At 36.8% G+C, this 60,000-nt stretch overlaps 1 protein-coding gene across 1 annotated transcript; it reads right to left on the bottom strand.

Moving 5' to 3' along the window:
- Positions 1-21,262: 21,262 nt before the first annotated feature.
- LOC132045629 (uncharacterized) lies at positions 21,263-29,034 on the bottom strand. Its single transcript, XM_059436213.1, has 5 exons — positions 28,302-29,034; positions 28,077-28,197; positions 24,538-24,821; positions 23,024-23,251; positions 21,263-21,865 (listed from the first exon to the last, which is right to left on the bottom strand). Exons 1-5 carry the CDS (start codon positions 28,623-28,625, stop codon positions 21,350-21,352), a joined length of 1,473 nt encoding a protein of 490 aa, XP_059292196.1. The 5' UTR covers positions 28,626-29,034; the 3' UTR covers positions 21,263-21,349.
- Positions 29,035-60,000: the final 30,966 nt, after the last annotated feature.

The raw sequence follows: 60,000 nt of genomic DNA, 5'->3' as shown, positions 1-60,000 counted from the left end.
GTACGGTAGGGCCTTGTCCCGTCATTTCTACGGTTGTACTCCATAGAGGTCAGTAGGCAGGATATGTAATCGTGATGTTATGCAGCCTCGTCAGCATTTATTTTGTTGTACAGTATATATGTGTAGCAGCCAAATCGGCTTGCGTTGTTACTCTCAGTGTTTATGTTTACATGTATGCGTTGGCCGTGAGTTCCAGGTACGGTGTCTTTTATGTTGATTGTTTGGGAGACAGTTTAGCACGATTCTGATTGTATATAAGCCCGGGACGATCAGTGGAGAAGAAAGCAAGCATAGTAGTCCTTGGCCGGCAGTCGGTCGGGCACTTGTTGCGACCTATCGGCTCGGGGTCGTGACAAAAGTGGTATCGAGCAATTCGTCCTAGGGATTGTACGTAGACCGTGTCCAGTAGAGTCTGCTTATGGGTGTGAAGCGGCCACACTTATAAACGGGAGGCCGCGGGGCATTCCATGAATCATTGACCTTTCTTTCTATCTTGGATCGTGCGATAGAGCCGCAGTCTAGAGAGATCATTTTTATGACCCCTTTTCCGTGGGTAAGTGCCCAGAGCGACGAAAGATGAAGAAGAGATCGACCTCGGACGAGAGAGGTGCTAAGAAGGCTCCCCGAACAGATCCAGGACCGAGCAAGAGGAGCCTGGGCTATTCCACAGACCGATCCTGAGGACCCAACGACGATTTCTCCGGTAGTTTTGACTTCCGAGAGGAGGACACCGAAGAGCAGATTAGTGGCCTCCTCGCGGCTTTCTTGCCTTTCTCTCTGCGCCGTAGCTTTCTTGGGAGGCATTGCGAAATCATGACACCATCGAAAGCGAACGCCTAACACATGGCTCTATCGCACAATCTAGAGATAAAGAATGACATCATCCTAAATGTCATGTAGTCTCACTCGTTTATAAGTGTGGTGCATAACACGCCCATAAACAAGACTCTACTAGACACCTCCGTAGACAACCCTAGGACGGGAATCGTTCGATACCACTTACCTGCCACGACCCAACCCGACGAGCGTGACGGAGTCCGACCTCTAGCGACCAAACACTCCAAGGACTACCAAGATTCAGGTCACCCAGAGAAATGAAGAAGGTACAGCAAAATCTCCAAAAGGCACAAAGGAACCTAGTCCCTATGCGGCAGAATCGCCAGAAGGCACAGAGGAACCTTGTCCCTCCATTACCCCCTTCGAAGTTGAACAACTGATGTTGTATCAAGCATCCCTGAGGCTAGACAAAGAAGTGAAACACTTCTTTGCTGGAACAAATAAGTGGACATCGGGCTCGAAGATGTCAATGATGGGCCGAACATGAAGGAACTCGGTCCTCATCACTCTATTTGCCGAAACATTCTGAAGATGTAGGACTGGGTAGCGAATATCTTTACCAAGGCACTAAGCAGGGAGTGTTATGAAAGAAATCGCTTGGAGTTGGGTGTGTCAGCTAGTTGACCTTCCACAAGTTCCCTCAATGATTGGCTATGATTTCCTCTTTTCGATGATGCCAAAATGGGGAAGACAATAAAGGCGAAAAAGGGAAAAGAGTAGAGAATGTTCAAATAGCGTCTACAAGTTTGTCAAAATCAAAAAGGGGGAAAATGTTTGATATGTTTTGATGATTATCAAACTTTGAAGAACTAGAGAAAGAGACCCAATCTTCGATAATACCAAAAGAGGGAAGCATTCGTGGGGGATTGATAGTTGGTTGCTGCTACCAACATGCTATTATGGAACGAATCTTGAATAAGATTGACGGTTTAGTTCTTGCTACCAACATGTTGTTATGAGATAGACATGTATTCAGAGGGAGATTGATAGTTAGTTGCTGCTACCAACAAACGGGATCTGGCTCTCAGGGGAAACATCATCTATGAGTTTGTCATCATAAAAAAGGGGGAAAATGATTGTGACATACTCCATGTTTTGATGATTGTCAAACTGTGCAGAACCAGAGAGGGACTCGGTCTTTAATGTGTTCTCGCGGTACATCTCATAATCTCAAGGAACAAATTGATATATGTAGGAGAGACATGTAGAAAGGGGAGAGGTTTGTAAGCTAGGCAAGTGAAGGTCTGATCTGCAGGGGGAACAAGTGGAATCTGGTTCTCAGGGGGAATATCAAGTATATGTTTGTCATCATCAAAAAGGGGAAACTTGATGCGTTATGCTATATTATGTTTTGATGATTTGACAAACCTTCTTCAAGGAACCAGAAAACAACTATGCATCTTGCGTTCTGAGCTTCAAGGGGAACAAGTGAGAAGGCGGTCTAAGCTTCAGGGGGAACAAGTGAGAAATCTGGTCCTCAGGGGGAATACAAAGTATGTTTCTTTGTCATCATCAAAAAAGGGGAAATTGATGAATTATGATAACTTATGTTTTGATGATTTGACAAACCCTTGGAACCCTAAGGAACTAGATATCTCATGTGCTGCTATGTTGACATGCTCCTTGAAGAAACAGATGCAAACAGTCTCACTACACAAGCTGTAGGATATGTTAATACATGAAGGACCAGATAAGTTTTCAAAGGGACCAGATGAGATCAGGTTCCCAATCGGATATGTTCATATATGAAGGACTGTATATTCGTAGGGACCGTATGAGATCAGGTCCCCAGCTATTGCTTGGTCAACTGTACAACTATAAAGATACTGATATTGCAGCAATGTAGCAGAGTTGTTGCAGCCGGCTCAAGAACTGATGAGGGACCAGGTTCCTCCAGATAAGGGACCAGGTTCCTCCAGATGAGAGACCGGGTCCCTGGAGCATTGAAAAGTCAACTCTACAACTGTAAAGCTGCCGATACTATAGCAGTGCAGCAGTGTAGCAGCAACACGATAGCAGAGGACCAGTATGGGCTGTCACTTTCTTACCTTCTTCCCTCTACATATACACCACCATGCTCAAATGAAGAAGTATTCTTGCACAAATCAAATTGCTCCATCCTAAGTGCAAGTCTCCAGCATTTAAGGTGTTCCCTAAGAACAAAGCCTCAACAAACTGAAGGACCAGATCCAGAACTGAAGATGCTTTAGGTCCTTAGGTTGTTGAGTCTTTATTCTTTTGTGCTATATTATAAACCTACTTTTCTCTAAACGGAAGCTAGTTGTGGGTGTTCTAAATTCTCAAGGTCTCTTCCACAAGCTTTTGAGTGGTACACTAGGCTAGAATTTATCTAGGTGTATTAGTATATGGGTGGCTAGAGTTAGTCACGGTGTTGAATTCTCAAAGGGTGCCTTTGAGTGGTACACTAGGCTAGAGTTAGTCTAGGTGTATTAGTTTGCTTGGCTAGGGGTAGTCAAGTGTGAAGGTTACCATTGGGCTATTGTAAGGGTGAGGGGTTATGGGAGTTAATTCCTTGCTTACAATCAGTTGTAATCTGAAGTTGCTCGGTTAGTGGAGTTGAAATCCTACTAGGGTAGGTCCTGATTTTTAATCCCTTGAGCTAGGAGCTTTGCACATAAAAATCTTGTGTTGATTCTTGTACTGCACTGCATAAGGGAACTGATACACAACTAGGTCTCTCATATATTATTTTGTGGACGCACAACCTCTAACACTGGTACTCTACATTCATAAAAGAATGCAAAGAAGTGTAGGTCAGTACAAACAACAAGTACTGGTAGGTATCATAGGCCGACTAAGACTAGCTAACGTATATAAACACAATAAAACAAGATAAACACGTAAAACAACAAGGTACAAGTCAACACGAATCAATAACCATGGTACAAGTCATCGAATCAATAACCACTTCATAAGTAATCACCTATGTTACAAAGATCTAAACCCAATCGTGCAAGTCTCAAAGATAATCAATCAACCAAAGATATCACAATCATATCACAACACTATCACAGAAAATCAAGAGGTACAATCCAATGCAATAATGTATGAATGATGAATGCAATGCATATGCATCATACACATTACGCCGATGATGGAACGTCACATCTCGGCAAAGACAACTCATGGGGGACCCGCGAATTCCATGTACCAATCACACTGTACAGAGCCCAGAGATGACTCCATATCCAACTAATAGGCCTCATATTAGTCATTCTGCACACAGCCCAGAGATCACTCGATATACAATAAGTTTGAGAATAGTATTTCCACTCCGCACACAGCCTAGAGATGACTCGTATCAAATGTATCTCAATGCATCTGTATCTCCTTCTCACTTTCCATCCTCAGTACCATCACAAGGCAATATCAATCCATCATGGAAATGAGTATTAATACGATACAATTTAATATCAAATAACCAATTAATCTCAAATAGTACCACACATGGCACATAAGTAATATCAATAATAAGACTACACAATAAGCCACAATGGAATCATAATTCTCATCTCAATATCAAATCAAAGTAAGGTACCGCAATATCATAATCATGATATATCACTAATCACCCATATCCAATGTCTCAACGTGGTAACGAGCTAATAAGTAAGCAGAACAAGATAAGTCAGCAACGCAACGGGGTGGCTAACCCTAAATCATTCAACAAGGCCTAACCTAAGGCAATGTCCAATCCAACTTTATACCCGAAGGTTTATATTCATTCTCTGACAATATCATCTAAGCATATGCTTTGCTAATCGAAGTCTCACCATAAGGTAAACTGTAACCTACCTGGAAAACCGAACAGCAAATCTCTAACATTCAAACCTTAGTCTTTCCCTTCCTTTGTGCCTCGTGATAATGGAAATATAATCATATCCAAATTATGAAATTAGAATCAAGAAGAAACATCATTCATCCCTTACTTCTATTCAAGACCCAAATCTCAACCTATGGAATGGGATTTATGAACTAAAAAGATGAAATTAGAAATCTATAGAACTCAACATGAAATTAATGTTCTAGGTGATCAATTCCCATCAACTATAAGCTAGAAGAACTAACAAACCACTTAAATTCGAATTCTAGGCAAAACCCCCAAATTTGGGTGTCAACCCTAACTTCCAGTTTCATAAATTACACACTAATAATGAAGAAATCATGAAATAGTAGACTCAAATCATCAATCCCATGCTTAAAGGAGCTAACCCATCCATTAATTCGAGATTTAATAGCCTAGAATGAAGAACCCACAAAACCCTCTTTCAATCCACCATTTCTTAAGGAAACTAACATGTTTAATGGAGTCCTAAGGTGATTAATGTAACATGGAATGGAAAGGAAGATGAAAGAACTTACCACAATGATTTTCCCCTAAGAAATGCCTTGAAATACTCCCAATAGCTCTATTTTTGGAGCGGTATTGAATGAACGACTTAGGGCTTTTAATACACATTTAATGAATCTAACTGCCCGTCAGCGCTCCCGCTTCTGCGATCCTGCCCAAAATACACAAGGACGCTATAGTGGCAGGGCCACCGCTAAAGCGGTTCCGCTGCTGTGGTCCTGGTGTCGCTTAAGCGGTGCACCAGACACCAGAAAATTATACAAGTTTCACTAATTCAACCCAAAACCCCTACTATCACCTGAGATCATCTACTCACAAACCATATATGTAGACATACATAAAAACATGCTACGAACACACTCGTGGCCTTGGAATTCCCAACGGAGGTCTCGTTGATCGAGTCAACCCCCGATACCTCAAAACTAACTTCCCAACCCAAGTCCCAAAATGCACCCGAGTGCATTAGGAACCGAACCGAATATACACACAAGTTCTAAAAGACCATCCGGACCTCTCAAAATTGACGGGCGCGCGCGCGCGCGCGCGCGCGCGCGCGCGCGCGCGCGCGCGCGCGCGCGCGCGCGCGCGCGCGCGCGCGCGCGCGCGCGCGCGCGAAAAAGGTCGTGGGCTTACCCAAAAGTCAACTTTGAGTCATCCTCTTTTGCTTGAAGCCTAAATTTTCCACAAAATCACCCAAATCATATCTAAAGACTTCGGGAAGCATGTCAATGATCCCCCTCGGGTCAGATATAGGCTAAACAAGCTCGGAAAAGGGTCAAAAGCATCAAAAAAGCAATAACGATCAAACGGGTCATTACAGTTTGGAACATAAAAGGCCAAAAATTATAAAGAGCGGGACTAATTGCTTCACTTCTTAAAACATCCTTGAATGCAAAAAAGCTATCAAAATTAATGACTCTGAGCTTTGTATAATAAAATAGTTGAAAGGTTACATACACATATCAGATTTAATGTACATTAATTAATAATTTTTTAGAAGGGGCTTTTACTTTTATTTTTTATGAAGGATAAAATGGTAATTCAACATTTCATTTAAAATCTTCCCACTTTTATAATAATATTATAACACGAGTAGCTTGCAATTGAGGAAACAAACCTAATGAATCTAGAACTAGCAAAATTGACTTTGGATAAGGTTAATTTGAAAGAAAAATGCTTTATGATAGCCCAACACATGCACAAAGTCCTTTCCAAACAAGGGAGATCCCGAACATAGATACATGGTGGTTGATCACGTGTTTTTGAAAGCTTTCTTGTGTTATTGAAAGTGTTGTAAGATGTTTGAAAATAGCTGAGTTTGAATCGAGGCATATATGCCGGTATGAATCTGGCAATAGACTGTTGTATAATTCAGAATCACACTATGGTTATAGAGGTATTTGTTATTTCATCTGACTACATTCTGAAAGTACATTTATAACCCAATCCAAGTCATTTACACTGAGATAATGCATGTATGTAAGAACTGATCTTTTGAGGAAGTTCTGTGCATCAATTATTGATTTAGAAACTTATGGGCTAAGGTTGTCGAAAAATTCAGTTAAAGTGTTTTAGCAGGACAACCGGTGTGTAGAGGTTACATGAGGATACTAGCGAAAACGGGTATTACAAGTGTGTGTGATAAGTGGTGATTTTACCACTTATTCAAAGGTCAATTACTTAGACTTTTGTAGTTTTTTTAGTAAATATATATGCTCAATTGTATGGAATTTGTCACGTTTCAGGTTTTTGGATCAATCGACGAGATCGAGGCAAAAAATGATGAAAATGTATTGAAAACGAGATAAAATGGCGAAGTCGGGCTCAAGGAGGAAAAATGTGAATGACTCTTGGTTTTATACTGTTGACACCTAATTTTTGACCTCCCGTAATTTATTTTAAGTACTCGGAATCCTTGGACAATAAATAAGATAAGTTGTGCACCCTAAAGGGTCTAAATAATTTTTTTTATAAAATTATTCAAGACAATATTTCACCCCTTTAAATTGATGAAGAGATTTTCAGGATATTATAAATTATGTGAAAATTAATTGATGTTTTATGGCATTTATGGAGTATTTTATTGGAATTAACCAAAAGCAAAACAATTTTGAATTTTTGTTTACTTAATTATTGAATTAAGGAAAAGTCAGATTAATAATAATTTATTCTATTTACTGTCCAAGGTAATTTGAGTAATTAAATGAATTGACTATTTTACCGCTCAAAGCCTGATTCTGTGTGTTTGCATAGTTGTTTAATTAATAAATTGCCTTGGTAATTAATTTGATTAATTATTGGGGCCATATCTGCAAAATGGTTTTAATAGTCGTGTTTTAAATTAATTGAGTCCTAATTTGATCATGCTTAAAATAATTGGTTAATAATTGGAATTTTTTAGTTTGGGCCATTTATCTTCGACCCTCCATACATATATATACACTATGTATATGCAAATATACATTGTGTGTGTGTATATATATACATATGTCAAAGAGGCCCATCCGTTTTTTTTTTTTTAAAGGGGACCGAGCGCAGTCCATAATGGACTAGACCCGGTCCATGAAACATTTTAAATGGGGAATACGTATAGCCCCCTCCCTCATTTTAATCATAGACCCTAGGGGTCTCGTTTGCAAAGAAAAGAAAAAGGAGGCGGCTAGGGCAAAACCCTAGCGCCACCTCCACCACTGCCCCCCACCCCCTGCCTGTCCTCGTCGAGTCCCATCATATTTGAAGCGTATAACGTGGGGAAATCAGAGGAGAGGATGAAGCATTAATGGCTTCGTCCTTTTCTCCATGAAATCCGGCCAAACGACCCTTTAAGGTACAACTTTGCAATTTCTTTATATTTTTCATCGATTTACAATGGTATAGAATGAAAATGGACTGTTGATTTTTGTTTTCTTTCAATCTGGAACATGTATGTTTGATTTAAGTTAGGACATGTGGAAAACCCACAAGTCCCACATCGTTTAGAAAGATTTGAGGCAAGCTTTGGGGGTTCTATAAATAGAACCCCATCCTTCACTGAAAAAACAAGTTTGACACCCTTTAAGAAGCTTGAACTTTGAGTTTTGCTCAAGATTTAAGTTTCATCAGTGTTATTAGGCTTTAACTAAAAAAGTTCGAGTCTTACCTAGTTCTAAAAATTTTATTTCTTTTCTGTGCCTGGTATTTGGTGGCTGAGTCTGATTTTGGAAGCACAAGAAGGCATCTAAGTCCATTCTTCAAGTCCGGTTGCACTTAAAAAAGGTAATAATTTATTATTTTATCGCTTTATTTAAGTTCTTGTTTGTATTAATGGTAGTTTAGTATGATTAAGTGTTATATGTGTAGTTAAATGTAGTTTAGTACTAGTGATAATCTTATTTTGATGTCTAAGCAATGATTGTGGGCTTGAATTACGATTAAGGGTTTATTAAGCAATGTGTTTAGTTTGATTTTGTTTATTCTATTTGGTAATATGCTTGGTTTGAAGGTTGGTTTAAAGGTTTAAAGGTATTAAACAATGTGCTTGGTTTGATTCTGTTTATTCTATTTGGTAACATGCCTGGTTTAAAGGTTTAAAGATTGACATTTTATTGTATATGAATAATGTGCTTAATTTGATGTTTAAGCAATGGTTTGTGAGGCTTGAATTATGATTAAAGTGCTCATTAATCACACACTTGTTTGATTGCTCCTGATTGTGACAATTTGGTTTAGATAATGACTATTAAGACCTGTTCGAACTGATCTATGAGTGGTATTTGTTTGAATAAGAATGCACTTGGGTGGCTTGAAGGGTCTTTGACACTGTTAATAAAAATGGACTCAGGGCAGCCTTGACATGTTCTTTGTCTTGTAATGGTCAACCAACTAGTGAAATATGTTTGTTAAAATGGTGATAATGGTTATTCTTGCTTTAACTTAGTAATGAGATGCCAAATCCTGAAAAATGGCATTAGAAAGAACTTTAAGGATTGGCAGGTTAACATAAAACATGTATGTGTGTGAGTCTATCTTGTTTCACCATGTGGGGAAGTGTCTATATGTGTGCTATGTGTAGAAAAAATCACCTTTCCAAGACTGATCACCTAACATTTGATAATTAAGAAGCTAAAAGAAGAAAAGGGAGATAATGGGAAAACCTTGGTACAAGTCTGTCTAGGCCTCTTTGTGAAGTGGTTTAGTATTACTTTTGGATGTTGTGGATTGAATTTCTTTAAATGAACCAGTAATCAGGGCCAGGAAGAGGACTAAGGGTAATGTATAGGACTTTGTAAAGTTAAAGTGATTGGTATTTAAGTCTGTCTTGCTTCATCATGTGTAAGTTAGTCCTAAAGAAGGGCATATATGGTTTGAGATGCTGTGTTATATAAAAGAATAAAGTCATTTCATAATTAGACTTTGGGTTGAGATTGCCTTTGAATATTAGTCTGTGTCATTGCCATCTAAATACTTATGTTAGGTCTATTTTAGTGATCATGCTTGTAACTTGGCCACAAAATCTTTAAAGTTTGGATAGAGTTCAATGTGTCAACTGTGATAGTTTTGTGATAGTGTTAGGTTGTTCTAAACCTTCCCAGGGCCCTTAATGTTATCACTGGGGGTATGAGGATGAGATCATAGGATAGGGGGAAAGGTCTTAGGAGAGTAAAAGGTGAGCCTGGGCATGAACTGGAGGTAGTGACCAGTGGAACCCAGGATCCCTTTTTACTGAAAGGAGACTCAGGAAAAGGAGATAGGGAGGTGATGACCCCACCCTGTCCTGTTTCCCTTTCAGGACCCTCAGAATTTTTCTCATTCTTTTGACCTTTTCTCATTCTTTTGACCTTCTCCTCATGATCATGGGACACACAAGAATCTCAGGTGGATTAGAAAGACTTAACTATATCTGGGAGAAGGGGTACACCTAGAGTTAAATAATATTCTGTCAGTGCTTGTAAGGGCTAAGTCCTGTTTGTTTTCACTATGTCTCCTAAAAAGGTTTTTAAATCTGAGGAATTTGGTTGTCTATGTTTTGTTGTTTGAATTATGTGTTTGTAAGGAAGTAGGATTGGGAAGTGTATTGGTGGTGATCCAAGCCCATATCATAAGAGACTGAGTACCAGCCTTGTTGTTTGCCATTTGCTTCTACTTATGATCATGTGCCTTCTAATTTCCCTCAACTTGTGCACCTATGATTTTCACCTGGGAACTTGTTTCTTTGTAATGATGATTGAGTCCTTGATTGTTAAACCTGACCATGTTATAAACCTATCTCTCTTTCTTCTTGTTTCTTTGAAAGAATTTGCTTAGATTAAACAGTTGAAGAGCCATTACTAGGAACTAAAATTGTTCAAAAATTGTCTTGACTGATTGCTTATACAATATGCTCCTGAAATCCTCTTTTCCTTACTGAATGTCTTGAGTCTGCATCTATGTGTGAATTGACATTAGTCCTAATTAGCTAATATGTTTGTTGTATGTCTGGACTTGTATGAAGGGAGGTAAGTTAAAGCCACTAAGTCTAAATGTGTGCTCTAAGTCATAGGCTCTTCCAAAGCTTTTCTTTGTCTGAAATAAGTTGATATAATGTCCAAGGTGTTGTGTCCTCTCTGCGCCCTTGTGTACTTCTGATTTGGGATTCTGATGGTTTTCTTACATGGTTAGTGGCATTACTTGACTGTTTGGCATTAGGCCTCTATGGGAATGCTCAGTCTATATGTTGAACTACCATTTGCTTGTTATTTTGATTGTGCATGTCCTTGGGGTTGGTTTGAATGGGGCTTATGGAAGGGCCTGACCTATAGGGAGTCTAGACCCATCTGTGGTGAGACTGTGAAGCCAAGGAAACCTGAATAACTTGTAGTGGTAAACCTGATCTATGCTATGACTTGAATTAGTAGATGCCTTGAGGAGTTTGAGAAATGGTCATTACCTTAGTGTAAATGGATAGGTCTGCTTAGGTGAACATGTATCTTTGAAACCCTTTGGATTGAATTCTGGGTTGTAAATAACTTTAAGAAACCAGTCCCCATATGATCACATGGGGGGTTGAAAGTGAACTAAGGCCATATGGCCTAGGATGAGTCTTTTAAAGGTGCCTCGGAGAAAGGAGAGAGGGAAAACCAGGTCCATCCAAGTTTATAACACCCTCTCCTCAAATAAAGGGCCTCATGGCACTTCTATGGCCTGTGGGGGCTGCATGTTCATTACAAAGAACCTTGGGATTCTATGGATTCTGCTCCTAGACTAAATGAGGCCCCAGATTAGAGTTAAGTGTACTGGTAGGAGCAATTGATGACCTGACCAAATGAAGAATAAGTGTGCATATGTGTTTAAGTTAGACACAAAGAGAAAGGGATTAGTAGAAGTGTGAAGCTGTTGCCTTGACCATGTCTTGTTTACTTGTTCCTAGAGTGTACAAACTGCCTTTAAATGACACCAGGTTTTGTATATGAAAATTCAGATATAGAAGGGCCTTAGTCTTGCCTCTCTCCCTGCCATGTCCACATACCTTGATTTGCTCTATATGCTTTCTCATTGGCAAGATGTAAACTGCTTTGGTTCATTTCATGGTTGTGTGTTTTAGTACTGGCTTTCCTCCCTTGTGTGTTACAGTTTGTGTGTGTCTTACCATGGTTATGTGTTTTTATTTCCTCTCCTTGACCACCTTATATCTATATACTGTAGCCCATGTCGTTTCTCCATGATCATGTTGCTTTGTTCCTTGTTCCATTTATGTTACACTGGTAGGGCTGTAGTTGTGTTATCCCCCATGACTGTATATTTTGGCCTTTGCCTCTTTGTTTATTTCAGCTTGCCTTGGGTCCTTTTTATGAGTGTATGTTTGGTCCTACTTCTGCTACTTCAAGCCTATGTCCAGAAATTTTACTTGATTGTCTCTGTTCCATGATTTGAATTATGTTTATGAACATGGCCAGTTAGATTATGGTTTGGTCCTGGGATCTGCCTATGTTGTGGCTACATTGGGGTGGTATGAGGTAATTTGGGGTAGGGGCCTAGTCTTAGCCTTCCCCTGGTGTCCAGCCATACCTGGGTTCATGAAACCCCTTGGAACTTGTGCGGCATCGAGAATAAGGGGGCGATGACTCTCCCTTCCTCCTTGTTACCCAAATACCTGCCAGTGGGCCTTGTGGTATACATCTATATACACCTGCATAGTTTCCTTACTTCATTGGCTTATAAATTTGCTTGATACATATATACATATTTGATACATATGTTTTTTTTTTTTTTTTGTAAATATAATCGTGATGAGTTTAGAAAATTATAAACTAACCGGGGTCCTTTTTCCTTTTCCCCTTCACCACATGACCACTCGGGTCGGGGTCAGCCTGCCTATTGGGCCTCAGGCCTAATAAGAAAAATTCTTTCTCCGAAGATATCGATTCCGTGAAGATAAAATTAAATAGCTTGGCGCGCAGAAGGCCCAGCCATGGGTGAGAATGGCCAGCGAGGGGCTTGGTATGCCCCTAGTCTTTCCATTTCCTTTATTTGTTTCTTGTTTTTTCTTCATCTTGAGCTTTGTATGTATTTGTGCAAAACTTGTAAAAACTCATGTCATAGTGGAATCCTTATCGTATGAATTGGTAGGCTTAGGATAACAGTACTTATGCCGCTTAGATTGACTTTAAGTCCCCAAAATCATTTTCAAAAATTCGGATTTAGCGTAATGATTTTGACAAACTTAAATAGATAATTAGTTAAACTATTTTGACACGGTTTAATTTTAAACAAGAACAAAAAGGACATGTCAAAACCACAAGCATTGCAACATTGTTAAAGAAAAAACGGACTGAGTTTTAAAACCAAAGCATATATTCTTTAAAATTAAACCAAGCTTTGTTTTCAAAATAAGGCCAAGGATAAATATTTTGGATCAAATTAATGAATAAATCTGGCAAAGTATTGGGCCAAAAGCCCACTGATTTTAGAAAAAAATAAGGCCAGAACCGGCCAAGTTCAGCAAAAACAAAAGGGGAATTTTGGGCCAAAGCCCGCTCATGAATAAATGATTGATGACATCGGGTATTTAAAGGCTATATGCACAAATTTATTTGGGCCAAGCCCATAAGGAAAACGGACAGATCTTTTAAAGTAGAAAATTGTAAAATTTTGGCTATAAAGCCCAATCCGAGACCAACTTCATGACTTATAACAAAAGACGTATTTCCTAAAACAAGAAACATTCGTCGATACGGGTTCTTGGATAAAGCGTTCTAAATGTATTAAGCGGATTGATCCAAACAAAGTATGAGTTAAGCATAGACAAAATTATACACTCAAAACATAACAAGTTCATATTTTTAAATAAATGTGTAAAAGATGACAACATTTATACTCGCTTTACGAGCAAAATGCATCATCCTTATACACAAAGGGAGATTATTTTATCCGGACATCATTATCTAAATCTATGTACCCTATATATAAAGGGAATGTATTCAAAATTCTTTTTTCTCAAAATGATATGCAAATGACAAGATTTTTTGTGAGGATAAACACTAAATAGACAGTTCATGCAAATACTTATACATTGGAATTCGAAGGTCAACCGTATAGTACAGATCCTTAATACTGGGGTGCCTAACACCTTTCCCAGGGGATCATCAGAACCCTTACCTAGAACTCTAGATTACGAAGGATTTTTCACAGTATTTGAATAAACCCTTCACCCTCAGTTTTCCTAATTTTCTAAAAATTAGGTGGCGACTCTTTTAAAACAAAGTCCGAAAGAGCATCAATAGTAGCTTTTATGTGCCCGCGTAAAAGCGAACCGTTACATATACTATTCAAGCAAGTAAACTCTTTGAATTACGGTGGTTATAAACCATGAGTAGCCAATTGAAATTATAAACTCACGCGAAAACTGAGAGTTGAGTAACAATGATTAATTATCAAGAAGAGAAGTAACGGGTGCAAGAGAAGTAATCGGAATATTCCAACTGTTTTCGAGGTTCATATCTAAAGTTTTGTTGATTTCGACAAGTTCAACAATTGATTAGAGCATTCATGACATTCAGAATCTCCTTTCGAATGAACTTGATCTCTTCTAGAATAAACTAGTGCAAAGCGCGACGAACATATGCAAGATAAACGCTAATGGATTTGTTTCAAAGAAAATGTGTCACAAATTTTTCTATCTTAGTTTAAAGAACAAGTCAAAAAGCTCTTTCGATTACTTAAGAAAATGGTACTTCAAACCATAATATGATGTATAATTATTCACATTTTTTTTTCTCCTTCGGTTCAACTAAAATACTGAGTAACTTCGCAAATCGTTTCAAAAGTCCATTAATAAATTTGAGCTATCGAACAAAGCTGGATCCACAATTAAATCTCAAAACACCATGTTCGTCAAAACCCTAATAGAAAACTACTCCATAATCGAATACAAAGACATTGTTGAGAAGGAACGGAAACTAAAAAACATTACAACAAACTACCGATCCAAACTCACGTATTGGATCGATTCTTAATGATGGAAACTAATGAATCCGTGTGTATTCAGCCTTCAGTTGCTCTCTCAACCTTTCGTGTTTCAAAAGTCCCCTCTAAATCATGTTTTGATGTATATATTTACACTATGTACCTATCACCTCAGGCTAACATACCCCTACGAAGTGGAAAAATCAGGTCCAAAGATAAGCCTGGCGCGTCGTGCCCCATGTCACACGGCACGTCGCGCATGAGCAAAATTTCAGAGAGTTGGTTTCTGGTCAATTTCTTTCATCAGTAATGGCACGTCGCGGCCCGTGCGCCTGGCCAAAGTTTAGCACTTCTTCATTTTTCTTTATTTTTGAACATTTCTTAAACTTCTACTCAGACTCCGAAGTACCAAAGAATCTGTTTTAGCTTCAGAAGTGTTCCATAGCTCGGAATCAAGTCCAACATGTTGGTTTTTTAAAACACAATCCATCAAAAGAAGATTAAAAATGGTTGCAAATTGTCTCTCAATTTTTATTAAGCATAGAGGGCTTTAAATAGCTAACTTAACAACAGAAAATCTGCAGAATAATTTCTAAAGTTTCTCAACTAGACTAATCTAACCAATAAAAATTTAAAATTCAAAAGTAGATTCATCCTAAGCCTAACCAACTTATTATGCTAAAAATAAAATTACTACAGTAGCTCAAAGCAATTTTCAACACTCCTTTGCTTCAGTTACTGCAATTTTAAAAAGTTGCTCCTCCTTAGTTTCTGCTTCTGTTTTTTGTGCTTGAGAATTGTTTTTAAACTTGTACACTTTCGTAACATGGCCTGTTTTTTTTTTCCAATTTCCACATATTGCATTAGATTTCCGCTAACAAATTTTTTCCAAGTGTGTTTTCTTTTGCAATATTTGCAAAGAGGATAATTAACTTTTTCTTTTCTATTTTGTGTATAAAAAGCATCTTCAATAACATTGTCTTGTCTTGAGGCTCTACTTTGATCTTGTGCTTGAAGAACACTTATTAGTTCTTCAACAGAGATGGTAGATAGTTCTTTAGACTCTTCCATAGATGATTTTTAGACTCGAATCTCTCTGGAATTGTCATAAGAATTTTTTTCTACAATTCTGTCATCTTTGAAATCTTCGCCAAGCAACCTAATTTTATTAACAATTAAAGATATCTTTTCAGAATACTAAATAATAGTCTCATCCTCTAGCATCCTAAGAGATTCAAAATCTCTTTTCAAATTTAAAGTTTGCATTTGCCTGACTCGGTCACTTTCTTGGTACTCTTTTTTTAGTTTTTCCCAAGCTTCTTTTGTTGTCTCACAAGTAATGATTTTAGAAAAAATCAAATCTACAACTGAATTCTGAATTACAGTCTTGGCTTTGAATTTTTTGATTTTCTCTTCTGAATGAGATTTAATTTGGGGAAGGGTAGAATTTTCAGGGAGTGGTTGTAAGGGTCTATCTTTCATTACTACTTCCACAGATCATAGGCTTCAAGATATGATTTCATTTTCACTGACCAAATCTGATAGTTTTGCCAATGAAATTTTTTAGGGCATTCGAAGGGAGACTACTACTTGCCACGTTTGAAAATAGATTAAAAATTGGTATTGGTTAAAAAAAGTTTTTTCTTTAGATGAACTCACAACGCGTAAGATCAAGGAGGCTCTTGATACCACTGTTGGTTTTAAAAAAGATGGTGCAGCAAAAAGAAGATAAAAAATGGTTGAAAATTGTCTCTCTATTTTTATTTCGCATAGAGAGCTTTAAATAGCTGACTTAACTACCAAAAATCTGTAGGATAATTTCTAAAGTCTAAAATATCTCAACTAGACTAATCTATCCAATAAAATTTTAAAATTCAAAAGTAGATTCATCCTAAGCCTAACCAACTTATTATGCTAAAAAAAAAAAAATTAAAGTTATTGCTATTTCCAACACTACACAATAAAACTCGCGTAATAAATATAAAATACTCACGTTATGTCTCAAACATGATTAAAGTATAGCAAATAAAAGACGTTATGTAGCCAAAACCTGTGTTTCTAGCCTATTATCACTTCTCTCAAAAGTTTGTTCAAATGGTGTATGAGATGCTTAAGGTATGCTTTCCTCTCTACTTTTCCTGAAATTTCTCTTTCTCTTCTAGTTTGTCTGAGTTGGAATTACTGTGGAGAAAGGAAAGGTTGTACTACTAGGTTGTACTACTAGAGAAAGAAACTTTGCTGGAATTAGGGTGGTAAATTGTTTCAGAGCATGAATCTAATGAAGAAATTGGTGTGTTTTAACAGTTACATTCATGACTACAATTTTATAGTGATTAATTGAAAAGAGGTTTTCTCTTCATAGATACTATGGCGAGTAATTCAATGTACACTCATTCCACATGCTTTTCTTGTAAATTGTCCTCAAGTATGTTTGCAAACATTACCTGTTTTGGTGTCTCTTGTTGAATTGTGTGAACCACATCATCTAAAGTTTAAACTATTAGACAAGGAACATTTTTATTATTTTTAAATTAGGATGTAATATGCCTCTTTACATGCGGGTTGGATTTTTTTTTTTTCTAATTTTTTTTGTTTGTATAAGGATGTCAATGAGACTAGGAGAAGAGGCGCCTCTACCTGCTCTATTACTATGTTGAATTGTGTGAATTGCCTTACCAAAAAGATTAAGTTGTTGGAAAGGAAACACATATGCGGATTCCTTTACTTTTCCTTGTGTTTATTGCAGTGGCGTCAATCCCAGTTTATGCGCACCTCAATTAATTTACCGGGTGGTATGTGTTTTCATTTGTCTTGAGGTTATTTAACATTTGATCATAATTTCTAGCTATTGGAAACATGTAATGGAAACCTTATCCTTCAATCAGGCCTATAACATCATTCTAAATAAGAAACAGGAGAAATCAGGCTCCATTTATTTGAAGGTATAATAAGACAATGTTAAAAGCAGCTTGGTGTTTCTTTCAAATGATCCTTGAATACAACTAATAAAAAGCTACCCTGGGAAGTAGTAGAGAGGTTGTTTCCGGTAGACGCTCGGCAAAAGGAGAAGCAATTCAAAGCAGTATGAAAAAAGAAATAACAGAAACGAATAAGCCACGACAATATACTATAAAAAGCATGATAGAACAGTAACAATAAAAAAAAAAAAAAAAGGGGCAGTAACAACCACAAATTAATACGATACAACAACTAGTAATAGAAATCGAAGGACAATAGACTACCAGAGTAATACTACGACTCTCCGAAGAAGAAGGCATGATGAAGATATATCCATAGGACAATACAGAATTAACAGTATAGTGCTTTAGCAATCAGTTGGTGCAAAAGTCATTAGCACCGAAACCACTATTGGTAATAAAAAAATTATTTTCAACAGTACTATGGAGTCTCTGATCGTATGCAGTAATATCTCACATATTTGATGTTATTCAAAGAAAATTTTTAGTACATTTGCAGCCAGCCAATCTGCTCCAAATAGTATTGGCACAGAGCATCTCGATATTATAGACATGAATTGTTCCAGCAATCATGTTGAATCTGCCAATGGGGCTGATAGAGATTTTGAAGAAAGCATGTGGAGGTTACCAGTCATGTCATGACACCACAACTTCCTTGACTAATGCCCAGGGGAGGATCCACCCTTTAGGGTGGGTTGGCATGACACCGCCTAAATTGATAATTTTTTTATATATCTATGTATCAATTTGTTTAAATTAGGTTAAATATTTGATTCTGTCACCCCATTAGACAATGGTGCCATGACTGGTAGACACAAGTTTGAATCTGTCTTGAACATTTCCGACTCTTATTTTTTTTGTGCTTTTTAGTTCCTTTGTACCAGTAATTCCCTTTTCGGCTCTCCACTCTCCCAATTTTCTATTTATCTTTTTATTATTTATATTGTCTTTCCCCTATTCTATTATTTTATCTGAGATCTTTAGCAAGAACACACAAATAGAAACTTCAAAATTCCTTAAATTAAGCATTTTTCTTAATCTTAGATCTGTGAGTATTTAAATCGAAAAACTTGAGTCTAAATGGGATTTTGGATCGAGAACAAATTCAATTTATTTTTATTTTTTATAATTTCTTTTGTTTATTACTCCCTCCGTCCATGTTTACTTGTCTATATTTGACTTGATACATTCTTAATAAGCAATAAATAAAATGAGAAATGAATTGGAGTACTTAATAATAAGGGTAAAATAAGTATAAAATGGTAAATTATGTCTTGATTTTTCAAACTATACAACTTATAAGTAAAAGTAGACATATATTTTTAGACAAATAAAAATGGACGGAGAGAGTGTATTATAAAAAATTGTGCTATTCTATAATTGTTAAATTCAATTTAAATTACTTTACTACTTAAATTGTGATGGAAATTTCGTAAGCATTGCTTAGAAAAAACATGAAATTTATAATTTATTTTTGAGAACTTGTAGTTTATCTAATTCTACATTTACTTATGGGGTGTAATTACCTATTAAAGAGTTTTTCTATTATTTTTCTTATTCTGATTGATGGAATTCCCTTATTGAAGATGTTATTTTACCTGTGCAAGTTCATTTTTTGATATACATAAAAGATGCAAGTCCCTTGGTGAAAATGTTGATTTTATCATGTTGTTAATGGGTGTGATTCCTTATTTAAGATGTTAATTATGTTCGTTTCTTGATTTTTGAGATGTAATTTTCATATTTGCAAATAAGAAAAGGCCTATTAAGTTGACCCGAATAAATTAAAAATAAATGGACTCAACCCAACACGTTGCTAACAAGATGTACATTAAAGAAAATTATAAAGACCCGGCACCTTCAAATCTTAGATCCGTTTCTGCGCATGCCGCAAGGCCTACCAAACAAGCTGCACTACTGCACGAAGAACGTCCAAATTTTCTACATTCTGGTTTTCCGGCTGATAAGCTAGAAAGGCCAGCCACGGTACCTAATTTTCTAGAGTTGCTCTCTCCAAGCAATCACTGTTCTTCCATTAATAAGTTAACTCAGCTTTACTTGAACGTCGAAGCAGAGAACTCCGTTCCTCAGAATTTAGGTGAAAGAGTTGAGCCGCAGGCTTCAATTTCTTAGCGAGATCATAATCTCCCTAAACTCTTTAGCCGCAACAATTGACAACACAGAGGTTAATGGTAAAGATGATTTCCTCCATGGAGGCGTTTGTTTAGGTTCAAAATAAGTAAAATGAACTTCATTTCTAGTAGATGCTAAGCTTCCTCTGACTACAGTCCAACAAAGGCATGGGGAAATGAAGCTTTTGCTATATGCAAATGTGCCTGAAGCATTGAGTTACATGCCATGCTTGCTGCAACACACTGAGCCTTCCAGTCAGTATGACCGCTACTAATACTGAAGCCAACACAAAGATGAGCTTCTTACTGTCTTCATCAGCAGAAAGTGTTTTCCCTCATGTCTATGGATTGGTTTTACACTATGGGTGTATTTGGTTTTTCAATTTTTCCATGTTCGTTTGGTCAAAAATTTTGAAAAATATTTTCTTTAAGAAAACAAGTTCCTCAAAAATAGAGAAAATAACTTTCCTAATAAAAGTAGGAAAAATAAGTCTATAAGTGTATTCCATCAACCACCCAACCCAGCCCCAAACACTCTCACCACCCCACCCCACCCCCACGCCTACCCACCCCTGCCCCACCCCCTGGGAAAAAAATAATAATTTTGTTTTGAGAAAAAAAATTTGAATTTTTTATTTATTTTTTGCACCACCCCACCTCGCCCCCACGCGCAATCAAACCCCACCCCTGCCCCGCCCCACCCCACCCACCCCTGCCCACCCCCACCCCCTCCCAAAAAAATAATAATTTTGTTTTGGAATTTTTTTTTGATTTTTTTATTTTTTTTTTGTTTTTAGCACCACCCCACCCCACTCCTACCCCACCCACACGCCACTCCCCCGCCCAAAAAAAAATTAATTTTCTTTTGAAAAAAAAGTTTTGAATTTTTTTTTGTTTTTTGTTTTTTGCACCACCCCACCCCTGCCCCCACCCTCCGCCCCAAATTAATTTTGTTTTGAAAAAAAAAATTGAATTTTTTTTTTTGGTTTTTTACTCCACCCTACACCCCTCTTTCCCGACACCCCACCACCCCCTCCCAAAAAAATTGAGGGGGGGGGTTGGTGTGGTATGGGTCCACACGGGGGGGGGGGGGGGGGGGGGATGTGATGGTTTAGAAAATCAAAAAAAAAAAAATCAAATACTTCAAAAAAAAAATTGGGGGTGGGGGTGGGATTGGGGGTGGGGTAGAGTTGTGGGACTTGGGTGGGTATTTTCCTGAAAATATTTTCTACCAACAAAACGAACATGAGAAAATAAGTAAGAAATTCACTTATTTTTCGCTACCCAAACGAACATGAGAAAATAAGTAGAAATTCACTTTTTTTCCAAGAACACATTTTCCAGGAAAACATTTTGGTTCATGCCGAACACACCCTATATCACCTCCAGATTATATGCGACTATTAATGAATGGAATAGTTCGTAAAGGATCAACAAACAATTGAAACATCTTATTCTTAATCTTCTTATTCTTTTTGTTACTTTATAGAGTATAGTGATTGAAACTCGATAGCGGAATAAGCTGCTACAAATGCCCCTTAAACAGATCACAATTAGTTACAAAACTTGTCATCTTTATGTACACATCAAACAAAGTCAAAAGAAAATAATTACACCCAATTATTTGGTAGAGAAAAATCATGGAAGCGAAAAGAAAATTCCCCAGCAGTGTCCCTATCAAGCCTTAGTTCTGATTCATCACTGTGACTTCCTCTCTCATCTTCAACTTCTGGAGGCAATGGCATCACCTGATTATCATTCGGTTGGCGTGCCAACCGAACTTCAGGTGGCAACGGTGGTAGCATGGTCGGGGAAATAGTCCTCGACCGATTAATGCTACCACCATTTGGCACGGGGACAGAATGGTCCCAAAGAAACACGTGCATGACAATTGGAACCTTTGCATGGCGATGCAAAGACAATTTTTGGCTGAGAGAGACGGTGTCAAAGCACCTGACCGCCCCTGTCGGAGAAACGATCCATGGAAGAATCTTTTGGTTGGATATTCTTGATACAACTAAAAGTTTGCACTCTTTGATTGCTTCCTTGTATAGATTGCTAAGGCCTGATCTTGAGGAAGGTGCATCCTCATCACCTTCAATTACTGATGATATGTGAATAAACCCCTAAAGAGTTCAATTTTTAAGTCAATGGATAAGCAGAGCATAAAATGAAGAGCAAAAAGTAAAATTTTGATGATCCCTCCGTCGGAGTTTATGTGACGGTATTCAGATTTCGAGAGCCGTACGAGTTATTCTTTCACCACAACTTTTTCATATCTCTTTCAAATATTAGTATTACTTATTAAATTACTATAACCTGAAGTACTTTTACATAGTTTCCAAGTTTGTACGTTTTATTTCGAAAAACTAAAAGATTCTATGTCCAAATGTCCAGTAAAAATTTAAAAGTTTTGAATTTCGAAAAACGAAAAGCATCACATAAATTGAGATAGAGAGAGTATATGATTAGTGAGATTTGACATAATTAAAGTAAATGTCATTCTAACCAAAGACGTTCTAACTTTTAAGGTCAAACTATCATTACCATACTACATAATTTTTGAGATACTACTGGGCTAGAATATGGTCTACTTTCGAACAAACAATTAGTTGGCTTACAAAAATGAACTTTATCATAGCTAGTAAAAGTGTGATCTAAGATTATTGAAGTTTTCGTGGTGTGTAATGTGTATGGACTTTAACATATCCCATCTAGCCTCTCAAATTGATAGATACTTACATGGATGAAATTGCACAGTGATAAAGAAGTTAATTTTAATAAGGCTCTATGGTTTTCCTTAAAACAGTGAACTGGACAATAAAACACCAAACTTGGGAAATAATCCATTGGTTTGTAAATTGATTCCTTTCTAAATGCTGAAAACTATAGCATTCCTGACTTCAACTAGATTGAGTTGATGGATGAACTGGATTTGAAAATCTAAAGTAGCATTTCATTCTAGTTGCGAGATATATTTAATCGTTCATTCTTCCTATTTAATTCGATCACAAGACTCATATATTATATTTATTGAGTTTCACTTCTACACACTAATTGTGTTAAAGAGTTTTTACACTATCATGTCTCCTAAACGATAACTTGCATTTCACTATCCACTTAATAACTTGCATTTCACTATCCACTTAATAACTTGAATAAGTCATGCTACTTGTTACAGTGCGTTAAGATACACTAATGTTGTAAAATAATCAATGTATATAAGTTAAATTATATGGATCGCGATAAGTGATGGAAGAAAGAAGTCAGTTGTAGTTTGTTACCTCTTCAGTTCTGCTGATGGCAAATCCAAGTTTGACATCATTTTCTTTGATTTTGATCTCAATAGGAATCTCTCCTCCAAGTGGGGAAAACCAAAGACGAACTGCTCGGACAACACCAATATCCACTCCATGGTAATCTTCAAAACCATACAAACTTGCATTTGCAAGGTTTGATAAATCAGAAAGTGATCCAGCACTTACGGTGCACGAAGCTGTCTCCCCTGATATCTAAGACAAAACAGAATACAGGAAAGTTAATTATCATAACTTGGTTTTACATAGATAATTGTTCAATATATATACTCTATCTGTCCCAGTATAAGTGAAGATGTTTGACCGGGCATGAAGTTTAAGAAAAAAGAAGACTTTTGAAACTTGTAATCTAAAATAAGTCATAGATATTTGTGTGACTATAAATCGTCTCATTAAGAATAAAATGGACATTTTAAAGTTTAAGTTACTAAATATAGAAAAGCATCATTCTTTTTTTATCTGATTGAAAAGGAAATAGTATCACATAAATTGAATCTGAGGGAGTATATATATTTTGCACTTGTAGCAGAGTTAAGCAAAAAAATAATAAGTATATTACTTGCAATTATTGAACTTCAATATTTAAAATACTATTGGGGGTTTGGACAATATTTAGTTGAAGTTGAAAAAAAGAAAAACAGTACGTACATGAAGTTGAAGTTGTATTTAACATAAATTTCATCTAAAAAAGGATAAAATTTTGTGAGTGAACGCCATTATTTCACTTGAAATATTCCTCAAACAAAATTTTCAATACTGAAATACATTATTTGTAAATATGGGTGCCCAAACCATTATTTGCCAATAATGAACTTTGGTATTTACAAATAATGAAATAATATATTAGTATATATAACTTAAATCTTTCTAAGTTTTATCGGCTCAGACAAGAGCTTTGAGGAAACATATGAACTAACAATATTTTTTCTCTTTGTTTTTTCACACAAAGTTCAAATTCTAAATTAGGATCGCAATATTTTTTCTCTTTGTTTTTTCACAACTAAATTAAATTAGGATCGCGCCTTTGTGGTCCATTTACCGGGGGCGGCGCTCCCAACTGATATTTTTCCATTCCCAGGGGCTCGAACCCGAGACCTCTGGTTAAGGTTGAAGGCAGGGGCGGATTTAGAGGGTGGTGATGCAAAAAATTACATTATATATATATAGGATAGATTTTCCGTGTTTATGTATATATATCAACTTTTGAATACCCTGAACAAATGTAAAAGGTTAGCTCAAGCGATCCAGGGTGCTCAAAATTATCTCTAGCGTCCTTGGTTCGATTCCTAGGGACAACATTTTTTTTTTATGTTTAGCTTTTGTTGTTTTTCCGAACCCCCTGAGTGAAAATCCTGGATCCGTCACTGGGTGGAGGGATCCCGACCATCCCACCGTAACTGATGTTGGTTAAACTGACAAATTCTCACAGTCAAATTAAACTTTGAGGGGTTAAACTGAAATAAATATGGACATTTAGGTACCTTGGTAAGTAGAGACTCCGTCTGGATATTCATGAAGACAATGGGAACACCAGAGGCCTGAGAAGCAATGAGCCAAGCATTTGCTCTGGAAAGTGTGTCTTCTAAATCATTATAATGAATTGAAACTTTGTCTGAGGCTTTTGGCAAGAGAAGCAGTGAGTAAAAGCTACTTGAATTTTGAACTGCTAGAAACTCATTCATTCTTTTCTCCCACGGATAGCTAACATATCCTTCTTGAAGTGGAGTCCTTGTCAGTGCTCCCACCATTCTTGACTTCCTTGAACCTGCATTATTTATATAATAAAAAAAATTGTCTCATATATAGACGTTATCTCCTATATATCATGTGTATATGTAAATATCCATTAAAATCTATGTGTGATATATGTTGGTATACATGGTATAGAACGTGATATTCGCATTGACAGCCATGAAAATTTGTATGTCATAAACACTGATATACACGTTTATATGATATGCACATGTTCTATGTCTGATTTATTATTTGAAATAAGTCCATATCACTTCCAATCTTCCTCATATTTTATATATGATGTCGTACAGTTGTTTCGTTCCAATTTCAATCATACCCACTCACACTCATGGAATCCAAGAGGAGAAGGAGAGAAAAAACTAAAGTTAAAATTTGGTTTTTTCTTAATTTTTGGAAGGGAATATATATTTCAAACTTGAAATTAGGAGAATCTTCGGAATCTCCTATTATCTAGGTGGTTATCGCTGGATATGTCTATACAATACGAAAAATTTTGTACTTCAATTGCTAAGCCCAAAAATATATCAGTATCGATTAGGGGTTTTATATAAGTATCAATATCTCTTAAGATTATAATCTTAAAACTTTCCTATTAAGATTTGTAAATAAACCTTATAAGTATATAATTAGCTTATAACTTTGGCCCCTTAACAGTTCATACTACTAATGGCACTATAATAGATTTGAAATTTTCTAACATTTATTTGCCAAGCATATATTATCATATATGTAGTGATCCGTTGGCACAATTGGAGTGTACTTTTTTCTCTGGCACATCATAACTCCTCAACCTGGACCACTACTCCCACATCCCACTAACCTTAACCTAAAAGGGAATTTCTGATTGGAAAAATAAAATAAAATTAACCACACTCGATATTTATACTAAATAAAAATAAATGCATGCTATGTATTTTTAGTTAATTTTTTATCAGTTAATCAAAGTTAAACTCTATACATTTTCATCTAATCATTGTATTATTTAACCATGATAAGTTAATACATTTTGATACAATTATCTGTAAATCATAAATCATGAGGTCCTATACTTTCCATTCTTTGATCTGATTATGAAGCTATTATTTACCTATCAACTATTTGGACAAAGAAACCAGGCTATTATTTACCTATCAACTATTTGGACAAAGAAACCAGGTCATTCCAAGTAGACGAATATAGTTTAATGGATAAATGTTTGTCAATGTGACACGTACGCAACTAATTGCCAAATAAACAAAAATTAAAAATTAAGAAGTTAGACAAACACCAAGTCAAAGGCCCTAACAAGTAGCAGCAGCTAGCCTTAAGAATGATATTTTTTGAAAACTAATAGTTTACCAACAAAAACATAAGGCCTTGAAAATGATACCGGGTTGACGAATTCTAAATTAGAATTTTTAAATGATGTCTTTGTAAAAATATTTGAAAACTGTGTGTATTCTAACGAGTTTTGTTCATTTTCAATTTTCAAAATGTTACACAGCTCCCCCTTATATATATAGGAAGATATTCAAACGCTAATTCTAAGACTGAAAAACATAGAACTTGTATTATTATTATTATTATTATTATTATTATTATTTTTTTTTTTTTTTGAAACTTGTATAAGAACATAAGCATGCAAGATATATCATGGTATATGGCAAAAGTTATTGGATTTTTTTCTCAGAAAGATAAATGCTTCACATATATTCATCAATAAAGTAAAGTAAGTCTGTTTTCAATGTTTTTTTCTAAAAGTGAATCTATGTATAGCCTGTCAATCCTTGTTAATGTAAACACTCAATATTTTCACTTGGTAAATGAAAATAATATCAAAAGCTTCTAGATCACATAGTTCTAATTGCAGACAATGAATATTTAACCAATTAGACGAAAGCTCTTTAGCTTGAGAAAGGTATACATTCAAAAGAAAACAACATCATCGGAAATGTCTTTGTGCCACAATGATTTTGGCCTCAATGATTTTGGCCAAAACTATATATTAACTTCTGCCCGAATTTATAGTTAAAACACTAATTCCACTTTTTGCCAAGAAAATATTGGTGTAGTAATAATTTTTCTCTTTGGTGGGAGGGCTAGGAGTAATTTTTAACGACGAAAAATTTAATAATATAATTAATCATTTTTTCATCATTTTTTAAATATAATTCTTTTAATATTAGTTAGTCTTTCAAGATAATTATTACCGTCATAATTAATAAAGGAAATAAAATAAATTGCAGACAAATATTGGGATTTAACATTTTAAAGTATACTTTTTTTTTTCCTTCCATTATGTATGCCAAAAAAATCTAGTAAAAGTTCCTAGAATGTTTATAAAGTATTTGACTTATTTTATACAATTATATACATGTTACCTCCAATTATTTTAAGTGCTAGGAGTGAGCTAATTATATTAATAATGATGATTTTTCTTTGATTAAAGTTGGCGAAAAGGATCAAGCAAGAAGAACATTCTATCCATTATATTATTTGAAATTTTTCTGTTTAATTCTCCTTGAAATTTTCAAGTTGAAATCTACAAAATATTTTGACTTAAATAAGCATAAGTTAGTGTATCTAATAATGTGTTTTGGAGGAAAAAAATATTGGTGGGAAATTGCTGGTAGCAAAAATTCTAGAAGTAAAGATTATGGTCGTCTTTTTATAGGTGTGGCCAAATTTGAACCAAATTAGTGTGGTAGTTTAGCAGCTTTCTAAAATCATAAGGATGAAGAAGGTCGTTCGTCCTAAAATTACAGTTTCTCAATTTCAGGTGTTCCGTCAAATTAAAATCAACAACTCCTATATATTAGGAATAATAGTAATAATTCATTTAAGGGCTTAACGTTATTTCAAAAGTCAGAACTCCTTCTGTCCCAAGGCAGTACTACAAAAATGGTGTTATTGACATTTTGGTACATTATTTGACTAAATTATTTGTTGTATGTTACTTCCTTGTCCGCAACAACATGTACGATATAATTTTCTATCCGATAGCGAAAAAATAAAAAATAGAGAAAAACAATAGTTGAAATTGATTCTCAATTGCAAAGAGAATATATAGTCCCTGATATTAATTTAGATCTTTATTTTTCCTGTGAAAAAGTATTTCAAGAAACAAATGCAAAACGAAAAATGTGAAAATTAAAGGGAGGCAAAGTCCACTAAAAACGTGTGAAACAAAACAACTTGTATCAGCAAACAAAAGAATAGTAATCCAACTACTAGTGTAGAAGAGAACAAAAGAGTCAAAGAAAAGAAAAGTCAACCACACACGTACCTTGCAATTCCAAACACTCCATCTCTGTTCGATCAACAAAACCAACGGCATAGTTGGGATCATCAATAGCTCTAAGCATATACTGTTTTCTTCCGGCAAATTCATTTGGAACGATACATGCCTTGTTCAAACATAATTTAATTAAGTCAATGACTAACAATATATTTCTCTCTAACAGCTTAAACTTTTAGATAATATATTTAAAAAAAAAAAAAAATTCAATACCTGTAACTCGGTGAACAATTCATCATCAGATCCACGTCTAACACGAACCGAAATAGAAGTTTCCTTAGCCTTGTAAGAATTATGCATGATCTTTTGAATACCATTTTTCCCATTCTTGAAGGGTGATCGGAGAATCATGTTTCCTATTCGAAGCTCTTCCACGATATCGCCCGTTATTAACATGTCTCCGGTCCATTCATCGGCTTTTGAACTTCCTTTTAAGCATTGTATGGATACAACTGACGATGATGAAGAGTTTGCTCTTGATGTTGTTGAGAATGAAGAGTTTGTGCTTCCTGATGAATTTGAACGTTCCATGGGCATTTCTTTTGTTTTGAGAGAATATTATAGTTGTGCTTTTATTGTGAAAGCTTAATAGATCAAAAATGGCTTTTGATGAATAAATAAAAAGTTGAGGTTTTCTTGGAGAAGTTTAGGGAAGAAAATAATAAAGAAAGGAAGGAGGAGAACAAGGGAATGGAGAGATCTAAGATGGTTTTTTTTAATTGAAAACCTAGATCATCACTTCATTTCTTGAGGGGAAAAAAAGGGGATTTGTTGGGGTGGGGGGGGGGGGGGGGGGGGGGGGAATGGTAGTTCAAGTTGTCTTTGGAGAAATTTAGGATCAAGATTGTGGCAGAGAGGAGAATAATAGCAAGAAAGGAAGACGGAAATGGAAGTTAAGATCTAGGTGGACTAAAGAGGTCAAATATGGAGGAGTTGGGAAATTAAATTTAATTACGTAAGGGTACTCTAATCTCTTGGAAGTTATAAAAGTCTTCTTTAGTTCTTTACTTTGTTTTAAAATGCCAAATGATTTGAAGCGAGAATTCCTCCTTCCCAATTGTTGGGTATAACAAATTCAGTATTCACACTTCATTATCTTAACTAATTCGGATTCGCATCACATAAAGTTCACTAAAAAAACCACAATCTATCAGAATTTTCATTATTCGATTTGAACCTAATATTTTTTTATTAAAAGAGAAGTGACCACACCCATCTCCTGATACTTCTATGTGATAAAAGTTGGATGGAGTAATTTATAAATTATGAATTTATAATTTTAAAAGTGTAATGGATTCTGTATTAACCTAAAGATTAAATTTATCAAATCAAACTCTTGAATTCACCTTTTGATCCAAGTGATAAGAAGTGAGAATTCATCTTACTGGTTTTAGTACTTGAAACATTAAAGTATTAAACACTAAGCCCTTGACTTCATCTTTGTTTTGATTGAAGCAAAGACTTCGTACTTTTGATGAAGTCAACAGCAGACATTAAGATTACAAATGCTAAAAAGACAAAACATTTGGCTGAAATATGCTAAATTAGGCTATTTTAGTCACTTAAATCGTCTCTCTTGAAATTGGTTCTAATAAAATGTCCAAAAAAACGTGAAACTTTAACTTTCGAGAAGTTTCTTTAACGTCATGTGTTTAGATCTTGTGGAATATTAGTAAATTTGCTTCTTTTTTTTTTTTTTTTTTTTTTTTTTTTTTGAAAAAAGAAGATTTCTAGAAGATAGAACTTTCGTATTTTCATTATCAATTTTGTCGAAGTTTCAACTTAATTGAAGAACAATAATTTTATTGTGTGCAAGTTGGTCGGCACTGATGTAGACAGCAATGCTATGTTATACGATCTAAGAAAAAAAAGTGTCGTATACTTCATTATTTTTTGTGGAGTTTTTAACAGGATTTTGATGAGTGGCCACATGAGATATTTATCATGGGATATCAATTGAACATTAATGGTTTCCATGAATCTCCGTTGTTCACTTTACTTGATAAATTTCCTTCTTTTTCCCTCCTTTTTGGCCTGTGGCGCTTGAACATGAACAATTGAACACTACCAATATTCATCTAGCCTCCGTAGGACAACCAAACAAATAAATGCATAGCATTCTTTTACAATTCAATCATAAAATGCACTGCACAAAGCTGATAAGGATGGATGGATACCCATAGTCTATCTAGGGCTTTGCAATTAATTTGTAGCAATTTACATTTTTTCTTATCTTTAAGACTCGTTTGTCTTGCAAACTTCTTCTCCCTTATCTAAATAAAATAAAAATAACTCCTTCACTTACTATTCCTGTACTCGATGTAAACAAACATTTCGCAATCCAATCTATATCAAGAGTCTAAAACACCTCACACGGTTATTTTTTTCTTTCTTTTTTCATAATGGTCAAATTCCATTCCCGTATCACAATTGCGAAGTGGCTATAGCTATTGCGGAGCTAGCCATTTCGAGCTAGAGGCAGTCACAATTGTGAGGCCACGACTGTAATTGTGAGGGTTGGCCACCGCAATTGCGAGAATAGTTAGGTATAAAAGTGGTTGTTTACGGTATTTTTACATTTTCAACTTAATTTTGGGAGACCTAAGCATGCAACGGATTGGAGGGGAGATCGATTAGGGATCATCATATAACGTTGAGGTAACGATAACATATTGTTTATACACAATCATATGGTAGATTTTATCATCAAACCGTGAATTTGATGGTAGAAATTGGGGAATGTTGCCCTAGGTTGAAGAGAGGATAAATTGTGGATTTGAACACCAATTTGAGTTCAGATTGAGAATTTAATTATAGAATTGGACTCGCAGCTACTGTTGTGGGTAACCTGAAAACATAATTTATTTCGGGATTTGACCACAGAGTTTGGGTTTGATTTTTTGGGGGTTGACTTTGACATCGACCTAGCTAAAAGTATGAGATTAGTATCCATGGATTCATCTTACCTCGTAAGTACTCCTTTGAGTAGAACAAGCTTATTTGGAGGATACGGGGCAGGGAAAGGTGGTTTGAGAAGGCTAGAGTTACTTCGGACCGAGATAAGAATTTTACCTAAATGAGAGAATTTCTCAAATTGATATTGTTTGTCATACACTATGTACATGGGTGTACTATGTATATGTGAAGTGACAAGCATATATGCACGTACGGGGGTTGTAAATGTTATACGGGGTATAGGTTGTTGTAGACATTGTTGCTCCCAAACGCACATGCAAGTATACGTGGTCGTATAAGTAATATAAGATTTTAAGTCTAGATATCGTACCCACAGGGACTTATACTTTCCTTTCTACCGTTTAATTAATTCAACTTTCGTTGTAACTATTCAAGAGAGTAAAATCAAGAGGTTTTGTTGTAGCTAAACTATGACTGAAAGAAACAAATAAATATGAGTATTTTGTGATTGAGACAATTGTGACGAAGACTGTAAGGTTTATCAGATGAGAAAGAGTTCCAGGGTCATGGCGAGTTCCAGGGTCATGGCTTTCAACAATCCAGTTAAGTCTTCTGACAATTCTACCTATCTTATTTTCTAGGTTACTAGTTGACAGGTTTATGTTAACTTTATGATATTCTTTCGAACTACTCATAAGCCTGTAGATATTACTCTTAACGTCTATATTTCTATGATGGCAAGAAGTAAAAAAACGCATTATATCTCCGTATCCAACTAAGTAGGGCTAAAGGGTATATTTCCATCCTCAATAGCGAAACGATAAATCGAACAAACTCTATTTATTCTTATTACATACGTGAATTCCGTCTTTCAAGTTCAACTCACACACCACAGATAATGTCTAATTAGTGATCAAGTAATTAAACAATTAAGCACAAGAATATATAAGCAACCCAAAAGATGAAAATTTAATAGATAATAATTGTCATCAAACCAACTATCATGTCTTTGCTACAACCCTAGAATAAGAGAATTAGCTACCCATGATTTGAGAAGAAGAACAAAAATTCATGAGTAAACTAGGGTTCTATGGAGAAAATAAAGTAAAAAAATCATAAGAAAAGGGAGACGACGGCTTACAAGTCTTGAAATTATCCCAGCACACCATTCCTAACATTAAAAACGTCTATTTATAGTCTAGGTTTAAAACTGAAATAAGTAGATCAAATCTCGATCAAAACGGGAAAAACTGGATGTCACCCCCGTCACACCCGCGCCGTGGGTCCAACGCGAAACAATGTAACAGTTCAGAGAGTCAACTTTTGTCCGATGCATCCGTGACGCAGCTCCAACGCAAGAATGCCCCATCCGCGACGCGAGCTCAACGTGAGGGATCCTTCAGTGGAATTAAATTTCTCTAAGTGTCACGCTATCCTCTCATCACCTCAAGCAACTGCAGTTTCCTCCAGATTCTACTAAAATTGTTTGGTTTTTATCCATTTGTCCTCGTTGTACCTAAACACCCAAAACATACCAACATAAGCGCGAATACAATGATTTCACTATAAATAATGCGATTAAAGTACTAAGAATTAGAGGTAAAGTGACAATAAATATAGATATTTGTGCCAAATATTACCACCCCCAACTTAAACTTTGCTCGCACTCGAGCAAACACTTACCAATACCATCCTACCACAATCACAACCATGCCATTCAAATAGGTCTACTCGGGCTTCGACTAATATGGCTTTTTCAAAACATTTCATAAACCAACAATCAAGCCAATTCTTACGAGAGCCATGCCAATAATCAAAATTGCAGTTTAAAACAACAACAAACAACCTTCTCAAGAACACTTCTCTTTCACGAACGACATGACTAAATGACACCACTCAAAGCAAAACAATCAAGCCACTTATCCAAGAAATCAACATTTCACCAATCTATTGTCAACTATGTGCCCTCACCGAAAGAGAGTTGTCCATATATCTCACATGAATCAAATACGTTTATTTCAATGGACATAAAATCAACAAAGACGCTCACTCTCACAAAGAATATCACAAGCTAAATACGACGAACCATAGGCTTGCCCGCCGTGTAACCGCTTCACTAATATAATTATATTGAACCTAGGATCAAGTAGAACATAAAAGGTTGAAATGTAGGATAAGGGACGGGTAGGAATTATTTGAATAATAGTGACTATCCTCCCTAAGCACTTTAATACATACAACATACTCATTTTGCACAACTTTCCTTTCCAACCAATTTCTACAACCAACCAACCATCAGATGCTCACCCTTGACACTCATAAAGCTTGGCCTCGAAATCACTCTCGAGGGGTAGAAGTGGAGCCTGTCAGAACTCTACACTCAAAAAAGATTACAAAGAAGTGTTGACACCTAATTTTTGACCTCCAATAATTTATTTTAATTATTTAAAGTTCTTGAATCTCAAACAGAGTGGAATATGCATATATAAATTCAAATGATTTTTATAGAAATTATTCCAACATAATTTTGTTATTTTATTTAGCAGAATAATTGCAAATATATATTGTAAATTATTTAAAATTAATTGCTACATTTTATTATAAACATTTGTCCAACTTAAATAAGAAAATTAATTAAGCAATTATTAAATTAATTGTTTAAATTATCAAAGGTTCAATTAACAAGTATTAAGCAATTTAAGTGTTCTTATACAGTTAGCCGTATTTTAAATTTATTAATCGGTTAATTATGTCTTAATTTGGTTATACTTGAAAGATTGTGGTTAATAATCAACCCTTTTAGTTTTGCCCATTTTACTAATTTTCCCATTTTTCCCTTTATACACATATATACACTAATATACGTATATGTATACATTATGTGTATATACATGTAAACGGGCCTCCTTTTTTTTTTTTTTAAGACTGGCTGAGCCCAGGCCAAAATGACCTTGACCTGGCCCAAGCAGGATGGCTATTTAAGCCTCATCTAACAGGCCAAACGGCCCCTAAAAGGGGTTCTCACACGAATTACGGCTAGGGTTTCGATAACCCTAGCGCCATCTCAAACTTCTCTCTCTCTCTCCTCTGCCATCTTTGTCGGAAATGGCAAAATGGAAGAGGTCCTCAGTTCAGCATTTGCCATAGCCAAATAAAGCAATACATTTATTACAACACCCCATTTTTAACTTATAATTCCCAAACACGGTATTGTTATCTTCTCTTTCCTCTATTTTCGTCATTTCTACAGTCAAATGCTGCGAATCGTTAATTTCGTTGTTGTTTTGTGGTTTTGAATACATGACTCCCATTGGTCGAGTCCTAATTAATTCTGATAGAGGGAGATTGGTTCAAATCGAGTCATTCATTGTTGTATTACTAGCGAAGCGTATATTTAGATGATATTGTTGGAGATTTCATGTAATTCTTCAGGTATGAAGTTGTGTTGGATGTTGGCTTAGGGTTTGATATTGTTTGTGACTTGTTTTATCGGGCTAGTGGCCTGTAGTCTCCATAGGACCCTATTTGGTACATTGTGTATAATTAGTGGATTGTTTGTGAATTGGGAGTAAATCGGAAGGATGAAATTGCTTGATATTGGTACTTAGTATACGCCTCATTATTAGTAAAGCCATTTTGGGATAGTTGGCTCTTATTGTTATGGAAATTGGAAATTCATTATGATTACTGTCTGGATTACTTGTTGATGATATTAGTGCGCTGTGTGTGGCACAACATGAACTAGATATTCTTCATTGTTTGTACTTGCATCATTCCTTATTCATTTCATATCATCTTATTATGCTGTATGACTAGTACTATTGATGGAAATGAGAAGGCACATTAATGATTATGGAACATAGTAAGTCACCTCTGAGCTGTGTGCGGAGGGGCTGATATGGAAAACTAATATTGCGATACTGGTTGATAATTGAGTCCTCTGAGCTGTGTACGGAGTGACGGTGCTTGGACTTTACAGGTCCCTGCGGGTTGTGCTGCCGAGGCGTGGAGATATTCCGCTGTCGGATTACAGGAGTACAGGCATTGCATTGCATTCATATCTCATAGGGCATTGCTTGATTATCCTTCGTGATTGCTTATGATTTGGATACCGTGTTGGTCATATTCTTGGACTGTATTGATATGGGCTACGTGCTGATTTGACTTGATAACACTTGGTTTTCGGTATACTTGGATATTTGATTTCACTTGGGCTAGTTGTTACATCAAGGCTTGATTTTGTGAGTCGATTTCTTAGGAGCATGACTTGTACTCTATGGTTTGCTTGTTTTATTTTATCTTATTGTCTTTATATATGTCAACTAGTCTTAGTCGGCCTATGATACCTACCAGTACTTATTATTGAATTGACCTGCACTTAATGTATTCTTTTATAAATGTAGAATTCCAGGTCGGATTGACCTCTGTTTCTCGTGGCCGATAGTCATTCCGGGAGTTCCTATTTAGAGTCTACAGGGTGAGCACGAGGACGTCCACTGCGTTGAAGATTCGTCTTTCATTTATGTCTTCATTGCTACTCCGAGACATATTCACACTTTGATGTATTATTGATAATTCCAGACTTATAGATTCTAGTTAGATGCTCTTGCATGGTTAGACCAGACTCTGGGGTGTATTTTTCTTACTTCCGCATATTTCTGTATTCTTATTATCTGACTTACGTGATTTTGGTCTCTTCCGTTTAGTTACTTATTTCTTCATATTTTTACTATTGTTGGGTTGAGGGTTCACGTACCGAGGTGGGAAAGGTAGGTGCCCGCGCGACTTAGTTAAATTAGGTCATAACAAAAGCATATGATCCTGATCTGCAAGCATATTCCAACACAAAGAGCAAGAACATAATCAGAGTCACAGAATGAGACAAGCTGAAGCATGATTTATTCAAGGAATGAATAAATCTAAGTGAAGAAATACAGACACATAGCAAAGAGCATGATTCTATGAAACAGGTCTGTCAACATGTTTCATCATCCATCACAGAAGCTAGCTCAAGATAAAGTCATAGGAATGAACGAGACGGGGATGATGAAACATCGTGAACATGTTCCATCTCAAATAGTGCAGACGGACCAGGTAAATGAAACAGGTTTGTGAACATGTTCCAGCGCAAGTCCTACAACAACTACGATTTGCACTTTTATGGTAAAGATTAGGCGGTCAAGTATGCAGATTTCCTTGTTATATTTTTTGGGATTAGTAAGACTTCTACACGGACAAGAAGCGGACTCAACAAGGAAAGAATCCAAATACACAAACTCTATTACATCTCATGGGCCTATTCGAAGAGGGTTTTTTGTTTGCCGATTGCTGTGCACTCAATGTTATAAATATCCAAGTCTTACCAAGAAGAAGGTTGACATACCCACAAGAGATATTTCAGAATATTGAGCGATCAAAGAAGACATCAAGAATATTCAGAATCTAAGCATGTGTCCCTAGTACGAGAAGAGGATTGAAGAAGCTGTCAAATAGATTTTATGGTTTACAGTTATTGAGTCTAGAAAACTTGTATTTGGTTTGGCTATCAAGTTGTATCTTTATCAGCTTTATTAGAAGCATTACAATTAGATACAAGACGTTGTAAATTCAACTTCAAGTTGGGGATTGACTTGAAGGTTGCTTACTAGTCTAGGGAGATTAGTGAGATAGGAATTAAAGGTTAGTTACTAGGTTGCAGAGATTGTAACTTGAATTTGTAGAGGCTCACCGTTGTAGTGGAGTTTTGGGAAAATCCTACAGAGGTATAGGTCGTGGTTTTTATCTCCTTTGTATGTGAGCCGGGTGATTTTCACATAAAAATCACTGTGTTCTTTACTTACATGTTGTTTATATTCTGCAAGATGCTAGCATAGAATAGGTAAAGTAACGTGTTCCATCCTTGGGCGAAAATTGGAGACTGCATAGGATAAGACGTAGGCCGTGTAACCAAACAAACAACATGTGCATCTCAGTGCGTGTCTTTTCGAATTTGTTTTACTCACATGTTAATTAAGTATGTCCATCAAACCAGATTTTGCTTTTCTAGGGACTATGACAAGGGTGGATTCTACATTCTAAGACTAATAACTAACGAATCCTAAGGTGAGCTGATGGTAGTGTCTTTGAATAAGAAGGGAGGCATATATTTTTGTTGGCTAGCTCCTTCAAGAAACACCATATTTATTCACCTTTTACCCCCCAAGAAGACCCACCATCTTTTTCCACGAATTTCGCCCATGAGGATTAAACCCCGGACTGCTTTTCTTTCCCGGATAGTGGAGGGTTCTTCTCTGTTTCCTCCTTCCTTATTTCTTCACGAACGCTTATATCTCCTTTACTTATTTTTCCAAATAGGCCTCCGACATTAGCTTGGATTGAACTTGTAATGTCCAGCAACTCATTTTCTTGAAGAGTTGTTGTGACACTGATTTCTTTCGTATTTTGCCCCTGTTTTGGATATTTTAGCACATTCCCCTTTTCAATATGGTCGAAGTAATTTTCTTCCTTCTTTTACCTACTCTGTGGGTATATTCATGTGTATAATCGAGAGAGGTGGATTTAGGTGAGGGAAGTGGAGAGTATATACTATGGTTGAGGAGTTTTGTGTGTGTATAGGAGAAAAGGGTTTATCGGAGAAAGACACTTTTTTTTATTTGATGCTGTAATGAAGAAGAGAGTGAAGTGAGTGAGATTTTATGGATTTGTGGACGATTTAAGTACAGGTGAGGAGACAGGGTTGGTGGTGTGAGCAGTGGAGGTGAGGATTCTTTTTGGGAAGATGATTGATATGATTTGCCACCGTTTTGAAGAGGAGTCATCATAACTCTTTTCCTCTCTTTTAATATTGGTTAGGTTCTTAACTGGGGTAGGTAGAACAGGTTGTCCAAGTAGTTTCATGATCTAAATGTACAATTAATTGCAAGGGAAGGAATACATACCTGAAGTGATAATGACTAACCTTGTGCAATCTTAATTTGCAGCCCAGATTTTTTGACAGAATACTTTGTAGAACTATTTCGAGATCTTGAAACTATTAGTGGTAAGGCCATATAATCAAATGTACACAACTGTGTAATGTATTTTACAATTTCAAATTTGAAACACTCAGTTTATGTGAACCAAGAATTCTAGCCTAATAATTTAAGGAAGACTGGTATCATTATTCTTTTAGCATAGTCTTCATCTTAAATTCTCAAACCTTTATCAATTGTTAGTAGCTCATTTTTTTTATGGCAGACATAATAGGATTTGACAATCGCTTACCTCCTTGATCCTGAACCGATTCTGACTACCGGTTACCCTGATATCTCTTCTCCATTCCTTCAAACTGGTTCCTTAACCTGTTTCTTCTGTAATGCTCATAAAGCTTTTCTTTGAGATTCGTCTCCTACAATTGCTGAACCCTGTTTTCCCTCTGTCAGTGTGCTTTCCACATATTATTTTCTCAAAAAGGTTGACAGATGTGCTGATGAACCCATTTCCTTTGTATGATTCCTTGAAGATTCCCTTGTCTGAGTGCTAGTGTATTTGATTTCATCTGCGTAATTAGTATTTCCCCCTTTTCCAAAGTGCTGCAAGTGAAAAGAGCTTTTATTTGAATCGTCCTAGTACTTGAGCAAGCCTTGAGTTTATGCTTTTGGTGCTTGCTCCCTTTCAATGCAACTGCTTGGTAATCAGAGATTAGTTTTAGGAACCCACACTAGCTTGGGTCCTTTTCCTTGTACAAAAGGGTTAATCAAGTCTTTCTTTGTCCATTCATGCATAGCCCAAGTGAACCTGTTCCCTACCCCTATTATGGAAGTCTCATGAAAGGACTTGTTCCTTTCACCTGTTCCAGTCAGTTTTGCAAATTTGATCCTTCTATCGACAGGTCTCGTCCCAATCTTATTTCCAGTAGGATGAACCGCATTTCCCCTTGTCCACCAGAGAATACATAAGGAGCCTAGTTTTCTTTTCTTGTATCACGGGTCTTGAGAGGCTTAGTATCTTTATATCTTGATATGGGCTCCCTCTTTTGGCTGAAAGGATAGCGCATATCTCTTCTTGTCCTATAAGGAGGCGTATAGAGAAACCTATTCATGTTTCTTGTTTCATTTGTTTTAAGTGATCTGATATTTCTTTTAGTTGTCTCAGATCCTCTCTTTAGGTTATGAGGATGAGTCCTATTTCTTGTTGTCCACCCTGCAGACACATATGAGGACTTGGTTTCTATTCCTGTTATGTTTGTGTTGCCCATTTTAGCTCTTCTGTCAGTTACATTCAGGTTTCTTTTAGTATGCTCTGTTCACTGGGCAATTGTCTCTAAAGTGTCTAGTTTTACCACAAAGCATACGAAATTCCTCTGCTGTGGATTCTTTTCTTGCCTATTCCTTGTTGTACCCTAGGCCAATGGTTGCACTACGTGTTTGACTTGTTAGATTTGAAAGCATTTGTGACGATTGTGTCCAGCGACCAATTCTTTCAAGATCTTTTCTCATTCTTTCCAAGTCCAGGCACAATTTTCTTGATTTTTCTCTCTTTGAGTGCACCTCATTTTTCAGTCTTCTGTACTCAGCTTCTATCTCTAATTTCTCCTTGCTAGTTTCTAATTCTCCATGTGTTATATCTTTTTGCTTCTGGATTTCTATTCCAAGGGACGTGACCAAGGCATCACGTTGATTAACTTGTTGTTTTAGTAAGTTGACCTCCTTCTCAGCATTTATTATACTAGCCTCTAACTCAATAGATTCGTGCTTCAAGCTCGTGAAAACATTGAGTAGTTGCACCCTTTTTGTCCTCATATCTTGATATTCATCAATTATAGTACTCATTAGGGAAGTGAGCCTTTTCTTTGAGAATACATCAAGTTTATCTTTTAGGTCAAGCACATTTACCTCTGAGTCTTCATCCGTATCTGATTTTGAGTCTCCAATAGCTACAAGAGCTAGGTGATTAGCTTCATTCTTAGAGTCTTTGTTAGAGTTTGAACTCCATACAATTGTCATGGCCTTTTTCCATCCAGGGCCCCAAGGTGGGAAATTTCTTATCCTTATATTTGGCTCTCCATTCGTAATATCCTTGTTAGGCTCGTGAGCTTGCATCAGGGAATCCCAAATTTCTTTAGCACTTGAATATTTAGCGATTTTGTTGTACTCTTCAATACCCAACCCCCAATATAGAATGTATACTGCTTTAGCATTTAGCTCCAATATTCTAAAATCTTTAACAGAGAATTCTTCTTCCGTCTTAATTCTCCTTGAGCCATCAGGTCTGGTTGTAGTGGGAACTAGTGGTCCTCGTGTGGTGATTAACTAGAGATCATAGTCTAATCCCATCAAGTACATCTCCTTGTGGTTCTTCCACAGTGCAAAGTGTTATCCATTGAAACATGGTGGCATGTTGATTGATCTTCCTTCACTGATTCCTGTAAATGGTACAACTTTCGTCATGATCTTCTCCCAAGGTTTTAGCCTCTTTGAGAAGAACATGTTCTGATACCACTTGTTGGGTTGCATGATCTATTTCCTAGCCTACGCAGTCTCAAATTTTTTCCTAAGGATGGAACACGTTTCTTTACCATTTCTATGCTAGCGTTTTGCAGAATATAAACAACAGTTAAGTAAAGAACACATTGATTTTTACATGGAAACCACCCCGCTCACAAAGGCGATAAAAACCATGACCTACACCTCTGTAGGATTTTTCCTAAACTCCACTACAACGGTGAGCCTCTACAAATTCAAGTTACAATCTCTGCAACCTAGTAACTAACCTTTAATTCCTATCTCACTAATCTCCCTAGACTAGTAAGCAACCTTCAAGTCAATCCCCAACTTGAAGTTGAATTTACAACGTCTTGTATCTAACTGTAATGCTTCTAATAAAGCTGATAAAGATACAACTCGATAGCCCAACCTAATACAAGTTTTCTAGACTTAAGAACTGTAAAACATAAACTCTATATGACAGCTTCTTCAATCCTCTTCTTGTACTAGGGTCACACGCCTAGATTCTAAATATTCTTGATGTCTTCTTTGCTCGCTCAATATTCTGAAATATCTCTTTGTGGGTGTGCAAACCTTCTTGTTGGTAAGACTAGGATATTTATAACATTGAGTGCACAGTAGATCGACAAACACAAAACCCTCTTCGAATAGGCCCTTGAGATGTAATAGGGTTTTGTTGTATTTGGATTCTGGTCTTGTTAAGTCCACTTCTTGTCCGTGTAGTAGTCTTTCTAATCCCAACAAATATGGAAAGGAAATATGCATACTTGACCGCCAAGTCTTTATCATAAAAGTGCAAATCCTAGTAGCTGTAGGACTTGCGCTGGAACATGTTCACGAACCTGTTTCATTCACCTAGTTCGTCTGCCTCTGAATCTCTGCACTATTTGAGATGGAACATGTTCACAATATTTTATCATCCCCGTGTCGTTCATACTTGTGACTCTATCTTGAGCCTGCTTTTGTGATGGATGATGAAACATGTTGACAGACCTGTTTCATAGCATCATGCTCTTTGCTATGTGCCTGTATTTCTTCATTTAGATTTATTCATTGCCTGAATAAATCATGCTTCAGCTTGTCTCATTCTGTGACTCTGATTTTGTTCTTGCTCTGTGTTGGAACATGTTTACAGACCAAGTTCATATGCTTTGTCTGCAACTTTTGCTTGAACAATTTCTTCTGAGTATCGTCTTAGTCATCTTCATCTTTCCTTCCCATGATCTCTGCAAATATGATTCGTTCATGCCTTGCACCTGATGACTTGTTTGTGATAGAACATGTTTACATTCTTGTTCTTTTCTTCAATGAACTGCTCTGGGACTGAGTTATCTTCATCTCCTTTCATCTGCATCTATCTTCTGATAGAACATGTATTTAGACCAGTTTCATTCACCCTGTGCTTTCATCATTGCACTTGTCTAGCCTTGGCACACATGTTTGCAATCTAGGTTCATATGTATGCATTTTTCTTTGTTGCTTCTCTGCAATGGAACATGCTGTGGACCTGTTCTAACTATACTGTGATTTTAACATCTTCTGAAACTCAACCAACTGTCTAGCTTTGTTCAATTACTTGGTCAATTATCATATGTACCTAGACTTGGTTTCTTTGCATTGTAGGTTCACTTTGTTTGTAATCAAAACTTCACACATGGCTATATGCCAACCAATTCCCCCATTTTGATGATTACAAACCCTGTTTTACACTTATCTTTTATGCAACTGTGTAACCATCTCATAACCAAATATTTGAGTTTTACACTTATAGAAAACTAGGTTAGCAATTGAGTCAAAAAGCATAAGCACACAGTTAATTAATCTTCCTCCCTCTGGCATTATTAATTTTTTTAATCCAAATTGCTTAAGTTTCAAACGAGTTTGCAATACATTACTCATGGCCACTAGGCCTATCTCATATACACATACAACCAGAATCAGTCACTCACGCAAGTTCATATTAAAAATATTTAGGTCACATAAACAAGGCATAATTTCATAAGATAAGCAACTGTTTTGCATTACATTTCGTAAAGTACATTTCCAGTTCCTTGGCTGCAATTGTACAAATAGATCAATTTCGAAACTTAGAACTTAGAAAAGTTAGGTTACATATTTTTGAGAAAGCACTTTAAGGAACCTGATCCCTTTGCTAGTGACTATGACCTGGGTGGATTCTACATTCTAAGACTAGTAACTAACGAATCCTAAGGTGAGCTGATGGCGGTGTCTTTGAAGAAGAAGGGAGGCATATATTTTTGTTCGCTAGCTCCTTCAAGAAACACCATATTTAGTCACCATTTACCCCCAAGAAGATCCACCATTTCGCCTATGAGGATTAAATCCCAAACTGCTCTTCTTTCCCAGATAGTGGAGGGTTCTTCTCTATTTTCTCCAACCTTATTTCTCCTTCACTTGTCTTTCCAAATAGGCCATCGACATTATCTTGAATTGAACTCATAATATCAAGCAACTCATTTTCTTGAAGAGTTGTTGTGACATTGATTTCTTTCGTATTTTCCTCGGTTTATGATATTTTAGCACATTCCTACTTTCTATATGCTCCAAGTAATTTTCTTCCTTCTTTCACCTTCTTTTTGGGCATATTCATGTGTATAATTGAGAGAGGTAGATTAAGGTGAGGGAAGTGGTGAGTATAATCAAAAGTTGAGGAGTTTTGTATGTGTATGGGAGAAAAGGGTTTATCGGAGAAGATTTTTTTTATTTGATGTTGTGATGAAGGAGAGAGTGAAGTGAGTGAGAAATCTGCATACTTGACCACCAAGTCTTTATCATAAAAGTGCAAATCCTAGCTGCTGTAGGACTTGCGCTGCAACATGTTTACGAACCTGTTTTATCCACCTGGTTCATCTGCCTCTGAATCTCTACACTGTCTGCGATGGAACATGTTCATGAACCTGTTTCTTCATCCTCATCTCATTATTTCCCGCGACTCTATTTGAGCTTTGTGATGGATGATGGAACATGTTGCATACCTGTTTGATAGCATCATGTTTTTTGCTATGTGTCTGTATTTCTTCACTTAGATTTATTCATTGCTTGAATAAATCATACTTCAGGCTTGTCTTATTCTGTGACTCTGATTATGTTATTGCTCTATGCTGGAACATGTTTGCAAACCTAGACGTGGTTTCTCTGCATTGTAAGTTCACTTTTTTAACCATCAAAACTTCATACATGGTTATATACCAACAATGTTACAATTAACAGTAGTGAAAGTGAAAGAGAAAGAGAAGAAAATATTGAAATATTGAATTTACTGATGGAGGAAAATTAGGCCAAAAAATGATTAGAGACGAAAGATTGACTTTGCAATTGGCTCTTCCAATGGATCTTTTATAGATTTTAAAAGTGAATAGAGTCGCAGCTCAGCCGAGTGGAAGATATCGATCGGAAATGATGGTTCATGGTGGATAATCGATAGGATACGGTGGTTAGGAATTGTGGTCTAAACTGCAACAGATAAAATCGTGGAAAGGGAAAAGGGAAAAATAACATTGCTTTTTGTCTAAAAAGGAGTTTGGCGCGTTCTGTTTTGGCGGAAATTAACTTTTGGGCCACAACTCATACAAGTTGTTGAAAAATTAAGTAGATTAGCAGCAGTAAAATTTTATGGTAACCAAATATTTTATGAGATAGCAACAACTAAACCAAGTTGTTGCCATTTATAAAATTTAGCAATAATATTATGGCTGTTGATAAAAATTTGTTGCGATTTGTTTCTATCTAAAATTTATTATATTAACCATCGAATATAGCAACAAAATAAAATTGTGGTTAATAGTTACGAGATATGGCAACAATTAAATCACGTTGTTTCCATTTATTCATATATGACAACAATAATATAGTTGTTGCTAAAAAGTTGTTAATTCTATACTTTCTTGTAGTATGAAATTGCACCAGAATAACATCCTTGAAAACATTTGAGGATTAGGTTTTGCATAATCTCGAAATCTGGCGAATACTTCTAATACCCACATGTTCAACGCAAAAGGGAACCCAACTAAGTAATAGATTCTTGATTTTTTTACTCTGTTTTAACAAGTTGCAAAGAGTTTCTCAATGAAGCAACCAACTAATTAAATCCCAAAGTCCCCCCAAGGGTAACAACAACAAAGTTCATTCTTATGATGACCGTCATCAAATAATTGCTTAACACACAACCTTCAGAACGACCCAACATGACCCTTTTAGCTATATGAAGTGCAACGAGCTTTACAACATCATTGCGCCTATCCAAAAAAAGACGCGCTCCATGCTTGATTCGATCATTATTAAAAAGTACTTGCAACTCACACAATTTGATAGTTTGATGATTTGGAAAATAATAGTTCAAAAGACTATTCCCCTGACAAGATAACACTAAAATCATCTGCACAAACATCCAAGTAATTTTATGAAAGACATCAGAATTAAATGTGCATTGATCAGTAAATATACTAAATATGATATCAAGATATAAAATTCTCTAGGCTGTGATGGAACCTATACCCCTACTTGGTAGGCGAGTCCATTTTCAATTTTATTCTGTTTTCATTGATTAAAAATGTAAAGTAACCATGTGAGACAGTTATAAGCGATAAAATTATCTTGATAACCATAATGTCTGAAACTAAGTAATTCACCAAAAACCTGGTGTTACAAATACAAGAGAGACTAAGAATGCTTAATACAAGTATGATAATAGTCTAATGCAATTGTATGGGTATAAGGAGAAAGAACAAAAAATAGAGATAGATAGAGGTCGGTTCTGCGGATCAGCCAAACAACTCACCCCAAAATCTCCAAGTTAATAGTTGAAATTAGATATGGTTGTGTGCTCATCTAAATCTGAATGCAACAAGTGTAGCATGAGTACGAGGGCAACATGTACTAAACAAGTATAATTAACGACCTAAACAGGGTAGTGGTGAGGGTTTGTCTCTGAAATACCTACAATCTACACTTTAACAATTATAAGTTCCGACAGATATAACTCAACTAAATCAAGGCAAACACAGAGTCAATATATAAAAGAAAATATGCGGTACCACGAAATCAACATGATAATATAAGGATGCAATCCAATGCATTTCTGTAACGACCCGTTTGGTCGTTATTGTATTTTTAGCCTTTTTGACCCTTTCCCGAGCTTGGTTAGCTCACTTTTGATTCGAGAGAACCGTTGTCATGCTTCCCGAGGTGTCCAGACTTGATTCGGGCGACTTTTTGTGATATATGAGCGTTAAGAGAAAAAGAGTTGACTCAAAGTTGACTTTTGAATAAACGGACCTTTTTCAAAAATTCATTGATTCTGAGAGGTTTGAAAGGTCGTTTAGAACTTGTGTGTATATCTAGTTAGGTTTTCAATGCACTCGGATGCTTTTGGAGCTTGGATTGGGAAGTTGGTTATAAAGTATCGGGGGTTGACTCGATCAACGAGACCTCTGTTGGAAATTTCGAGGCCGCGAGTGCATTCATAGCGTGTTTTTATGTGGGTCTATATATGTGGTTTGTGAGCAGATGGCCTCGGGAGTGGTTCAAAATTTCGGTTGATACTTAGAAAAATATTGGGAATCTGGTATCTGGTATCTGCAATAGCGCCACTAGTGCCGTCCTAGCGGCACCGCCGTACTGGTGGAATGATCGCTGGGGTAGCCTATTGTATTTTTCCTAGACCGTCGGTGTGGTCTGGTGTGGCGCTAGGGTGGTGCAGCCATAGCTGTCGCGATGACGTTGTGGCGGTAACGGGCCTGTTTTTCATTAAGTATGCATCAAATAAGCCCTTAGTCTAAATTGAGCTCTTAGGGACTGTTTTAGAAGATTATTGGAGAAAGCTCTTGGTGGTAAATCTTGCTAATCTCTTTACTAATTCCTTGTTCCTATTTATCATAGTTTCCTCTTTCCCTTTCTTTGTTTGCCCTTAGTAATGGAACATTAGAAGTGGGTTTTGATGGATTCATATCTAGGCTCATTAATGATGAAAGTGATGGAGTTTATGCTAGATTTTGATGAATCTAAGGTTGTTAGTCATATATTTTCCAATATTAGTGTTGAATCATTGAATCTAAGAGTTAGGGTTTATACCCAAAATTGGGGGTTTAACTTGAATTTCGAAATTGGTGGATCTTTGAGTTAATTTAGCAATTGGTTGATGGGTTTTTATAACCTAGTGTTTAATTTGATATCATACCCCTGAGTTTTCAGTTTTGTTGTGGGGCCCGTTTTCCCAAATTCTAGGGTTGGATTTAACCTAAATTGAATAATAGCAACAGCAGTATCGTTCTTCTTGATTTCTAATCTGAATTTTGAATATGCCTTGACTTCTTTGATGTTGAGGCTCAGTGGAAGGGCAAGGCTAGAAAGTGATTGGTGGTGTTATTTTTCGGCCATCCAGGTAGGTTATGGCATACCCTTGGTAAGACTTCGTATAGAGAATCATATATTTAGATTATATTATCGGAGAAGCATGTAAACCTTCGGATATGAAGTTGGGTTAGATATTTTCTTAGGTTGGGCCCTGTTGCGTGATTGGGGCTAGCCACCTCGTTGTGTTGTGACTTGTTTGTTCTATTGTGTTGGCTTGATGCCACGTGTTGTGAGTAGATATTGGGATCTGCTGTTCCATCTTGGTTGTGATATCGTAGTATATTACAAATTGACGTTGATACGAGGATAGAGTTCCATATGACTTGTGTAGTCTTTCATGATATTATTGGCGTACCCACGTTGGTACTTGTGATACTGATATACTATTGTCATACCCATATTGGTACTTGTGACATTGATATATTGTTGGCATACCCATGTTGGTACTTGTGACATTGATATGTTGTTAGCGTACCTATGTTGGTACTTGTGATATTGATCTGATTATTGATATTGATACATGCAATGCACGCACTCCAATTCTCATGATATACTGTGGATAAACTATTGGTACTTGATGAAACACTATGATGTGATGGGCTCAATTTTTAAATGAGAGTGACGTGAGAGTCCGATATCCGATGATAGTATCGAAATCGTGGATTGTGTGAAAGAGAGATGAGAGTCCGTGATCGGAGGTCATGTACCGGAGCGAAATTAGTGTGATAAGAGATCTTGTTGTTGTCATCTACATACTTGAATCTTACATTGAGCACTCATCTTGTATATACAAATATATATATATATATATATATATATATATATATATATATATATATATATATATATATATATATATATATATATTTGACAAAGGTAACGATGCCTATGTTGTTTTGAAACACTCGTGAGGTTTTATACTAATTGCGCGACCATTCTATACTGCGTGATACGGGATGGTCGGTGGGCATGAAGGGTGGAAAGGTCGTCTCTATGCTGTGTGATACGGAGCGACATAGTACATGGACTCCACGGGTCCCCCACGGTGATGCCGGTGTGATCCCCCCGTAGGCAAAGATTCAAGGTCTCGTCTGCCTGTTGGGCAAAGATCCGGGACGAGTGGAACTTAGACTTCGCGAGTCACCTTGTATTGTGTTACTGAGATGTCGATATTTCCGTCCGGAGTACATGTGTACACAGCATTTTCATGGCATTACAATACATCCATACATTGTTGCATTGGATTGCATCACGGCTTACATTGTGATGATTTGGTGTTGTACTTGTGATGTTGGATTCAGATTTTATATATTAAGGCTTGGCAGATTTTGGATTTAGATGCTCTACTTAGGTGATGACGTGTACTTGGTTCTGATTATATTTGGCTTATACTTGTTGATTTATCGGCCTATCTTGCTTTATTGTCTGAATTATGTTAGCTATGCTTAGTCAGCCTATGATACCTACCAGTACTGTGGCTTTGTACTGACCTGCACTTGCTGCATTTTTTATGGATGCAGAGTATTGGATAGGTCCCACTCTTTTTCCTTGAGGTTGATTAGCAAGGCTGCTGTAGAGTCATTTCAGGGTGAGCGCGATGACGGCCGCTGTCTGGATGTTCCCTCCTTGACTTACTTGTCTTACTCTTATTTCGACATGGTTGTATTATAAGACTTTATCATCTTTCAGACTTGTAGTATGTAGTTAGTGCTCTTGTATGACCAGACCAGATCTATGGGGTTATATTTAGTATTTTCGCACTTTATCTTACATGGATGATTTGAGACTTATTCTATATTTAATTCTTCCGCCTTTACTCAAATTGGTTATACTGGGATAAGAGTTTGCCTATCGCGGTGGGAATGATAGGTGCCCGCACGTCCTAGTAAAATTGGTCGTGACAAGTTGGTATCAGAGCCCTAGGTTACCCATTCTAATTGAAGAGCGTGTCTAGTAGAGTCTTATGGATCGGTATGATGAGCTCTGTACTTATTTGCGAGACGCTATATGGTATTTAGGAAACTTTGAATTCTTTCATTCTCTCGTGCGACTTTATTTAAATGGGTGTCTAGTCGATTCCAATTAGTATCTGCACTTTCTTATCTTAATCACCCACGGAGGGTTGACACTCGTTCTTAAATTCTTATGCGAATGGTTGATCTATGACGTGTGGTGGCTTGGTGCGAGATGTATTATTCTAATTCAGGAAGAGATCAAGTTCAGTCTCTAGTTATGGCCTGAGGTTTCGATTGTGTGGAGTAGCGATTAGACTCCATTGCTGTGTGGAGTCGCAATTAAACTCGTTTATTGTGAGAGTTCATGACAAATGGGAAGGTAGTTCAGAGGATTACAGGGTCTCCATGTTTCAGCGTTGGGTTGCTCGAAAGTGACAGAGTGCATTTATGGCTTAACATTAGCGGGTTGCTCGATGATATGATCGGTTTGACTTTAGCTTGGTCAAGGCTTTATGATGGTGCGCGTGACAGACGGTGAACCAATGGCCGGTAGATGATTTAGCAACGGTAGAGTATTAGACTTGGTAGGTGAGAACAAGTGTAAGTTCAGTGATGACCAATGAATATGGGCAAACTATCACACCCCACCCTTGGTAAGGCGGGATTGGCACCTGGCACCTTACGGAAACCGAGCGAACCAACTTATAACTTGTATTCTCTATGTCTCGAATGACAAAATAAGGCTAAGGCTTGATATGAACGTAATATCATGTATAAATATATGTCCATGGACCCACGATGCCAATATAACGACCGACGAACATAATAAAGCTATACACGAGAACTATGCACGCAAAGCCCTATGAACATGGAAGTATACAACTCGGGACGGGGCCCCGAACATGCCCCCAACAAAAATCATACAAACATATATACATCCGGACTCGGCGGCGCTTCAGGAAGAAGTGGAGCTCACCAATCATAACTGGTACACAAGGCAGCCTACGATGGAAGATCCTCGTCTTGTCTATCTAACATAATAGGAAATATAGAACATAACACGAAATAAAAATAACCTGTATATCTGGTTGCCTCATAAGGCGGATACCATGCATGCTTAGCTTTCTTTAAAAAAAACATTCCTCATATATATATATATATATATATATATATATATATATATATATATATATATATATATATATATATAATAGTGTTACGGAACGTGGAGCCCGATCCATAAATATTTTATATTGCTTAACGTGCAGCCTGATCCATATATCATATCATCATCTTGCATATATATATTGCCGTGGAACGAACGACCCGATCCATTTATCCATATATCCTGCGTCCGGGCATCCCGCATCCTGGACGATATCCAGCTGATCAGGTGGCTATGCGTTTATAACGCCTCACTTTTCCCCTTACCCTAAATATATATATATATATATATATATATATATATATATATATATATATATATATATATATATACATGCATGAGCATGCATGAGAGCCCAAGTAAAAGTTATCACTTTATCAGAATGACGTAAGGTCGGTAGCCTCCGATTTATATTATGGAACAATTATCATCGCTTTACCTCACCTTGAAGGAACAATGATTAAAAGGTGAGATCAACAACAATAAGTGGAATCAAGAAAATTGTGAAATAAGCTCAGTAATCTCATCTTAGCATTAAAATCATAAGCTTTGGAATTTCTAGAATTAAAATCATCATCATCATGTTCATCATAGAAAACATATCATCTTTTGTATCATAAAAAGCTTTTAAGAATCATGAACTTCTAACTTTTGGAAATAAGAAGGTTATGGAAACATATATGGAATCATAGCATAGGAATCATGCCTTTTGAAAGAAAGGGACTAGCCTTACGTACCTTTCCGGTCGCCTTACTCTAATTACTACACGCTTGTCTTCCCATGCTCGTTGATCTATATTTAAGAGGATTCAACTATCGTTAGACTATTGTTGTATACTTGTGCTAAGTTTTCAAGTAAAACTATTTTATATCCTACCAAAAATCGGGCAAAAGATCTCCCCTGTTTATGTGCCTAGCCCGAAATCTCAATTCAGCAACCAACAACAACAACAGCAATACCAACATCAATAACATCATTTCCAACACCAATATGTACCATAAAACAGCCCACGTGCTGTTTTCCAACTTCCATAACTAACCAACTTACTACACAATTATTTAATGACTTTGTCTCCGAGAATAAGCCTTAAATAATACCAAAAGAGAAAGATTCATACCTTACTCTTGTTGAAGTAGCAATATCCCCGATATCCGCTTTGAATCCATGTCAAAATCCATGGCAAAACAAGACTACAATCACAACCACGCGCTATCCGGACCTAAACTAATATTCCGTCACTTGAAAATTGCTCATTTTTTTTATATTCTCACACCCTCAACTATTTTTCTGGAATTTTCTAGGCAAATCTGATGAAAAAAGGGGTTATTACCCTTTATATAGTGGTCAAATTTGGGTCGGGTCACTGTAGCATTTTATTGTAGCGACAACGTAGCAAGTCGGTTCTTGTAAACGTGCAAGATCGTAGCACGCGTTTCTGCTCTATCAGCCGAACTTGTATCGTCCATAGTTCTCTACTCTGATGTCCTAGCGTCGAGCAGTTTATTAAGTTGGAAACTAGACTCGACGAACTTCATTTTAGGCTTTTGAAACACCTTAAAACACATCATATGCTAAGAGATATTCTTCCCTCAATTTGGACCAAAATCTTCTCACGAAACTTTGCCCGTCCTTTCTCCAAAGTCGTACTACTCCATTTCTTCCACTCATTTCCTTATAAAACCTTCCGGTATACCTTATATACATTCTTCATTTATTAAAATTATACTTAATAATGCTTGCTCCTTATATTCCAATGTGGTTTTACTTAACCCTAACTCAACATACTTATATTTCAAATTTGATAAGTGCTCTTCGAAGATACGGGGTGTAACACAAATGTATTGTGATCGCGGGTAATAAAGAAAAGAAGTTGACAATAAGGACATGACAGAAGCTTTTCTGCAAGTGAGTAGCGAAGTAAAACTTCTTAGAATATCTTGGATCTGAGTACTTTTCGTGGTATCGGGAAAGGAAAAATTTGTATCTGATGAGGTTGTCCGAATAACATTGTGACGGGTGCTAATGGTCATTCTTGATGTAAGCTCATTATTGTTAAAGGACTACTCTCTTAGTAAGTGAATGTTATGGACTCATCGTTGGTTGGTAAATTTGTCTGGGTTGTAGGCTTCTGAGAAGCTAGTGATCGACTGATAGAAATGACTTCAATTATGGGTGTATGCATTAAGTTAATGACTTGAGGAGTTACTAGTTGTTTCACTTAGATTTGAGGAGAAGTATGGATATTGCTTGTGGTTCGTTCGGCTCAGAGGAATTATTGGTTTAGTGATAGAGTGATTTGAAATAAAATGCGAAAATTGAGGATTACAATGAGGCATCTTGCTATCAGGTTCAGGAGATTGAGGTTCGTGAGGCTTGAGGTGAGGTAATGTGAGTATGTGAGTTGTGTTGGACTGCGAGGTTAAGGGCAGCAAGAAAATCATGGAAACAAGAGTTATGATGTGAGAGCTTGGTTGCGATTGTGTAGTGCAGAGTGGGCTTGAGAGTTTATGGGTGAGTTGGCATGTTCAGTTATGTCATAGACTAATATATATCAGTGGTGGACTAAGGTTGGGAACCTTGTGTTCATTGTGTAAAATTTTCTAGATTCCGCTACTAGCAATTTTAGAAGAGGGATTAACGTGTGAGTGGTTAGAGGTGTTCAGATTTGATAACTGCGGTAAGAGATGATTCATCGAGGACTAGTAACGTTAAGGGATTAGTGAACATGGATACATGAAATGGTAGATCGATGATAGGTTAACTGAGTTAAGTTTGGTATACATTTCAGAAAATTGAGTAAGGCAATTCGGGCAAGGACGATTTAGTGGGATACATAAGGATATTAGTGATACTGTTGTGTGATACGCCAGATTTAGAGAGCGTTTAACTTATAGTGGTAAGCGTTAAGGAAACGCTAATGTGCAGAGTGTGTGTTACGATCCTATCTCCACGATTAATTCGGCTAGTTTGCAAGATTTATGACTATGTGGTATTTGATGAAGTGGATTCGAGGATTGATTACGGTATCGATGATCGTGAAGTTATTTGAAGATTAGGAATTGACGAGTCGAGAAAATCTATAGTTGATTATGAATCAAAAAGAAAAAAGTACATCTTGGGGATTTCTTGGGCCAAAGATGGATTGTGGTGTCATTTCCTTGCATATTCCAGTTGAGATGTGATTGTTGCGTGAGCTTAAGAAGGAAATCTACAGGAATGGACTATGTGATATGACAGAGTTTCGTGAAGTTCGTGATCAGCGACTAGTGAGAAGCAAAGTTCAGTGAACCGACATGTTGAGATTTATAAGAAATGGCTAAGTGGTACACCGTCAGATAAGTTTCGTGACATTCTACAGCGGATGAGTTAGCATGCCTTAAGAGAGAAGATTGTGGAATCCCTATCATGTGAGGACTAGAGTTATATTATCGAGGTAATACTATGAGAGGTTCGATGGTTATATAATTACTATATGAGGCTTCAAGTTTCGCGTCAAAAGGTTCGAGCTAAGCGTAATGATCTATGGTTATATTTCCAGGGAGATATTTAAAGATTCAATGTGTTTCGACTCATATTCAGGGTATAACAGGTTTATCGAGCCTTGTTAGGGTTTCCTAGTGGATTTGATGTTATCTTCGAGGACAACTACTTGGATAGGATAATGGATTGCAATGAGCTCAGTACAAATTTGAGGAGGAACTATTGTACGAGAGGTCTTTATAGTGATTAGTTGTTTGCACAACGAGATAATTAGTTGTATGGTTCCTGCATTGTGATTTGAAGGTTTAAGAAGATTCGGGACTGGCCAAGTTGGCTGTCGGTAAGACCAGTTTTTGATGGAATTGCATAGAGATCGCAGATGAATCAAGGATTCCTTCTGACAAGAGTAAGTTATGGGTTCAGAATTTTGGTATGTGTGTTCCTATGTTTCTAAGGAATCACGGTACAAAAAATGACTCTAGTAAGTGCGAAGGAAAGGTTAGCGAAATCAGAGTATTTATCGATTTAGAATGGGTTATGGTTGTGACCATGTTTTAGGGGATTGCATTGATTGGGGAAGTAGTTGTGGGGCCTTTTGAATGGCGTTCAGAGTTGCGATTTTATCAAATCGGAGGATTCGAGTAAGCGATTTGTTTATTTGAGGATCAGTTGCGAGGGAAATCCGAATATGGAGATATGAGAATTGGAGCTTGAGATAAGTTTAGAGAGTTGTGACTGGTAAGCGAGCCGAGGTGCTTGGGCCTGTTTGAGACTACCTGTTGTTTAACCCTTACTCTATGAGTTAGTTTTTCATCAGATATGTCGAATGTTCGTTCGGTTTCCCATTTATCTGTGTTGGAGAAGTACCGTTCTGGTAGTTTCTGTATCATTCGTTGAGATTTAGTTTTGTTCAGTGAGAATCCTTCCTGTACGGAGAAGTCCGACATGCGTGCCCGATATCTTCAGTTATTGCCGATTTGAGCATTTTTTCGTCCTCTCTTCCTTCTCGCTCGAGGATGAGCGATTGTTTAATTGGTATCTGGTGTAAAGACCCGTTTGGCCGTTATTGCATTTTTGGCCCAGTTAACCCTTTCCTGAGCTTAGTTAGCTCACTTTTGACCCGAAGGGACCATTGACACTCTTTCTGAGGTGTCCAGACTTGATTCAGGCGACTTTTTGTGAAATATGAGCGTTAAGCGAAAAAAAGTTGACTCAAAGTTGAATTTTGGGTAAATGGACCCTTTTTGAAAATTCGTCAATTTTGAGATGCCCGGATGGTCATTTAGAACTTGTGTGTATATCTGGTTCGATTCCCAATGCACTCGAATGCATTTTAGGACTTAGGTTAGGAAGTTGGTTATGAGGTATCAGGGGTTGACTCGATCAACGAGACTTCTGTTGAAAATTTTGAGGCCACGAGTGCATTCGTAGCATGTTTTTATGTGGGTCTGTGTATGTGATTTGTGAGGAGATAGCCTCGGGAGTCGTTCGGGATTTCGGTTGAGGCTTAGAAAAATATTGGGAATCTGGTATCTGGTGTCCGCCAAAGTGGCACCAATGTCATCCCAGCGGCACCGCCGTAGCGGTGGAATGACCGCTGGGGCGGCCTGTTGTATTTTGCCTAGACTGTGGGTGCAGTCTAGTGTGGTGCTTGGGCGGTGATGCCATGGCGGTCCCGATGATACCGTGGCGGTAACGGGCCTGTTATTTCATTAAGTGAGTATTAAATAAGTCCTTAGTCTATCATTTATTCCCATTTCAAAAATTGAGCTCTTGGGGACTGTTTTGGAAGATTATTGGAGAAAGCTCTTGGTGGTAAGTCTTTCTAATCCCTTTACTAATTCCTTGTTCCTAATCATCATAGATTCCTCTTTCCCTTTCCTTGTTAGCCCTTAGTAATGGAAGATTACGAGTGGATTTTGATGGATTCATATCTAGGCTCATTAATGTCACGACCCAACTAGGGCTATGACGGGCACCCGGGGCTAACCACCGAGCACCACTCATTCTATTACTAGTCTGCTCTCATTCATATTTCTTATGCACATAATCATGGAAAACTATTCTCATTGGAAACATGTTCACTTTATATACATAAGCCCTTATATATATCAAAATAATATATATATATATATATATATATATATATATATACATACAGAAACTTGTGAGACCATACTACCCACACGCGTATCTACGAGCCTCTACTAGAGTACTAGACATATGGATGGGACGGACCCCGTCATGCCCATAATATATATATATACATATATATATATATATATATATATATATATATATATATATATATATATATATATATATATATATATACCAAAAGAATAATCAATGGCACCTCCGAAAAATGGAGTGCTCGCAATCAGATAATAGCTCCTACGAGTCTGGATCGCCTCCGTGTCTACCCGTGGGCATGAACACAGCGTCCAAAGAAAACGGACGTCAGTACGAACATTGTACTGAGAATGTAAGGCATGAATGAAATGAACATAATAGAGAAATCATAAGGCATAAGATGAAGACATAACCTGTGCACTCTTTGAATGGATACATTTTATACGTATATCATACGTAGCATATCATATGAGTTACCATAGCGTATACATCATTTATCATACATACATCATCATATCATTCATACATCATCATCGTTAACCCGCGTCTGGGTAACCTTCATATGCAGCCCACTAGTGGTGATCGTGTCCGGCCTTCCAGGCGCGGTGGAACCATAGCAGCCCGCCATAGCGGTGACATGTACGGCTATTTAGGCACGGTGGAATCACAAGCAGCCCGCCTTAGCGGTGACATGTCCAGCCATTTAGGCGCGGTGGAATGATATCATCGTGCATATCATAGGCTTATCATTATTATTCATCTTATAGGCATATCATGGCTTTATCATAACTTAGCATCATTATATATATTTATCATCAAAACATACATTAGAAGTTGAGGGCAACTATAGCTATGTCGGGGTGACATATGGTCGTGAACCCCCGATTACGTTATGGAGTGATCATAATCGTTATATCTCACCTTGGAGGGACTAACGTTCGAAGGTGAGTGCACATAAGGAAAACATCAATTGATCATAGTTAACACCATTAGCTTTGTAGGCACATCATATCATGACCTCTAGAATCTTTAAACTTAAGCTTATCATCATCATTATCGTACTCATAGTGTACTTCTTATCTCATATGGCTATTTATGAACAAGGACTCTTAGTTTTCTTGAAGATAGGAGATTCATGAAGAAGAAGGAAAATCATGTCATAAGATTCATGCCTTAGAAAGAAAGGACTAGCCTCACATACCTTTGTCGTTTAACTATTCTATTGCTTGCTCGTTCTCCTTTAATGCTCACGTCTTTACCTTCAAGAGAATTTGTATCGACATTAGCTAAACAATTACAAGAACGTGCTTACTAAAGCTAGAGAAAATTGGGCAGCATTTCCTTTGTTTATACTACTTCCTCCATATTCTATATCAACTCCCAAACATTCATAACAACAATCACAATATCATAAACAATAATCATCATTCATTTGCATTATTCGCATTTCACAATTTCACTTCAATTCCTCCATAGTCATGACGAAAGTTCACTATCGCGTTCTTTCATATACAATGCTTATTCCATATTCTAAATATCATTCATAACCTACTTACATACACAACATATCCATATTCATGATTCAATCCAAACTACTACTCAACAATGATACTATTCACACATTTATGACCCATTTTCTATACTCTTCTACAATCCCAAGTGTTTCAACTTTTCAATACTTCAAACAACATGAAAAGATCATGAAACTTATCTTAGATAATGGTAGAATAAGCCTTAAGTGGAAATACTCTTCTAGCACCAAAAACCCTAATTTACTTCTCTTGGAATTTCTTGGCTTAGATGACTTTAATGTGTTTCACACTCTTGATTATTGTTGGTTTGATGAAGTTGATCATCAATTCTCCTTGTGTTCTTGTGGATGAAGTGTGTGGAACCTTCTAGAGGTCTTGAGAGAGATGAAGAAATGTGGGAAATGAATTTAATGAAATGAGATCGCACTTATATAATCAGAACTTGTTCAGCTCATTGGGACTTCCATGGACACTTATACGGTCCGTGGAACATTTCACGGCCCGTGGAACTGGTCGTGGTTCACCACTGGCCAGACACCATCTCTGCTGGTATTATACGGCTCCTTATACGGACCGTATAATGTTATACGGACCGTATAAGTCGGTCGTATAACTCCTTCTCCCAGAAATGTTCTCCGTCGTTCGTTTAATCTCCAATCCTTATGGAACCTTCTTAACACTTGTTTAACACTTTAACATCAATCTAAGGGACGTTATGACTCTTTCCCAAAGCATCATTAGAACGTCATTAACTTGATACTCGTAATTCTTGTCCGACACACAACATATGACTTGCTTTCCCTAACAACTTTCTTCTCTTACCTCGAATGTCTTTGAAAATATTAATTAGGACCATTAAAGGCTATTTTTTACTTATCAAAATATCGTATACGTTGTACCCTTCGTTAGTCTACTCACTGTACGCTAACGGGAAATTTTTGAGGTGTAACATTCTTTCCCCCTTTGGAACATTCGTCCTCGAATGTTAAGTCATCGGGGATTCTGTAAAAATTTCGCCAGAGTCTCCCCTGTAATATGGTACTACCATCCTGTCATAACAACCCATAATAACATTGCCTCACAGGGCCACAACACCATAGCAATATAAATTGGCCACACACGACCCATATGAATAAAAGAAAAACATACATATTTCATAATCTCGATGTCTCATCGTGAATCTCTTCCGGACGCTGAAATAAGTGTGGATATGTAGATTTCATCGTCTCTTCCGCCTCCCAAGTCATCTCTTCTCGGTTGTTATTTCGCCATAAGGCCTTAACTGAAGCCACTTCCTTGTTCCGAAGTCTTCGTATTTGCCTGTCTAATATGACAATGGGCCCTTCTTCATAATGTAACACCTCGTATCTTTAACCTAAGCTTTGACCATGATCCTAGACTTAGAGAAGTAGATAAAGGATGTGAGAATTGAAATTTCCCTGTTCAGTTGTAAGATGGGGGTTTACGCCAATGAACAGTGATCGAATTTCAGTATACGGGTCGTAAACCAAGTCCTAAACTGATGCCAAGGATTTCTGAGCATTCCGAAATTTGACATTTGAATTTTACATTGTTAAATACGGACCGTATTTCAAAATACAGCCCATATTTCAAAATGTATTTGGAATTTGGGAAAACTTCCTTGATGAAAGTTGTAGATCTTTGAAATACCTTTCTAACGGTACATTATGGGGGTCAAACGGACGTCTGTACAAAGAGTTATGACCATTTTACTGAAGAGACGCAGTTCAGTCCTTTCGGAATACGGGCCGTATTTCAAAATACGGTCAGTATTTCAAAATACGACCAGCACTGTGCTGTACGTAAACTACAATTTTTCAGAACAGTATATATTCATCCATATCAGTTCAAATCATTATTTTTCATTCCTTCAAGCCCTAGAACGACCTCCTACCCTCTCCCATCATCAAGAACACCAAGGTAAGCCTACTCTAATTATTCCAACTCAATTCTAACATATACTCTAATGATCTAAATAAGAAATTATCATTCCTAAAACTAGGGGTTTTCAAGAAAACCCATCTCAAGGTTCAAGAATTCAAGATTTTGGAAATCCTCTCCAAAGCTCAAGTCTTTAATTCAAGTTTTGGAGCGACTAAGGTATGTAGAACTTCCATCCACATGTGGGAATCTCTACGTTCTTCCCCATGCTCCGTTTCTTGATGTCCATGAAGTTCAAACCCTAGGGCATTAAACCCAACATATTGGTAGCCTATAGTTATGTATTTATGTACATGAATTCTGTATCTATATTCGTTATTGTATTCCTAATCTTCCATTACGGTTATTAGGAACCCTAACTTAATCCATGAATCATGAATTCTTCATCATGTATTCTCATTATGTTGATATGAAATTTTATGATTTTATGTAGCAAGTTACAAGTATGTTTTCAAGTCAATTATATATATAATTATGAACTATTGTTATTACTCATGAATCAAGAACATGTTTGCAAGACTACGACAAGTTATCTCATGAAACCATATTACAAGATATTTCATGAAACCATGTTACAAGTTATTTCGTGAAATCATGATTACAAGTTATTTACAAGTTATTTCACGAAAATCATGGGCTTCTTAGCCAACTATATCATGTTCATGTTTTTGGATTGCTAGTTAACCGAGAGGCTCGGATTGCTCGAAACTACGTCGCCACCGTGGGATAAGGGTTGTACAAACGGAGGCAACACCTTCATTATGTAGTTTGGATCCTTACATGCTATTATTACTTAAATCTCATATCCCCCGGCAAGGTGTGAGTGTTCTCCTGGTAGACGCAAGTACCGCATCATGTTGCCACACTATAGCATTCCCCACGTTACAAGAAGTTTTATATACGTATTTCCAT

The sequence above is a fragment of the Lycium ferocissimum genome, unplaced genomic scaffold (genome assembly GCF_029784015.1).
Source record: "Lycium ferocissimum isolate CSIRO_LF1 unplaced genomic scaffold, AGI_CSIRO_Lferr_CH_V1 ctg7370, whole genome shotgun sequence".
Taxonomy (NCBI): Eukaryota; Viridiplantae; Streptophyta; class Magnoliopsida; order Solanales; family Solanaceae; genus Lycium; species Lycium ferocissimum.
The sequence above is the reverse complement of the archived record's forward strand: the minus strand, read 5'-3'. Positions and strand labels throughout refer to the sequence as shown.

What these genes read in the sequence shown, in the direction of transcription:
- LOC132045629 (XM_059436213.1), bottom strand. Translation starts at nt 28,625, where the DNA reads ATGCCCATGGAACGTTCAAATTCATCAGGAAGCACAAACTCTTCATTC. An exon ending in GGAGTGTTTGGAATTGCAAG is followed by an intron (nt 24,822 to 28,076) that starts GTACGTGTGTGG and finishes TAAATAATGCAG; the next exon opens with GTTCAAGGAAGTCAAGAATG. An exon ending in CGGAGTCTCTACTTACCAAG is followed by an intron (nt 23,252 to 24,537) that starts GTACCTAAATGT and finishes GTTTTGTCTTAG; the next exon opens with ATATCAGGGGAGACAGCTTC.